Consider the following 69,321-nt stretch of genomic DNA (forward strand, 5'->3'; position numbering starts at 1 on the left):
ATCTTTCCATCTCACCTCATTGTAATTACCTCATCATCTTGCTTCTTGGTTGTAAGATGGCTATAGCTACTGTCATCAAATATTCCTATGCCAGTGAAGGAAGACAGAAAAAGTGACTATCTTTTCACTGTGTTTAAAACTAAGAAGCATTTTCCAGACTCTCTCAGGCATCCATTGGTCATAAGTGGGTAATAACTCCAAATCAAAATCAGTCATTGACAATGTGATATGACCTGATAATTGGTTTAGACCCATAAGAATTTGCATAAGCATGTGGGCAAGAGGATTGCCTTAGTCTATTTAGGCTGTTGTAACAAAATGCCATAAACTAGGTGGCTAACAAATAACAGAAATTTATTTTTTACAGTTCTGGAATTGGAAAGTCCAATATCAATGCACCAGCAGATTTGGTGTCTGGAAAGAACCTGCTTCCTGATTCAAAAATGGCCATCTTTCCTCTGTGTCCTCATATGGCAGAAATGGAGGCAAACTCTCTGTCATCTTTTTTAGGAAGACACCAATCCCATTTATGAGTATTCCACCCTCATGACCTAAGCACCTGACAAAAGCCCCACCTCCAAATACTATCACATTCTCCGTTAGGATTTAACATCTGCATAATATTTAACAAACATTCAGTCGATAATAGGTGAACATAAAACCAGAATAAAATTTCAGCTCTGCATGGAGGAAAAAGGTTGGGAAAAAGTTTTGGGTGAGCAAATATCAGTTTTACCTACATCTGCTCTAAATATTAATGTCCTAGACCTCATATCTTTGTAAGAATGTGATTGATTATAGGAATTTTTCAACCCATTTTCTTTCTCCCTTTTTTTTTTTTTTTTTTTTTTATGGAGGCTCACTCTGTCACCCAGGCTAGAGTGCAGAGTAGCATGATCTCAGCTCACTACAACACCTGCCTCCTGGGTTCAAGTGATTCTCCTGCCTCAGCCTCCTGAGTAACTAGGAATATAGGCATGTGCCACTATGCCTGGCTAATTTTTGTCTTTTTAGTAGAGAGGAGGTTTTACCATGTTGGCCAGGCTGGTCTCGAACTCCTGACCTCAAGTGATCCTCCCATCTAAGCCTCCCAAAGTGCTGAAATTACAGGCATGAGTCATCATGTCTGGTTTCAGCCCACTTTCTAATCTACTTTTGGAAGACACAAAAATTCGCAAAGGAATCCAATGTCTTCCCAGATGGATCCAACATTTATCTATCAACCAGGCAGAGAAATGTACATTGTACTATAAAGTTGAAGAAATGGAACATCAAAAAAATACCATTCATCCTGGTTTTTACATACATCTGTCAAATTGTATTAGGTGCACTAGGTTTAATGCCCAGTAGCGAAGACAGAAAATCTAGCAGAGTTTTAGATGTGCAAACACTAGAGTCACACTTTTATTGGCAATAGTGTAATTGGGGCTGGGTTATCCAGACTTGTGAGAACTGATGGTCGTAGTGAAAATGCTAGTAATGGTGTGCTACTACTGTACATCTATTCCCAACTCTGCCTTTAGTGATATCACACTGAAATCAACCAAATCAATCATGATGAGCATATTAACCCCACAGAAATATTCATATGCTACAGACCAGAAAATAAATCATTTAAAAATGAAGTGATTTGCTGTTCAATTTTTAACGACCAACTCTCTGAAGGCAGAAAGAAACCCTGATGCTAGAGGCGGAACAGTATTAGACTGTTCAGGGTGCTGTAGCAAGCTACCATAGACTGCATAGCTTACAAACAATATAATTTTATTTGTTAGAGTTTGGAGGCTGGGAAGTCCAAAATCAAGTGGCCAGAAGATTTGGTGTCTGGTGATAGCCTGATTCCTTACTCTTGGACATCTTCTCTTTGTGCCCTCACATGGCAAAAGGCACAAGGGGCTCTCTCTCTCTTTCATAAGGGCATGAATCCCACTTATGACAGCTCTGCCCTCATGACTTAATAACCTCCCAAAGGCCCCACCTCCTAATGTCATCACATGAAGAATTAGGATTTCAACATATAAATTGTGAAGGGATGCAAACTTTCAGTCTACAGATTCAGAACAGTCCTCTGTCTCCAGAAAGCTGGTTGTTAAACACTTATCAACAAACTACTTCATTTTTAGCTTTCATATTTTCTTAGCTAGGTAGCCTTGGAGATTATATATATATATATATATTTATATATGGATATATATCTATATATCCATATAGATATAGATATAGATCTTATTTTATTTATTGGTAATAAAAGTAGTTACCTCATAGACGAAGTGTTTTATAAAATGTGGGCTACCTGTTAGACATATTATAAATATTGAATAAATTTACATTACTTATCATTACTACAATTACAAAAGTCAGGATTTTTTTGGGAGGTTATAGTACAAGGTAGATAAAATAAATGATATATGTAACAGACTCATAAACCTGCAGTCCCAGAACCTTCAAACAGGGCTTGGTAAATACTGCTAAGACTATAGAGGCAAATACATTCGAGATAATTTGTAGCTAATTCTTTTAGTTTGCAGTTTCTGTTTCCTTAGAATTATTCCAACCCCATGTAGATCATTTTTCTATTAATTCAGGTTTGGTGCCATAGCTCAATTATAAGGCATCAATTTGAGACAGGGAATTTGGTTTAGTTTAATGGGCTTGCTTAAGGCACTTGTAAAGGATATAAGAGACTTAGGTTCTTAAGCATGTCTGACATTAGCTAGTGTGTTGTTTTTGTTTTAATCCCTGTTATCATATCTAGTGTTTCTGAGTTTTGGATTTGACATCTGTAATATGCGAAGGTTGAATTTACTCAGTGGTTACAATGTGGAACATTGGCCTCTTCTCTCTGTCTCCATTACACTGTACCCCTTTGACCTGAAACTCAGGTCTTCAGAACCAAAATCTATTTATTGCTGTAGCTAGTGATGACAACGTGGCATCATTTCCCAAAGATGTTTCAGAAATATGCATAATGTATACATAAGATTCCAGGCATACTGCTCTTCTTTCAGTTGTCCAAACACCAAGATCCTTTTAGCATCCACGGCTTGTGTCTGTTCTCTCTCCCTGGAAATGCCCTTCTGCATGCAGCCATCTCCTCCCATCCTTCGGGTCTGTGTTAGTTTTCTGGGGCTTCCATAATTAAATACCACAAACTGGGTGGCTTCCACAACAGAAGCTTATTTTCTTACAGTTCTGGAGGCTAAAAGTCAAAGATCAAGGTGCCAGTTGGTCTGGTTTCTGGTGAGGCCTCTTTGTTCAGTTTCTAGACCACTCCTTCTTGCTGTGACCTCAGCTGGCCTTTTCACCGTGTCATCCTTAGGGAGACAGAGGGTTCTGATGTCTCTTCCTCTTTGTATAAAGAGAATAGTCTGATTAGATTAGGGTACCCCCCACCTTTCTGCCTTCATTTAACCTTAATTATCTCTTTATCTCAAAATACAGTGACACTAGGGGTTAAGGCTTCAACATATGAATTTGGGAGAACACAGTCTGTAACAAGCTCCCTATTTTCACAAGTGCTGCTCTGCACCTTCTTCTCTAAATTTAATCTCTCCTGTTTTTCTCTCATAACACCATGTTCATTTCCTTAATCATCTGTGTGTGTATACATACACACATATGTAATATTGTGTACAATTTATCTATTTACTTGGAGCATGTTTTTGCCATAGGCTATAAATATTATAAGGGTAAGAACAAAGCCTATTATATTTACTATTATATGGTCAGCAATTGGCATGGAGACTGGCACACAGTGGGCAGTCAATACATACTGTGGTTTGCTCACTATTTATTTAATGCATAAGCACTTTAAAAATCAAGATACAAAGGAAGAGTGATTCCTTGCACTCCCTGAACTCATCTGTGAGTTCAGGAACTTTTCAAGCATTATCTCATTTATTCTTTACAGCAATGTAAGTTATTGCTGTTTTATTTTCCACTTCGTAGTGGTAATCGTTGTCTGCATTCATAATCCACAGGAGTGGAATTACAGGGTCAAAGATATGAGCACTTTGAAGCTCTTGGAGCATATTATTAAACTGATTTCCAAATAAGCTTGCAATAATTACTGCATGCCTACTTCTTCATACCCTCATAAGGATTAACATTTTTATCTATGCTAGTTTTAGAGGTGAAAATAGTAGAACAGTACTATTTTAATTAAACTATTTGATTATCAAAGAGTCTGAAGCCACAGCCCTTTCCTGCTAGTCCTACTTTCCTCTTGTCTCCCATGCTTCTTCATGAGAAGTTGTCAGGATGCCTGTAAGAATTCTTATTTTTTCAGCACTGTGTTACAGATGATCTTAATAATGATGAAGATCTTAATTAAAATTGCTCAAGAAATTCATTATTTTTTTTTTTTAGTTGATAACTTCTCTGATGAAATCCTTTAATTTCTGATTACCTTCATGGTTAAGCCCAAACTCTTCTTTACAGCAGCTAAGTCAACACATTTTCTGGCCATCACCTCATTCCTGTGATCACCTCTCCCTCTTCTGTTTTCTATTTCATAGTCAAACAACACAGAACTGCCCACAGTTCTTCGCACACATAGTGCTCCTTATTTCTTTTTCCTGGATAAAGATCTCCCCTCCCTTCTGGCTGTATTATCTTTCCCCTCTTTTCTCTTTCTTTTTCTCCTCAGCTTCACATCCTCTGGCAAGCTTCCGTCTCTATTCAGCATTATTCAACACGTTTTCATGGTATGACTTTTCTCTGTTTCACGATATCAAGTCCTCTGTGAACACTTAACCATTGACTAGATTTGGTAACCTTCCCCTTCTTCCCAACAGCTCCCTGTGTTAGCATGTGAATTGTAATTATGTGTCCATTTATCTCTCCTGAATAAGATAATAACTCCTTGAAGGCATGGACCAGGTCTTCTTCATCTTGTATTCTTAGGGACTAACACAGTGCCCGTGATTATACATAGTACCAGATAGGCAGGAAACATGTTTAAATGAATACATAACTGAGAGAATGAATTATTAACCTTGAGGAAGAAATGCAGCATTTTTCCCTGTGAAGTGGATGAAAAAGAAATACTGTTAGCTTGGTGTAAAAGTAATTGCTGTTTTTGCTATTAAAAGTAATAGATTCAATAAACTTTCTATCAGAGCAAAAGAAACATCTCTAGATATTTAATATGGAAAGAGATTTAACACAGCATAACATAGCCCAGGGAAACCAAGATCACAGGGCTGAGCATAAGCAGACACTGGCTCCTCGGTGCTTCACTTTTCCTCTACAAATGCAACTGGGAAAGAATCAGGTGGATGCAGCCCAGATTGTGAGCATGCTATCAGGAGTCCCAAACAAAAGGCTTCTGCCTCTTTACAGATTTGTGATCCAAATGGAGGGACTCCACAAATTATGACAGTGAAAGAAATCTGATCTAACTGACCCCACCTTGTTTCTAACCTCCCAAGCTGCCCTTGTTTATTACTGGGCATAGGCCAACTAACTTTTGGAAGAATTTAGTTTACAGTTGAACTTTGAAACAAAGATGGTAACAGCTCTTTTCTGAAACAAACCCCTTTCTTGCCTTGGAACCAGACTGTCTTTGTAAGACTGACAAATTAGCTATAAGATTAAAAATTTTGGCTTAGGAGTCATAAAGCCAGAAACCACAAGGTTCTGAACCTCCCCAGTTGTTCCTAGGAATAACATCACTATTGTGAAACCTAAGATTGATGCCTGAAATATTTTTCAGATCCTGCATTCTGATACACCAGCTGGTGCCGCTCAGGTAGGCAACCTGGCTCAACCAGTTCTTTGACCAACCCAGGAACAGAAGACAGCGAGACTAACACACTTTGACCTCCTCTGATTTCATCTCTGACTCAACCAGTGAGCACTCTCTACTCCCTGTCCCCTACCCCAAATAGGATGACTTGGTGGGAGTGTGCCTGCTGCATCTGTATGAAGCACTGCTTTCTAGGCCTTACTCCCATCAGAACCCTGCCTGCCCACCTGCAACTTCTCCACAGCAATGCCCCTCCCACTTTCCCCAGAGAAGCAACTCAGCCAAACCTAAGCAGGGTCCATTCATGTGGGCTAGAGCTAGCCTAGTCATTATTTGCTGTCAGGTTTCCAGTTTCACCATGTGTCAGGGCAAGGCATGATTGTAAAATTGGCTCCCCAGAGGAAATCAGGCCAGACTCAATTTTGGAAGGCAAGACAGGGAGGAAGCCACTTCATCCCAGACTCTGTTCTAGGGCTTTCCACCATCAGCTCCTCCCACTTGAGACTGGTCTTTGAGGGGCAATGGTCACCATGCCTAGTCAGCACCAATTCAAACCATGCCAGGAATCTGCCTACCTGCCAGGTTCAGGTTTTTAAAGGTGCCTCTTCAGGGACACAGTGTGTCTCTCTGATTGGGCTTCTAAATCAAAAGCCTGATGTTCATGTCCCTCTCATGGGGGAGCTTTGGACACATGAGCAGTTTGGAAAAGGATCACATAAGGGTTTCCATTCTGCACATTGTAGAGGGGACACTCTGTAGGCCCATGGGTCCCTTACTAGAGAGGTTGAGTGAATTTGCCTTCTGTTAACCTGGGACCTTCTATTTATCTCCCTCCTGCTTCCCAAAGATTTTAAGCATTTTGTAAATGTATAAACTCACCTCTAGTAACAGTGGCCCAGACGCTGCTTTGTGCTAAAAGCATGGGAAGTCTAAAGACAGTCTTTCCCTGGGAAATGGATGCTAATTCTATTCTGCTGCCCTACCTATTCCTGAGGCTTCATTTAGAAAGGAAGTTCTCTCAGAAGGCTGTCCAGCACCCTGTGTCCTAGCCAAGCCAAGCACATGAGAAAGTAAGTGCATTTTCCCCTTCAGGTCCTCAGTGGGTTCCATAACCACTGTTCTCTCTTGGTCCCTTTTTTCTAAATGGGTTACTTCTTTTTCCCTTTTTTTCTAAATGCTGGTAAATATCTACATTCAGCCATGGAAGAGGAGGCCAGGGATCGGGCAGCTGCTCCATTCTTTTAATGTTGTAGGACCTCACCCTGGAGAAGACCCTCCTCTTTGAGCCTTATGAGCTTCTTTGCTTATCATGTTCCATCTCACTCCACTTTCCCCCTTCAAGATCCCATTTGGAGGGTAGGGGATCTGCTTTCCACTGTGACTGGGCTATGGGATTCTGACTATGTTGCTTACAGATTCACGGTTTGATAAATTTGTTGTATTCAAAAACATGAAATGTAGGATGCCATTAAGTGTCTGTTTATATTTTTGGAACATTTGTATTACTTACAATGAATCAATAAAAGCGGGTTTAAAAAACCTAAAAACAAAACAAAACAAAACAAAAAAAAACCCAGTATCCAAATTTTCGGGGAGACTTATTTGAGTAATAAAACTATGGTCTCTCTTTCAGTGGGCTCTGTGTAAATCAAACTTTCTCTGTTGCAATTCCCCTGTCTTGATAAATTGGCTGTACCTGTGTAGCAGGCAAGAAGCTATTGGGTAGTCACAGGGGAAAAATAGGAGTTGGAAGGTATGGAGTCAAAACGGAGAGAAGTGCCTTGGGCAAGTCCTCTACTAAGGTCTGGGAGAAGGTGCCTTGGAAGTGCTGAAGACTCCTTCGGCCTAATAAAAATCCCTCCATGAAAGAGCATAGCTAGTCCTGGAGAGCCGGATTCCTTGAATAGAGTCCCCTCCAGAAAACTACAATGGACTGGTAGTGCAACAAGTCTGGCGTGGGGAAAGCAACCTCCCCCTAGGACGCCTCTCCACACTTGTACTTGCCTGGGGTTTAGCCTGAAAGATTACACATAGAATTTGAAAGTGGAGCTGGACTCCTTACAGGGAAACTGCTAGCATGCAAGAGTTTAATTTATATGCATCTTGTAGAAAAATGCCAGTGATAATCTCAGCTGCCTTGGAAGGCAAGCAGGAAAACACCCAGGTAGAAAAGCCTCACATTTGCCTTCTGCCAAAACCCATATGTGTGGCCACTGCTGCTTGTAAGGAATGATGGTTCCTGCTTCTTCTTGGTCCATCACATATTGCATAAAAGATTATTGAAATCTTACCTGAAATCCACCTAGTGTAATTTAGGTAAATATAATTCCCAGGGTTCTAGCTCACGTGATACAAAGTAACAAGCAAAATATGGGGAAAAGATTCCGAGTTGTCCATAAATAAAGCAGCACAGTACAGAAGATGATGTGCCGGGATAAACAAGAGGGAATATTTTTGCCAGACAGACTAAATACCATCTAAAATGTAGGAAGCAAACTTGGAAGTTGTGGAATTGGAAATGGGATGGCCAGGAATAGTTCAAATGATTACTTTAAAACTGTGAACAGGTAATTCAAAAAAATAATTAATGCTATGAAACTTATAAAGTGAGAAGTTTAATCTTGCTAGTAAGCAAAGAGATAAAACACAAATATATCTGATTTTTACTCAGAGAATTTTAAGTGCTATCAGTGCTACTTTGGTCACTGATCATGTATGATCACATTGGTTATATAAGTTACTCAGTGTGCTAAGTACAGGACAAAACAGTTGTTCTTACTTCCACTGTCATTGGAATCTATTGTTCTCATTTTTTTCAAAGGTGATTTGTCAAAGTGCAACAAAAACCTTAAACTATTATTTTCTTTAGATCCTTAGTTCTATCTTTAGAAACTCATTCTAAGTAAAAAGCTAGAGTTTCTGGTTAGGAATAATCTAAATAGCCACCAGTAAGGGAAAGCTAAAGATAAATAATAGAATGCCTAAAAAGAGGAATGATATGGAGTCATGAAAAATTAGACATTGGAAATCAATTCTTTGACATTAGCTAAGTGCATTTTATAATATTAAGGGGAATTTTGTAAGATAACATGAACATTATTCCTGTTGCATGCATAAAAATAAGGCTGGAAGGAAAAGCACCAAAAGTTGATAGCCATTTTTCTGTGTGATGGCATTATGGATGCTTTTTTTCTCCACACTTTTTTTGTTTGTTTGTCTGCTTTTATGATTTCTATAATAAATATGTTTTACTTATTGAATTGCTTTGAAAATTTATTTGACATTTTGGCTTATAAATTTGAAATCAAACTATCTATATGGTTGTGTGATTCAACAGTTTTCCAGCAGCTCCCATCAGACCAAGTAGGGAATTAGGAAGCCAAGAGTTTGTTTCTGTTTAAGCTGTGTAAGGTTTAGCAAAACAGGTTGGCAGAAGGGCAAAAGACTTAGGGAGTTGAGAGCGTCACACCATAATATCTGCCCTGGATAGAAACAAAAATTATATGGGAGAGGAACACTGAAGTAAAATGAAGGAATCGAGGGACTGAGAATCCCAAAGTGATTTTTCTTTCAGGATGAAACAATTCTAGGAAACAGAAAAGTCCAGAGTGTAGTTGGGGTATTGGGTGCTGCAGTCATGGAGATGCTTGGAAGACTGGATGTGGGACATTTAGTCTACACAGATCTGCAGGTCCTTTGGGATTACTCCAACATTTGCACAAAGAGCAGGACAAAATAAGAATCCGAAGCTTTCAGTGGATGCAGAGGGGTGTCCTGTAGCTGGAAATGGCATGGCCTGAGCAGCACACAGGAAGTGACACGAAAAGATGAGAATTGTAGCACTGTCTCTATGCTTGAAGTTCTCAGCTTGTCTTATATTTAAAATAAATGTTTAAAACTTTGATTTTTTAACATTTTTAATTATCATCCCTTCCTTAGAAATGTGTTCAGATGTAACCAATTTTCCTGTGGTACCTTTATGATTACTTAGCTTCTGAAGGGGAAGAGGTTATAGTATCAGTTAATTTACTTCCCAGCTATCGTTGCAATGATTAATGACCAGCCGTATGGAGAATCTGCTTTTAATTTTTTTTCTCATTAAAATCGTACAAGAAATGTTGACAGTACCAATTGCTTCTGAACAGGCATTTCAGGTTCAAGAATAGTTGAGAACTACTCTGTGGATGGTTGCTCCAGTGAATAGATTTCAAATTACATGAAATCGGTTTTTTGTTAAAAGTGCAAAAGTTGCCCTAAAAATGCATTAGTTTTATTAAATTGTTTAGAGGCTTGGAGTTTCCTTAGGACAGAGCCAGTTTACATCTTGGGAAAGGACAGAAGAGAAGACTGCCCTCGCTGCCTACTGTATATACTGGGCTAGTGCAAAATAATTCCCTATTGTTATGATAACCTTTCCATCTTCAACATGGTAAATTGGAAGCAGGGGCTTCAGTGAAGTCAAATGGGCCTAGAAGTAGTTGTGTTGTCAAGGGAGAGGGTTCAAGGGAGAGGGTAATTCTGGTCAGAGTTTCTATCAGTATATTTACTCAAGGTAGGCATTATCTGTCCAGGGTGTTGCCTTCACTGATGTTTCCAGCACCTCAGTTTCCAGCTCCTCTATGTGGAGTCTCATTTCAGCAGAGGAGCCTGAACTTCCTAAAAAGTAGTTCAAGACTTCAAGAGCCAAGAAGGAGAAGCAGCCAGACTTCCTAAAGGCTGGGCTCAGAAGTTTCACAACGTTATTTTCAGCTATGCTATTAGTCAAATTAGGTACAAGCAGGCCAGATTCAAGAAGGGGAGTGGGCCATGTGTCAGAGAGGAAAGGAATTGACAATAGTGGCCAGGTTTCCTGAGAGATCCTATGATAAGAAGTGCAGAGAGTTATAAAAAGTATGGGGAAAAAAAAACAAAACTGTAGCAGGTTGCGCAAGAGATTAGAAAATGACTTGAATAAAAAGATTGTATGATAGAAATAAGCATTAATTTTGGCATTGGCCTTCTTTCACTGAGTGTCCAATATGCATCCTTTCCGATGCTTGATGGTGAAGTTATAAAAATGATTCGATATGGACAATGCTATAGGCTTGCCTGTGTTCCCTGCACCCCGAAATTTATATGTTGAAATTTTAATCCTCAGTAACTCAGAATGTTACTTCATTTGGATCTAGGGCCTTTAAAGAGGTAAATTGTCTACAAGGAGAATAAAATACCTAGGAATACAACTAACAGAGGAGGTAAAGGACCTCTTCAAGGAGAACTACAAATCACTGCTCAAGGAAATAAGAGAAGACACAAACAGATGCAAAAATATTCTATGCTCATGGTTAGGAATAATCAATATGATGAAAATGGCCATACTGCCCAAACTAATTTATAGATTCAATGCTATCCCCATCAAGCTACCAATGACCTACTTTACAGAATTGGAAAAAACCACTTTAAACTTCATATGAAACCAAAAAATAGCCTGAATAGACAATCCTAAGAAAAAAGAACAAAGACAATCCTAAGCAAAAAGGACAGAGCTGGAGGTATCATGCTGCTGGACTTCAAACTATACTACAAGGCAACAGTAATCAACACAGCATGGCACTGGTACCAAAACAAGACATAGACCAATGGACAGAACAGAGGCCTTGGAAGCAACACCACACATCTACAACTATCTGATCTTTGACAAACCTGACAAAAACAAGCAATGGGGAAAGGATCCCCTGTTTAATAAATGGTGTTGGGATAACTGGCTAGCAATGTGCAGAAAGCAGAAACTGGATCCCTTCCTGACACCTTACACTAAAATTAACTCCAGATGGATTAGGGACTGAAACATAAGACCTAACACCATAAAAACCTTAGAAGAAAACCTAGGCAAAACCATTCAGGACATAGGCATAGACAGGGACTTCATGACTAAAACACCAAAAGTATTGGCAACAAAAGCCAAAATAGGCAAATGGGATCTAATGAAACTTCAGAGCTTCTGTACAGCAAAAGAAACAATCATTAGAGTGAACTGGCAACCAACAGAATGGGAAAAAATTTTTGCAATCTACCCATCTGAAAAAGGGCTAATATAGAATCTACAAAGAGTTAAAACAGATTTACAAGAAAGAAAACCAAACAAACCCATCCAAAAGTGGGCAAAGGATATGAACAGACACTTTTCCAAAGAAGACATATATGAAGTCAACAAACATGAAAAAATGCTCATCATCACTGGTCATTAGAGAAATGCAAATCAAAACTGCATTGAGGTACCATCTCACACCAGGTAGAATGGCGATCATTAAAAAATTTGGAAAAAACAGATGCTGGAGAGGATATGGAGAAATATGAACACTTTTACACTATTGGTGGGAGTGTAAATTAGCTCAACCATTGTGGAAGACAGTGTGGTGATTCCTCAAGGGTCTAGAAATAGAAATATCATTTGACCCAGCAATCCCATTACTGGGTATATACCCAAAGAACTATAAATCATTCTATTATGAAACCACATGCACATGTACTTTCATTGTGGGACTGTTTATGATAGCAAAGACCTGGAACCAACCTAAATGCCCATCAATGATAGACTGGACAAAGAAAATGTGGCACATATACACCATGGAATACTAACTATGCAGCCATAAAAAATGATGAATTCGTGTCCTCTGTAGGGACATGGATGAACCTGAAAACCACAATTTTCAGCAAACTGACACAAGAACAGAAAATCAAACACTGCATGTTCTCACTCATAGGTGGGTGTTGAACAATGAGAACACATGGTCACAGGGAAGGGAGCATCACACACTGGGGTCCATTGCAGGGGAACAGAGGAGGGACAGTAAGGGAAAGGATGGGGAGGGATAACGTGGGGAGAATACCAGGTATGGGTGATGGGGTGATGTAGGCAGCAAACCACCTTGCCAGGAATGTACCTATGCAACAATCTTCCATGATCTGCACATGTATCCCAGAATCTAAAGCATAATTTTTTAAAAAAAGGTAAATTGTGGTTCATGCCTGTAATCCCAGCACTTTGGGAGGCTGAGGTAGGTAGATTACTTGAGGTCGGCAGTTTGAAAGAGGCCTGACAAACATGGTGAAACCCTGTCTCTCCCAAAAATACATAAATTAGCCAGTCATGATGGCTGGCGCCTGTAATCTCAGCTACTTGGGATGCTGAGGCATGAGAATTACTTGAATCTTGGAATCGGAGGTTGCAGTGAGCCGAGATCACATCACTGCACTCCAGGCTGGGCTACAGCGAGACTCTGTCTCAAAATAATAATAAACATAATACAAAAATTAAGAGATAAATAAAGTAAAATGAGATCATATGGGCAGATATTAATGCATTGCACTAACACATTAATTTAATCAGAGTCTGAGGAAAGAGCATGTGAGGATACAGCAAGAAGGTGGCCATCCGCAAGCCAAAGAGAGAGGCCACAGAAGAAAGCAAATCTGCTAACGCCTTGATTTTAGACTTTTATCTTCTAGACTTGTGAGACTGTAAATGTCCATTGTCCAAGTCACCTAGTCTGTGGTACTTGTGATGGAAGTCCCAGCAAGCTGATAGAATATGGTATACTCAAGACACTTAAACTTCATGGATGTTGCAGACAAATAAGTAGATTTTTCAACACAGTGTGATAATATCTGCAATAGGAGTAGACACAGGATGCCATGGGAAAAGGGCATCATATTCTCTTAGTTTAGATTCTTCTTTAATATAATGTCTCATTGCTTTTTCTGATGGTAAAATGAGACACTTTATATAAAGCACTGAAGTAATAGGTACCTATTATATATTAGTTCTTTAGCTCCTTCCTTCAAACCTATTATATACATAATAATATTTTTTTCCTTCTATTCATGTAAAGAAAAAAAAGTAGAAAGTCTGAGTGGAAGAGTCTGAAAAAAAGACACAACTGACCCAGGGGATTGTATATACACCCAACAATGAGGCAGAAGCCTGGTTTTGGCAGTTCTGGGTCACTTAGGAGTTTTCCACAACCAAATGGGTACTAATTCTGAAGTGTTATGAAGCTGTGTGCTGGAACCAAGATGGTTTTAATAACATTTAAAAATATTCTGGATGAGTTCAGTCTGCTCACGTTAAGATGAATTTTCTCAAGATTAGTTCAAGTCATGACTGAAAGCAAAAATTAGTAAATAAAATCTCTCATTATTTAAAAATAAAAATCCATTAAAATATAATGTTTAAACAAATATTAATGGCTATTTAGAGGGTATATTTATCCAAGTTTATGAATGATGAGAGGTTAAAAAAGAGTTTTGATGAAAGGAATTTAACTTGGGAAATCTTGCTGAAAGTTGATTTCTAATAAGATTAAGTTAACATTAATGTATATGATTCATCAGGGAAGGTTATTTACACTTCAGATTTATTGTTTTAATTAAGCAATGCTTCTTGATAGCAGGGATGATCCAGGGCAGATACATAGGGCAAAGTTTATAGGTATGCAAAGCAATAGGCCAGGCTCTATGATTTGTTGCATGGGACAAGCCCAGGGTCATATCCAAATATATATAAAGTAAATGCTTTTGTAGCCAGTGTTGACAAAAATAGTTATAGGAATAAAAATTTCCTTGCATATTCTATATGTTTTTTGGACTCCCTCCAGCAAGCTCCCTGGGCAAATAAAGAATATTAAACACGGGAACAAAATGGCATATTGGGGCCTCTCTAAACAACCGCATTCTAAGCAAATCCCAGAAATTCGAAAGCATTCTGTAAAAGTTCCTCTAATATGCCTTTGACAGAAGAACAACCTTGCTTATACTTGTTGTACTGGCTTCTCTCACCCCTGTCTGTTCAATAAATGATCCCTTTTAGGGAAGTTTAGAATGGTTGTTTATCTACAAGTCCCACACCTTTTATTAGACAGAGATGAATTCCCCAGTGTTCACATTTTAAAATGCAAGACAGATTGCAGCACCTTCAGACGATGATTCCACTGGTGACAGGCAGCAACTGAGGGTCTGTGTGCCCTCTCACTGGGTCAGCAGGAGCCCCTTGGACTGCTCTGCTATTGGCTGGTATTCATTGACATTTCTGTTGCTCTTGCCCTGGATTCTGCCTCAGTGAAATATTGAACACGTTCTTCCTCACATGCTGCTTTCCTTCTAGCAAGGCTCATCTCTAAACCACATTATACACCAACAAATATCATCTTCAATCTGCGTCACAAGATTTGCAGCTGGGACAACTAATACACAAGTTCGTTAACTCCCAGAGTCTGGAAATTACACTCTAGTTACTAAAAATCTCTCCAGTCAAACAAACTACAGTCAGTTTCGTGTACCATGTTGTTCTTTGTGATGAAAATACCTCTACAGTGACAGTTTAGGTGCTAAGTGTTCTGCTTGTGCTACATACAATATAATAGTTGTGTCTTCTCAGATAATGTAAAGAATAACATGTATTTCAACCTTCTCTGTTAGGATAACTTAATATGCCCTCAAAAGTTTTAGTGATACCAAGATAGGAAATGTTCATTAGTCTATCAATACCTTAGGAGTCTTTGCATGCAAACAACAGAAATTGGCTCTAGTTAATAAAAAAAAAAAAGAAATAGGATTTATAAGAAGGATACAGTCTTGTTCACAGAATCAGCCGTAAGGTAAGAGAACAGAGCTTGGGAAAAGTCCATGATCCAAAAGAGACTGAGAACACAGCCCAAGTCTTGCTCAAGATAAAGTCCTTCTACAGATATGTACCCAGCTACATATGCATAGTTACTACCACCACCAGAATCTGTCCTTCAGCTCCTGTGAGTATTTCTAACTTCTCGTCTGCTCTTGTACCATTTTACCAAGATTCCAGGTGCTGCAAAATGATCAAATTGGCCAGCCCTATTTCATATGCCACTAGCTGCCAAAGATCAGAGAGAGGGTGTGGAAAATGCCTTCAATATAAAATATTCAGATGCTTGGTAGCCAAATAATAAAACTTCAACAAAGGACATTCTCTCAAATTCATAAAATTATGTTAATATTTCTAGTAATACTTAACAAAAAGTTTTGCTGTCCTTGACATGATCTCCCTCACTAGTTGCACCACCATGCCAAAATAATTGTTTTCCATTAAGTCTGTATATCAATTAAGGTCATCATCTTTTATCCATAATTTTATTCATGATATGATGGAAAAGCAAATAGATTTTCCTAAAATCTTATCCCTGAGGATCTATTACAGCTGTGGCAAGTTTCCACTTACTGGGTAATTACTATATGCAGGGCACTGGGCTAGGTAATTTATATGCAGCATCTTATTTAGTCCTCACAAGACCCTTGCAAACTCTGCATTACTCACTTCATTTTCCATGTAAAGAAAATGAATTTCAAAAAGCTACGTAATGGTCTCAAATACAGCAAACTATTTACAGGCAGAGCTGGGATGAGAACCTAGGATTGATTTTCTCCTTCCTTCCTGCTTTGCTTCTTTCCTTCTTTTCTTCTATGTCAAATTCCTTGTCCAAGATACTTTCACCAGTCTGCATGGCTAACAAGCATTGTAAAAGCCCATGAATCCTACTTTCACACACACAAAAAAAAATCCTTTTTTTTTCTTCTGAAAATATGTATTTGGTCACCATCATCAACAATTCTCTGCGACACAGCTTTGTTGGTTTTTTAAACTTAAAAAATTATTCCATACTTTTACTCAAATATGAAAACCTATTTGTAAAGCTATAGACTCTTGACTGTTTCAGAGAAACAGAATAGAATCTACAATGCCCTGAGAACAAGAGGAGCAGGAGCTTGTCAATGTGGGTTTACAGTTGGCATCCTTCACTTGGAGTGAGAGCAGAGTAGAAAAGCATCTGTCATCAAATGTGACAAAGGCCACTGCCCTAGTTAAACTGTTGTGAACTGGGGCACTTGAGTCTGAGTAATTCAGGACTTTTATTTTCAGCCCATGTCCCCAATCATTCCTGTTGAAATGAAGGCCATCTCTTGACACTAAATGTGCCATTTACTCTTAGCAATAATCTGTAACTTTCATCTAACCAGTAAAGACAGAAAAATGAAAATGTTACATTCTCAGATAAAGGAAAAAGATATATTTCTCATTGTGTACCCCAAATGTGTTTTCCTTCACTTTCTCATTTGTTCTGTAACACATTCTACTGACTGCAGATACATTTTACAAAGTATATAATAAATTTAAAAGGAAATATCTTCATTCCACACAAATCCATACAATGTATGCACCTCTTGGAATTGGGGGAGATAATGATATTTTGCAAAATGTTTATATGCAAATGCTAACTAGATCTAAATATGCATCACTCATTTCAATTAGAGTTCAGAAACGGACCCAGGAGTCATACAGGTACCACTTTAATCCACTTAGACATTATGGATTCTTCTGTCTTATTACAATATTATTTTTCCCTTGTAGGTAGAGCCCATTGGCTGTCTAGTATTGCCCAAGATCAAAAAGAAAGAATAAAACTTCGTAGAATGAACAATAGATGAATTGCTGCTTAGTTACAGGCAGTGTTATATAGTGATTATGGGTTCTGGAATCACACTTCCTTGATTCAAATCCTAGCCATTGGCTGTGTAACCTTCAGCAAGTGATTTAGCCTTTCTGTAACTCAGTAGCCTCACTTATTAAATGGAGATGATGATAAGTGCACTTTATAAAATTATAGTGAAGATTAAACATGAGTTAATAAACTTAAAGCATCTAGGCCAGCCCATGGTAAATCCTTAGTAAATATCAAAATTGTGAAAACTTGCTGCATGTATTTTCTCCTGCCATGATTCTTCCAAAATATTTCTTATTTACCAAGCATTCAATTACAGAGATGAACAAGAACCTACTTAACTCACAATTGTAATAAATTTTTATTTTTTTTCCAATTCTTCACAATTTTATATTTGCCCAATTTTTCATATTAACCTCAGAATCAATTTGTCGACCTCCTAGAAAAATGCCTCTTGGATTTTAATTGAGATTATATTAAACATACACATTTGTTTGGTGGAGATTCTCTTATGAAGTCCAATTTTCTCATCCAGGGACATAGTTTATCTTTTTGTAAATTTAAGCTTCCTAAAATAAGCCTCTAATATTTTGCAATTATTTTCATATAAATCATCTGTATTTCTTTTTACATTAATTCTTTGGTATTTCAAAATTCTGTCATTAGAAACTATTAAATAGAATTTATTCTTATTTCTTACTGTTACAGAAAATATTTAATAGTTTATGTAGTTTTTTAACATAGAAACTTTAATTTTTCATAGTAAAAAATATCAAACCTTTTCTGTGTATGACTCTGATTTTATACACAGAAAAACATCAACTTACCTCCTGAATTTAGATCAATTTTTAATTTTATCTTTTTAAAAGTAAAAGCACTTTCCAAAAAGAAAAAAAAAATCGGTTCATAAGTATACTTCTTAACAAAGGGGTGATTTTTATAGAGAAAGCATTATAATAAATGGCATTTCGCTTTACCCTGAAGGATGTCAGTAGAACTATCTCAGCCCAAATAGAAAGACCAAGAACTTAAGAAAATTCTTTGCTAATTAACATGTCTATTAATGGGTGATTAGTCCATAACGCCTGACATTTACTACAATCCTGCCTTCTTTTCCACATACTCCTACCTTAGAATTCTTCTCATACTTTTGTAATTTTCTCATATTAATTGATTGCTTACTGTTTATTTTTCTCCACTGTCAATGTATTTCCATTAAGTCTGCAACCTTCAACTGTCTGGTTCACCATAGTGACCAATGTCTAATCCCAGCCTCGTTTATTTATTCATTAATTTAATAAATAAATGTTAGTCTCCTACTCCTTATCAGGAACTGTTTCATATGGACAATTTATTTGGCCTCAGAGTGTTTATTTCCCGGGGAGTTGGGGGAAAGAATGGAAAGCAAATAACTAAATAAAAAACATAATTTCAAGTAATTGTAACAGCTACCGCAAGGAGCGGACTGAGTAAAGCTGGACGGGCGTACTGTTGAAAAAAGGAAAGCCAGTGAAGGCCTCTCTGAGGAGGTAACATGAACAGAGAAGTTAATAATATGAAAGATCTGGAGGGAAAATGTTGCAAGTAGACTGAATTTGTATGAAGATCCCAAGGTGAATAAACTTGGTGGTTTGAAAAGAAGCAATAAAACCAGTGACCCAGAGAGAGAATCGAAGGAGATGATGTCAAAAAGGCAAGACATAGTGAGATCGTGCAGGCAAGACCTTCTTGTCTCACACTTTTGAAACTTAGTTGTGCATATAAACCATCTGGAATCTTGTTAAGCTGCAGACTCTGATTAAGGAAGTCTGGGGCAGGGCCTGAGATTCTGAATTCCTAACAAGCTTCCAAGGAATACTAATGCTGCTGTTCTGGATACCACTCTGAAAAGGAAGCTTCTGAGCGTAAAACTCAATTAATTACTCAAATATGAGTGAAAGACAGGAAAGGGACTTGGGATGACCTAATTGCTTTTCATTTTCAAAGGATCACACTGGTATGTAGAAAAGCTGGTCATTAAAATGCAAATCAAAACCACCTTAAGATACCATCTCACACCAGGTAGAACGGTGATCATTAAAAAATCTAGAGACAACGGATGCTGGAGAGGATGTGGAGAAATTGGAATGCTTTTACACCGTTGGTGGGTGTGTAAATTAGTTCAACCATTGTGGAAGACAGTGTGCCTATTCCTCAAGGATCTAGAAATAGAAATACTACTTGGCCCAGAAATCCTGTTATTGGGTATATATCCAAAGGATTAGAAATCGTTCTACTATAAAGACACAGGCACATGTATGTTCATTGTGGCACTGTTTACAATAAGAAAGACTTGGAACCAACCCAAATGCCTATCAATGATAGACTGGATAAAGAAAATGTGGCACATATACACCATGGAATACTATGTAGTCATAAAAAGGATGAGTTCATGTCCTTTGCAGGGACATGGATGAAACTGGAAACCATTTTCAGCAAACTGACACAAGAACATAAAACGAAACACCACATGTTCTCACTCATAAGTGGTTGTTGAACAATGAGAACACATGGTCACAAGGAGAGGAACATCAGACACCAGGGCCTATTGTAGGGGAAGACGGACTGGAGAGGGATAGCAGGGGGTGGGGAGATTGGGGAGGGATAACATTAGGAGAAATACCTAATGTAGATGATGGAGTGATGGATGCAGCAAACCACCATGGCATGTGTATACCTATATAATAATCCTGTATGATCTGTACATGTACCCCAGAACTTAAAATATAATAATAAAACAATAAAGAATAAAAACAAAAATACAAAATGTAAAAGAAAAAAGAAAAGCCTGTTGGGAAGAAAGCATGAAGCCAGTTAGGAAACTGCTTCTGTGATGTGACAGAGCAGAGTGGTTGGGAGTAGTTCAGGCAATGAAGGAGCCCAGGACACATGGTCACTTTTGGGACACGTTTTGATTACATAGTTAAAATAATTGATGCACTAGATGTCAGATATGAAAGTAAGAGCAACCAAGGCTGACTACTGTGTAAATGAACAACTGAGTGATTTGTGGTTCTTGTTAAAAAGATGAGAAAATATGGAAGAGGGACGGGTAGGACAAGATAGAAGTCAAAGGTTTCGTTTCAGATATGCTATTACTAAGAATATCATAAAATGCAATAAAAAATAAATAAATTTTAAAAATAAAAAAAGAATATCATATTAATGATCAAATGAAAGTATTAAGTTGTGTATATATGTTAAGAGCTTAGGGGAGAGTATTGGATGGAGATTGAAATTTGGGGATCATTAGATTTTAAAGTCATTCAGTTAAATGAGCTCATCTAACAAGGGAGGATTAGAGAGATTTAAGGCTGAAAAGAAGAAGACCGGCCAAGGAAACTTAGGAGAAGCTACCTATGAGGTAGGAAAATAATCCAAGAGCATGTGACACTCTAGAATTTAAGTGAAGAAGTGCTTCAACATAGTGGCTAAGAAGGTTGGATAATCAAGTAAATACCTGTCAGGGTTCAAATAAAATGAAACTGAGAATTGACCAGTGAAGTTTGCAAGATGTGGACATTGTTGCTAACTTGACAAAGGTGGTCTTGGTGAATAGGGTGATAAATTATTTCCTAGAATGTAAGATAGCAAGAATGGGAGATGATAAAGTAGAAGCAGAGACAACAGAAAACGCTTTCAAGAGTTTTTGCAATAAAAAGGAACAGAGAATGGGCCATAACTAGAGAAAGATGTTAAATCAAAGCAGTTTTATTTTAAGATAAAAGATATTGAAACATATTCATGTGCTGATATAAATGAAAGATGAAGAGAAAATATGGGTTATGCAGGTGGAGGGGATGGCTGTGGAGAGGAGAGAGAGACGAGAGGAAAAGAAGAATACATATGGGTGAAGATGCATGTAGGTGGAGGGAGAAGAAAGGGGAAAGACAAGCACTTTTATTCTAGATGCTTCTGTTTTGCAATAAAATAAGAATCAACTAACAGTAGAAAATGAGAAAGGACTGTTGGGGATTTCAGTGGAGAAGAATTGGTGTAATATATTCATCCCAGATAGCATGGAGGCAAATTTAAGAGAATGTAGTAGGATTCAAGGATAGTACAGAGGAGCCGTTCAAGACATGGTAATACAGTAAACATAAAATAAGTGGGATTTCTTCTAGTAACATTCACCTACGTATGAGAAAATGGCAAGGTTGCTGAGTATACATATAAGAAAGAAATTAGAGTAATAAACCATGGCATCTAAACCAAGTAAGATGAAATTGAGGGCTTAAAAAAGTGGTGAGTCAATGCATTATCTAATGATACCAAAGAAGTTATTAAAACTATTTATTGAAAGGGAAGAGGTTCTTTGAGACTTTGGGTAAATAAAATCCTACATAAAAACCGCTGAACTCTCCAAAGGTGCAAAACAGTGCAATTTTTAGGCACATGCACACAGCTTGAGCTGTCATGCAAGTTTCTCAAAAGGCTTACTAGAGATTTTCTTTTAGTAAACATGGTTTTATTTACTTACGGTAGCTCAGAAATACACCTATTGAGAAAAGCAGGGTCGATCAGTACAGCATCCGTATCCCTTTTTAAGTATTTTGAAATGTTTTAATGCATCAAACTCAAAAGCAAAACATCATTCAAACCAACAGGCTATTAGAGCACCATGCTTAAGTGCTGCTTTGTCTCTCTGCTTATTACTCTCTCAAAAGCAATAAAACAGAAATCATATCACGAAATCTGAATGTTAATATAGTTCCAAAATAATCTGGATAGCAAACAAATAGAGTCTTGCAATGTCATCTCAAACAGTTTTTAGAAAATTGTTAGGAGGGCAAAAAGTCCATAAAGTAAGGCACAAGGGTAGGCAACAAGAAGCTGCTGTCCTTCCATGTCCAAGGCTGAAATGAAAATCTTGGAAGCTGAGAGACTACACCAGCCAATGATGACCAGCGATGACACGATTCCAAAGGTGCCCCTGCAGCAAAGACAAAGAGATGATTGCTTTATGCCAGTAGAAAAAGAGATCATTGAGTTATAGTTGCCTTTGAAATATCCTTGGTACAATACTTGTAACTACTTTCTCCACTGGTAAAATAAAAATGATGAAATACATGAACAAAAGCCCTTGGCCAGTTAGGCATTTTTTAAGTCAAATTCATTACAGAGGATAAATATTTTATACTTCTGTTAAACCTGAATTAGAGAAAAAAAAAAAAAAAGTAGAAATCACCTGAGTCACTCTCCTCTCATCTGTCAATATTCAAATCCTAACTCCTAAAATTCCCTGAAATACAGCATTGAAAATCTTCGCTTCCTTATAGCTATAGATTTCCTTTTCCCTACTTTTTTCAAAAATTGGCCAACAGCAGAGGAGAAAGATAGACAGAGTTACATTGCAGTGGGGTGCCTAGTTCCTAATACTTCTAGATTTACTTCCCAGGGTTTTGTCTGAGATCACGAAAAAGCCTGACACAGCTCAAGTAAGGAACACATGGGATAGGAAAGCACATATGTGTGGCTTCCCACCTCATCCTTGAAGTTCCATTTTGTATATTTTTAGAATACTGAAATAGATTTGTTCAATTGGTATCTTCAAAAAGTAACTGCAGAGGCCAGTGAGCAAATAAGGTGGTTAAGTCTAGTCACTTGGAAAAGAATAAAGTAGGGAGGGTGGTAGAGAGTGAATTTCTTTCCTAATGTGTTAAACAGAATGCATTATTTAGAAAAATAAGACATAAAAGCTGAGAGAAATCTCAGGAAATGTATGCTGCCCAGTTTCAAAGCAATAAAGTGATGACAAAAATTGCATGGTGAAGTGGGTAATAGGTCAAGATCTCCTAACTCCTAGCATAGCACTCTTTTCACCACCAAACTAAACTGCCTTCCTTGATCTTGGTTTGACTCTGAAGTTGGGAATTGTGTTTCTTATTTGTGAAAATGACAGAAATATCTACCTCCAGTAACTGAACCGAAGAAAAAGAAGTAAAAAACTCTACAGTATAGCTTCTAATGCCTCAGACTATTAATGAACCAAACTTATTTTTAAAACACCAAGTAAATACTACATTTATTGATTTGAGTAATACCTAGTAGGTAATAATTTCTAGAGCTATTTAATGTACTGTATTTTTTAGTCATTGTCTTGAGTTACACATAATAATTGGCCAAATTAGGGAAGAAAAAAAGAAAAAACATATTGACTGAGCATGTATGTTATAAAGTTCTCCAACATTAATATCCTCATCAGGATTCCTGGGAATTCTACTCGGCAAGGAGCCCAGCTGAGAAAGAATAGTTGCTTTCAGCCCTAAAGACAGAGTGCCTGAAAGCTGAAGCAATTTATCAGTGTTCACCAGGAACTTACTCTTCAAAATCAAACAAGTAAATTTCCTGTAGTTATTTTACACACGACGATAGTTCACATTGAAAAATGTGACAACTTAAAAAGCTTCAGTTTTAAAGATAACTTGGATTAATTTATTTTTACGTCATCGAAAGGGAAATAGCACCTGAGCCAAAACTGACCTACTTTTCTCAATCTATGTGTAGCTTTTAAGAGCCATGGTTTTCCCTGTTCCACTACCAAAACAATCAGAAAGAACTTAACTTTGGCATGGCTATAGCAAACCTTGGCTCTGATTGTGCATGTGGGGTCAATGACAGCAGACAGACACTTACTGCAGTGAAAAGAACATGGCACAGCCAGACAGGATGACCATGGGGAGCAGGCAGTAACCCAGCACGCTGGCCACACAGCCGTATGACACCCCTGAAGAGCTCATCAGGTTCAGTAAGGCGTGAATCACAAGGCAGCCAATGGCACTAAGGCCATACACATAACCAAACTGAACTTTCCCTGCCTGAAACAACATGAAGAAAAGTTTGAACACACAATAGGCACCAAGAGAAAATCTGAATATCATGAAGCAGAGAGCACCTTAGAGTCAGTTCAGTGCTGTTGTCTTTGTAAGACTATCATCAGGAGACTGGAAGTTCTGGGAAAAACACAACCAATGATATGAATTCAGATTCTGAAAACTAACACTTTTGACTAGAGTCAGGATGGGAGAAGCATGCTACAAAAAATCGAATATTTCTAGACTTCTATTTTTTATTATAAATTGTCTATTACAAGTATAGAGCATAAGAAAGACCATATTTTGTCCCCATATATCTATTAAATAATTATGTGATTGAATAGAGGAATAAAAAAATCAATTTTAGTCTTAGAGATTTACAAGGTATATTAGTAAAATTAGCAAACATCTACAGGGTTTACCATGTCAGGTCCCATTCTAAGTATCCTACATATGTTTACTTAATCCACATAATGGTCTTATGAAATAGGTATCACTATTACACCACCTTTACATATGAGGACATTGAGGTGCAGAGAGGATAAGTAACTTGCCCAGGGTAATATAATGCTAAGCAATGGAGATTGGCTTTGAACCTAGGTATTTCACCTCTAAAATTTAGGCCCTGAACGTCAACAGGAACTCTTAGAAGTCCTAAATAAGTCTCAAAATAATGGGATATATTTAACCTTATTTCTTTTAGCACTTATTTGACCATGGATATGTTTCATAACACCAATTGCCAGGTTGATTAACCACACATTATGAAAAGCTGATTTATATAAACTTACTGGTAATAAATCATAAAAGGGGTACTGTCAAAGGAAGTTAGTAGTGCTAAGAGTACACCTCCAATTTTCTGAGGAAAACTTATAAAAATAGTCATTGCTCACAAAGCTAGTGTCTTGTGAGTACAAGCCCCCATAAATTCATTCAGAGAAAATCACAGCCTACTACTACTTCAACAGAGAATATTTTAATGTTTGCTATCTGAGAATACCAAAGCTACAGTTTAAAAATTCATTACTTTTTAATGTTTACATTAAGCTGATGAAAACTTCTAGATAAAAGTCGAATAGATTGTCTCTGGTTTTCATGGGAATTAGACAAAAACAATGAAGGATCTGATAAATGGATTCAGGAGAGAGAGAGCTTTTTAGCTTCCACTTTTCCTTCTCCATGCTATTATCTATGAAATCTTTAAGAGATATTTATTTTACAATTAATCAGTGTAATGGAGAATGTCACAGCCATTTTAATGTTCAAAATTGTTCACCTATTCTGAATTCTTCTTCCTCTGAGCTTGCAGAGTTGATCACTACCAAGTCCTTTCATTAAAAATCCCTGGCTTTTGTTGGCAGAATTCTCAGGATATCTTCTTTATTCTTGTTGCTATTTAATGAAATAATGCTAATGATGGACAGGCTAACAGAAACACATCAGCTATCCACTGCTTTATTGGGTGAGTTTGTTCCAATTGCAAAATAGTGACAATTTCACATCATTGTCATGTATTAGAGAAACTATCTAGTTAATATTTTACCTGAATGGGACAATTCTGAGGTAGGGCTAGTCCAAATGGTATAGGGCAACTCTCTTACACCCAAAGGACACCTAACTGGACCTTCTTGTCCGGAAAAGGCAGTTTTACAAATGGAGTGGGGCAAATAGGAAGTAGATGAAGCTAACTTGGTACTAAAATTGTGTCTTTTCATATCAGTTATGCACTTCTTTCATCATGTCTTTCTCTTGTTAGTTTGTCCAGTTTAAGTTGTAATTCCATTTAGCCTAAATCATTGCCATTTTTAAATTTTGTTTTAAATTCTAACAAGGGCTTATAATTGAAACAGGAAATAATGTTCTATTTTGTTACCCTCAAACTTTTTAAAGATCCTCCTTACACCATCCTCATTACCACATCTTGATTTAAAATACTTAATGTTCTTCTGATTGCATTTTTATATTGGTCATGCATGTTGCTTTTCCTGACCACACTCTTGGCCCTACCGGAAAAGTTAAATGGAGCAATAGCTTTAAACCATTTGTGTTCTTGGTGTTAGAAACGAAAATAACTGGGGGTGAAAGAATAAGTAAAACTAAATTTGTGTTAAGTGCTTGAAGCTGTTTTCTTTGGTTTGTCTCCTTTAACCTGAAGAAAGCCCACTGAAATAAATTGTGACTTATGTCAGCATAAATCATAAAGAAGGAAGAGTATGTGACTATGACTCTTATATCTCCAGAGATAATAAACAGATTGGATATTGATTCTGGATTTAGTTTTGATTTCTCTAGTAAAATTCCCATATCAGCCTATAAAATCACCCTTACATTTTAATTCCACATATCCAGGAAAGAATTAATCTATAATCAAATGAATTCTGAGTTAAATCATACTTCAATTAATAGTCAGTTGGAGTTTTGGAAGAGTCCTTTTTGCTCTATATTTATCAGAATCAATTTGAATGTCACCACATCTAATGGTAAAAATTCAAATGATAATGTTTGCATAAAGACGTTCAAAAATAGCATTTTCATATATTCCCCATAATTTAGTACTAAATAGAACCTGAAGAACCACTCAAATAAACTACTTTTGTCTTGAAGAAAATGAAATGAAAGCCTAGAAATAGGAAGCCAAAGTTTAAAGATTACAGCAAATGGCAAAGTTAGGGTAGATCCAATTTTCTCACTTCCAATCAAGAATATTTTTTGCCTTGATTGCTTTATATTGAAAACATAAAAAGGGATATGTAAATAACACCAACTAACATTATGCATCCATGAAATATCATAATGGAATCAATGTTGTTCTTTAAGGGATGGTAACAGTAATATTCTGCCACAGAACAAACAGCTATTTTATTATGAATGACTTGAAAAAGAAAGATGAGTTAATATATTAAATTGATTGTTTCTGACTATTTGATTAATTGACATGGCCTTACTTAGCAGTTAATCGAAGATTATCAAATTACTGTGACAAAGACAGAAGAAGGGAGGTTAGAGACTAAATTAAAACTCTAGTTGATATAGTGTTTGGTTTACAGAGTATTTGCACTTGCTGTAGAACAAAGAAATATGATGTTATCATTAAATGCTATTGAATTGGATGAATATGTTATTATTAGCCATATTACCTGCAGAAACCGGATTGCTACGAGTACTTTGATTGATCATATATAATAATTTAAAAGTGGAATTTCATTTAGTTGCAAATGCGTTTTACAACTACATTTGAAAATTATAAATCCACTGGAACAAATTATTTTTATGGAACACGAAGAGCAGGAAAATGGGGAAGAGGGCTAAGTAGTTATTAAAAGCTTTTCCCCTAATGTTTAATTTCTCATTTTATTTCCCCTGCCTAGTTTATCTTTTTGTGCTCTAATGAAACTACACTTTTCACACTGACTTGACCATCTTCATACTTCCCTGTTTTTAATGTATTGCCATCTCCTCCTTGGTATAAAGTCAGAGACATTTTCTCATTTTTTTCTTCTTCCTTTTTTTTTTAATAAAACATTTTCCTAAACTATGAGCTAGAATGTCTTTTAAACTTTACTTAGGTGGAAATACTTTTTAAAAAAATTTTAGTGACCCTTAATATCATTATTTGCAGATATAAAGAATGAAAGCATATGTAAAACATGTTAAAGTCAGAGAACAAATGTCTTCATAAAAAGTAGAAAACACTTTAGAGGAAATAAGTAGAGTAAACAAACCATAGGTTGTCGTTGCAAATTGATTTATTCATGGTAGCCTGACCCAAAACAAGGAGATCTGTCTCATACCTCATAAAATACTAGAAAGTGTCTGGAGATACGTCACAGCAAAGAAATGATGACCAAAAAGAAGTAACTTGTTCAGTGTCACATTAGAAGTCTCCCAGAAAACAAAAACTAAAATGTAGGATTTATATCTCTCAAATCTTTGTTCCCTTCCCTTATTCCAGATTTACACTCTTTTCTTAATAACAAAAAAGATATAAATTATCTCTTGCTTTGATCTCCTTTTGAAATTCTATTTAAATTTATACTTTTTAACTGTTGCAACGCATAATGGTAGCATCTTTTTATCACGTGGTTAAATTACTCTCTCTCGCTTAAAACAAATTCACTGTGTAAAGTGACACACTTTCTCTTGTATTTATACAGATTGCTTCAAAATCGACACTGGAAAGGACAAACACTAAAATCTGGTGCTTGCTGTGACATATTACCAGAAGCAAGGTGGCTCCCAGGGCTACGCAAAAAAGAATGGGTCCAGCGAGGTCCGTTTCATTCATAATGCTGCCATCTGCTGGCTTCATTGGGTTTAACACTGTCAAAGTTTTTTGCCATATGTGATCAAAATGGATTCCAAGCTCTGTATAAACGAAAAAAGAGAGAAATAATATGATAATATAAATATAGAAAAATAAAAATGAGTTACATTCTTTAAAGGTTAACGTACCTGATTAATTTACTTAGCGTTTTAATCTGTTTGTGCTATTATACCTTCTAAAGTTCTATATTCTGCATTACACAATCTCAGGTTCTATGTAATATGTAGTAATCTTTAAAAAACAAACTAAAAAATAATTTGGTTTCCAAAGAATGACCTAAAACAAATATGTTAGAGAAATAATTCCATCAAAGAAAATATTCCCTGATCTATGCAGCAAATACAAGCTTTAAATCTAATTAAAATTTGGGAAATTGCAATATACAGTAAAAAATAAAATTGTAGCTAACAGATCAAAAATGTCATCCTATTGTCCATTTAGATATTTACTTTTCCCATATTTTCTGTTTCTTTTTATTTATTTTTTTGAGACAGGGTCTCCCTCTGTCGCCCAGATTGTGCAGTGGCACGATACCGGATCCTCTGCCTCCCGGGCTCAAGCAATCCTCCTGCCTCCGCTTCTTGAGTAGCTGAGACTATATAGGCATGCACCACCACACCTGATTAATTTTTTTCATAGTGATGAGGTCTCACTATTTTGCCCAGGCTGGTCTTGAACTCCCGGACTCAAGGAGCCATCCTGCCTCAGCCTCCCATAGTGCTGGGATTACAGACCCGAGTCACTGCACTTGACCCTTTCTCCGTATTTTCAATTGCTGGCACTTCTAAAATCCTGTCATATCAGCCTTGGCATAATTTTTCAATTAGCAGTACTATACTAAACTAATGAGACTTAGTCCACATCTGGGTTTTAGTTCTACTATGGCTAACGAGAAGAACAATTTTACGCTAAATGCTTGAAACTACACAGAGAGGAAAAGGGCTGATTTCTGCAAGTAAAAGTGATCACGATGTGCACGCATATTTTTGTAAGGTCAATGCACTGTGAAGTTGAGTCTATGTATTCAAAGATTAAATTCTTGAGACAAGTTAACCTTTCTCTTTTATACATGGTAGTGTTCAAATAAAATATTCACAATCTGTGAGGATAAGTGTTCATGAGTCTAAACCCATGTAGAAATTTCTAATTATTTTCTCCAATTCCCAGTTTTCAAAGATTTCTGACTGCTGCCTCACAGATCCTTCTGCTAGAATCTGCTTCTCTTATTAATATAAAGCAAATACCTAGCCATTTGACATCCCCTGAACATAGAAATAAATATTGATACCACATTAATTTCTTTTCTCATCACTTCTGTAGAGATCAACTAAGATGTATCTAGGGTAGAGAAAGAGAACATTCAAAGAGAAGAATATGACTTCACTATTTAGGGACCAGCAATCAAACTGGTTATCCTATAATTTTGAATATCAGTAAGGGTAAGGTGGAGGCTAGGAAGAAATGAAAGCTAAAATTTACTGAGTTTTCGCTATGGACTCCACAAGATTTACATGCACTTGTCTTATAGATACACAATCAATCGATTACTATTATTTTATTCCTATTTTATGCATCAGATAGCTAAGGCTTTGAGAGATTAAAAGCTAAGGCTTTGAGAGATTAATTTGTCCAAAGACACAAAGCTAGTAATAGAAAATTGAGGTTTCAATGCTGCACAATCTGAATTAAGAAAGCAGGTATTTAACCATAAGTTGTGGTTAGGTCGATGTTCATCTAATCTCACAATGGTTGTATTTTCTTTTTAAATGAGCCCAGTACTTCCATGTGAAAGATTGTCTTCCTAAACGTATTTGTATGTCGCACTCAACTTCCCTTCCAAGGATTTAGTAACACTTTTTGGTCAGATACAGGGGTATAGCTCAGCTTACTTTACAGAGGCAGATACCATCTAAATACCTTGCAAAGTTGACTTTCGGTACACAGAATACAAGATGAACTTTTAATAATCCCCATGACACAGAGGAGCCTTGTTCTAAGAACTCAGAAATTTTCAGAGGGTCAGCTAGACACTGCGCTAAACCAGAAAATAAACCTTTATTCATTTCATGCCCAGAATGACATTTGTTATTTTAAGTTTGAAAAAAAAAATTAAATAGTTAAATTAAAAGCAAATAATTTACATTTCAGCTTCCTTGTTTCATGCTTTATCTCCACAGTGCATTTATACATTTATTAATGAACATACACTTTGAAGAATATGAGCAGTTCACCAAGCTTAAAAGGAGGTTAGAATGTCTAATGTAATCTTTAAAAGAGAAGACTTTAAAAATTGAGACATGCTATATATTTTAAATTGATTTATTTTAAATTAATTTTACCTGAAGCTTATGTTCTCAAACTATTTTTAATTTTGGCATTTACGCTAAAAATTAAAAGACATTTTCAGTATTTACCACAATAAAGTTGTATTTAATTCCAAATACTGTTTCCTCAAATAACATAATAATTTTGTTCTTAGAAGAAACTCAGATGAAAAATGCTTTATGCAACATCATTGCTGGTGTCAACCATGTATTTAATGACTTAACTCCTGCACATAATTTAATATCAAGCCATGAGACAGTAAATGAACATAAACCCATATAAATATTTTCACAATAAAAAAGATTTTATGTGTTTCTACTGAAATATAGTTCCATAATATTTTGTATTTATTTATTATAAGGTATGTGAGAGAGATTATATTTATTAATTATAGATATTCTAATATAACATCTTATTCAAAATAAAAGAAGATGAAACTGCTGTGAAATTTGAGTACAAAATTTATTGTTTTGCTGTCATCTAGTGGCAGTAAAGTATATGATACATATACTATAAAAGTGAATTAAGATCTCTATTTTCTATGCAAATTGTGGCATTGGACTTTCATATATAAACGTCAAGCTATGCTGCAAATACAAAATACCAAATATCAGTAATTTTTTTATCTGACAGGCTAGAATTTACTATTATTCTTGAAGATGCGTTTGTTAACATATTGATTTTACATTAACAAATAGCAAAATTTATCATTCTTACATAAAACCAAATATTTTAGACAACAAAACATTTAAGGAATAAAGAAGGACATTTTCGAAATAACATGCTTTTTGTGCAAAGACTGTTCATTATTATAGCTTCATAATATTAAAGGCCATTCTGTTGGCTAGTCAATAAAAACTTGTAAATGTTATTTAATGTGTTATCCTAGAAATCGTATCTTTTTTATATCTGAAAAAGACATATCTGTTCTTTTTTATGTCTTTAGACAGAAGAGGTTAGAGGCTTTCACAAGTCACTCAGCCTGAAGAACATGTTGGATCCAAAATCCAAATATTTCATAGATTCAAAACACAAAACTAGATTAGGTAGTCTATCTTCTAATACAGGCTGGGACCTATACCTACCTGTCCATGGCCTGTTAGAAACCGGGCCACATACAGTCTACTTTATAAAGACAAATGGATTATGGACTTAAAAATAGTCATTTTTCTTATTCATAAATCTGACAGGCATAAACCCAAATCAAAGATAATTTGGCGCCCTTTATGATTTGAAGTTAAGTGATAGTTCACTTGTGAAGTGGCTACCTTAATGTGTATAGAGACCCCAGTCTACCATGATTTGGGAAAATTGTTTAGGTTATATGGGAAAAGTAGCTCTTTAAAAATCATATTGCCCAACAAAAACCTTAGGCTGAATTTACAGATATGATAATTTTTATAATTATTCTTAGAATTGTGCAGACTAAATGAGATGATAATGTATTCTTGTACACTGTAACAACAGCATTATTGCCTAGAACTTTAATCATTTTAGAGCTCGATACTAAGGAAACAAACTAATTGGTCATCATTATTTTCTTTTTTTTCTTTTTCTTTTGCCCTCATGTACCACTAAACAACTAGTTTCTCTCCCTTCTGTCAGTTCCCATTGTGTATTTTTCCAAAAGAAATACTGTATTCAGATGCCAGCTAATAAATTGTCACACAATGGAAAAATCATATGCCACAATATTCATTGTAAGGTTTAATAAAATTAAATTTGCACCAAAAAAAAAGAAAGAAAGAAAGAAAAGAAAAAAAAAAAAAAAAAAAAAGAAACCAGGCCGCATAGCAGGAGATGGAGGTGAGCAGTGGGCGAGCAAGTATTACTACCTGAGCTGTGCCTCTGGCCAGATCAACAGTGTTAGTTTCTAATAGGAGTGTTAACCTTGTTGTGAACTGTGCATGCGAAGGATCTAGGTTGCATGCTTGTTATGATAATCTAAATAATGCTTGATGATATGAGGTGGAACAGTTTCATCCCAAAACCATCTCCCCCAACTGTCCATGGAAAAATTGTCTTACATAAAACTGTTCTCTGGTGCCAAAAGGATTGGGGACTGCTGTTCTAATACACTATATAATTTGGGGAAATTCACTCTGAGCTGCATAAAATGGAAAGAAAAATCTGTTATATATTTTCTATTCAAATTGAAAGACACATTAGAGGAGGATATATAAAGCATGGTATTAATGCAATAGAGACATTTCAGATAGTAGAAGAGATTATTTTCAATACATGTTGCAGGAAAAGATGTGTTAAGCAGTACAGAAAATAAAGTTAAATCCTTACTTCACATATTAAGTTTAAACAACTCTTGAATGAAAAAATTCAATATAAAACAAAAACCACAAAAGGATAATTTTAAAATGTGAGCATGTATAAGGAGATAGAAACAGTATCTAGAGCTAGCGAAGTAGTTTCTGAACAAAGAACAATTGGAAAGAAGTGTTACTAGGAAACATATTCTGGGTTTAAAAAATTAATATCACATTTTTAATATGCCCCAAAGACCCATAAACAAATTAAATGGCAAACACAAGCTAGGAAAGAAATGTTTGAAATACATATTCTAGACAATAATTAATATTGTTACTACATAAAATCCCTAAAAAACAAGGAAAGAATACTCTTTAGATTCGATAGAAATCTGAACAGCAACAACAACAACAAAAAGCATGAAAAATAAAAAGTCAATCAACACGTGAGAAGTGTCAAAATTTTTTAGTAACTTAAATGTATGAAGTATTCCTTTTTCCTTTTTTTCTATGAAATTGACAAAGACATGTCATATTTTGTTCTGAGAGTGGAGTAGAAGACCATTTTCAAGATCAGTTGACGGTGTCAGTACCGTTAACCCTGCAATCTCATTGTTACAGGTACATCCTAAGGACAGGCTCTACAAAAGTCAAATATGGTTCATGATGACGGTCAAAAAAGTATTTCTTGTTACAAGGAATAACCATTAAGGTGTTTTTAAATTATGGTTATGTTATATAATAGAATTATACAAAATGGCTGTGTGCAGTGGTTCAAGCCTGTAATCCCAGCACTTTGGGAGGCCGAGGTGGGTGGATTACGAGGTTAAGAGATTGAGACCATCCTAGTCAACATGGTGAAACCCTGTCTCTACTAAAAATACAAAAATTAGCTGGGCATGGTGGCGCGTGCCTGTAATCCCAGCTACTCAGGAGGCTGAGGCAGGAGAATTGCCTGAACCCAGGAGGCGGAGGTTGTGGTGAGCCGAGATCGCGCCATTGCACTCCAGCCTGGGTAACAAGAGTGAAACTCTTTCTCAAAAAAAAAAAAAAAAAAAAAGAAAAATTATACAAAATGGATATAAAGTGTTTTCAAATAATATTTCATTATTTTAAAGAATGCATGCATAGAAGTGCTCATGACAGGCTTGGCACAGTGGCTCATGCCTGTAATCCCAGCACTTTGGGAGGCCAAAATTGTGGATCACCTGAAGTCAGGAGTTTGAGACTAGCCTGGCCAACATGGCAAAACCCTGTCTCTACTAAAAACACAAAAATTAGCTGGGTGCAGTGGTGTGCACCTACACTTCTCAGCTACTCAGAAGGCTGAGGGAGGAAGATCGCTTGAACCCAAGAGGTAGAGGTTGCAGTGAGCCAAGATTGTGCCACTGTATTCCAGCCTGGGCAACAGAGTGAGACTCCATCTCAAAAAAAAAAAAAAAAAATGCTTGTGACATAAAGTAAATGAAAAGAATACAATACTTTAAGTACTCAAATGCATATATATTCATTGAAAAAATAGTATTTTACTATAAAATATGCATGTATATTCATACATAATACATATATACAGATATTCATAGGAAAATAGAATAAAGGCTAGAAGAAAATACATTAAATTCTTATAGATATGTCTTTGAGACAAGATTTGAAGTAATTTTTATATATTTATTCTTATGTTTCTATGTTTTGCAAATTCTGAAGACAATGAGACAGAGATGTTGGTCAAGTCAAGGAAAATGTTTAATGAGAGCAATTTATAACTTCTAGGTGTTTATTACTTATAGAGGCAAAATAGAATAAACTGGTTAGAGATAACTGATCCAGAAACTTGACTGGATTCTAAAGAGCCAATAGATCGATTATATAAATCTCTGTGCTGTTCCGAATGCTTTAAATCTTTCACGTTTTCACATTTTTTAAGGCTGTGTTCATGTGAGGCAAACACCTTAACACCTTGTGATGTAAAATACTGGAAATTTTAATATATTCCTTTTACTTGACTACATGCAAAAGACTTGGAGCAGTTAACAAGTGACAATTTCTGCCTGGTTCTCAAATTTATATCCACCTGGGTTTTAGTTTTTTAACACTTATGTTTTTGCATTGTATTAACATTCCTTAAGGGCAAAAACAGCACATATGGACTGGCTACATATGAAAAAAAAGATAAATGGATGGAACAACTCCAAAATCCCCTAAGGACCTTCAGCTCTAAGAGTCTCTGGATTTCCTTCTGTCCAGCAGTATTATTTACTGGATTTATATTCTTCCTCACCTACCCATGCCAAGCTAAGATGAAAGGTCTTGTATGAGTCAGGAAAGAAAAAAATACTGGCTTGTCTCCATGTCAACAGTGACAACAAAAATATTAATTTGAGAAACCATCCACTTTGCTCCTGGGAAAACATCACAGAAAATAAAATTAGCTGTTATAAAATGCTTCATTAACTGGGGTGGGAAGAGTGGTCACTTTGATGTAGCTACTCTGCAAAAAGATGTCTTCATTATTTTCTATTATTGGCCAAGGAATTCTAATTTAAGAAAAAGTGAAGGAGCATTTAATAAGTGCAGCAATATCACAGAATAACCCATATCTGCACCCAATTTCCCCTACGCAAACATGCAAGAAACTTCCAGTGGTTTAAGTGTTTTGGTTCAGCAAACTCATGTTATATGTGAAACAATCACACATAAAACATTGTACACAGCCGGCTGACAGCACATATTAGGTGCTAATTATTGCTATTATTCTTCTAGCTGTACACACATTAATAACACTCCCTTAACTTATCTTCTAGCAGAGGAGGCTCTTCATCAAAACTGTCAATGTAAGAAGATTGTGAATAATAATCCGAGTTGGATGCTGGCTGAAAAAATTGTCCTGTGTAGCCTGGTGACATGAACATCTCTGGTGGAACAAAAGAGGCAGGCTGAGGCTGCTCACCAGCTTGTTGTCTAGAAAAAGAAAAATGAAGATATTTATATGCCTAAGAAAAAAATATCATGACAAATCAATGAGATAAATAACAATTTTACTTATATGAATTCACGTCGTTTTTATGAGCATTTACTCATAAAAGAAACAACTTACTTAAAATTTAACTTTTGTCCAAAAATGTCAAATAACTGGTTATGAAAAGGCTTCTGGAAAAATAATACATGCCAGCAAATATTAATTGAGCATGTACAACATGCTGAATACTTCCCCTCATCTTTTCTCAATTAAAACTTTATAAGGAAAAAGCTGTATTTCCAATCCCATTTTACAGAAAAATACATAGTAGTTCACAGAGTCTGGTGTGAAGCTTTCTGAGCCGTTCTCTGCTCGCCATACACTGCTGCTTTTTTACTGATCTTTAGGCGCAGCCATCAGCCATGAAGCCCCTTCAAATATGTGGAAGCAGCAAGGGAAAATGATAACTTTAATAGTATAGTCAACTGATAGGAAAAATAAATAGATACACTAACTGCTGTGCATAAGGAAATACACAACAGTTGTGGCCATTCCCAGACAGTCATTGCCAATAGAATTGTCTCTGAGTTCCTAGCTAAATGTATTATCTAGTTGGCTTTAGTGTCTCTTTATTTTATTTGTACAAATTTATGGCGTACATATAAAATTTTTCTTTACATGCATAAACTGTATAAGGTCAATTCAGAGCTTTTAGGGTATCCATAACCCAAATAACATTTATTATATGCATCAACTAATTTCTCATCACTCCTCTCTTACCCCCTCCCCCTTCCAAGTATCAACTGTCACTGTCAATAATTCCACTTTCTACCTCCATGTGTATGCGCTTTTAGCACCTTTATGAGTAAGAACATGTGATATTTGATTTTCTGTGCCTGGCTTGTTTCACTTAAGATAGTGACTTTAATTTCCATCCATATTGCTGTGAAAGACATGATTTTATTCTTCCTGTAATCTTAGCACTTTGGGAGGCTGAGGCGGGTGGATCACCTGAGGTTGGGAGTTTGAGACCAGCCTGACCAACATGAAGAAAATCCGTCTCTACTAAAAACACAACGTTAGCTGGGCATGGTGGTGCATGCGTGTAATCCCAGCTTCCCTGGGAGGCTGAGACAGGAGAAACACTTGAACCCGGGATGTGGAGGTTGCAGTGAGCTGAGATCATGCCATTGCACTCCAGCCTAGGCAACAGGAGTGAAACTCCACCTCAAAAACAAACAAAAAACATTTTATTCCTTTTTATGGCTGAATGGTATTTCATTGTACATATAACACATTTTCTCTATTCATTCATCCATTGGTGGACACTTAAGTTAATTTCATACCTTTGCTATTGTGATAAACATGTGAGTGCAGGTAATTTTTGACATACTGATTTATTTTTCTTTGGGTAGATACCCAGTAGAGGGATTGTCTGATAAAACGGTCATTCTATTTCTAGTTCTTTGGAAATTTTTCCTACTGTTTTCCGTAAAGGCTAATAATTTATATTCCCACCAACAGTGTATAAGAGTTCTCTTTTCTCCACATCTTCATCAACATCTGTTACTTTTTGTCACTTTAACATGAGCCATTCTGACTGGGAGATGATGATATCTCATGGTTTTTAAATTTTAATTTCTCTGATGATTAGTGATGTTGAGCATTTTTTATATAAATTTGGCCATTTGTATGTCTTCTTTTGAAAAATGTCTGTTCATATCCTTGCCCACTATTTTTCTTTTTTTTTTAAATTTTGTATTTCCATAGGTTTTGGGGGAACAGGTGGTATTTGGTTACATGATAAGTTCTTCACTGGTGATTTGTGAGATTTTGGTGTACCCATCACTTGAGCACTACACACTGAACCCAATTTGTAGTCTTTTAACCCTCACACCCCTCTTTCCCTTTCCCTTGAGTCCCCAAAGTTCATTGTATTATTCCTATGCCTTTGTATCCTCATAGCTTAGTTTCTATCTATAAGAGAGAGCATTCAATGTTTCGTTTTCCGTTCCTGAGTTACTTCACTTAGAATAATAGTCTCCAGTCCCATCTAAGTTGCTGCAAATGCCATTAATTCACTTCTTTTAATGGCTGAATAGTATTCCAAAGTCTCTAATATCCCAAATTTACAAGGAACTCAGAAAAATTAGCAAGAGAAAAAAACAAACAATCCCATCAAAAAGTGGACTAGGGACAAAAACAGACAATTCTCAAAAGAAGATACACAAATGGCCAACAAACATATGAAAAAACGTTCAGCATTACTAATAATCAGGGAAAAGCAAATCAAAACCACAATGCAATACCACCTTACTCCTTGCCTGCATTTTAATGGGATTGTTTCAGGGGTTTTTGGCTGTTGAGTTTCAGGGTTTTTTTTTTTTTTTTTTTTTTTGCTGTTCACTGGCTGGTTGTATTGCTAATTCAATCTTGGTACTCATTTTTAGTTGGAGGCCAAAGCCAGATGGAGGTAGACTTGGCAAGCTTGTGCTCAGACCCCTTAGTCATGAGTGCATGCACCAGTCATAACAGGTGGGAGTAAAACAGTCCGTTGAAAAGTGGGCTAAGGACATAAACAGACAATTCTCAAAAGAAGATACATAAATGGCCAATAAACATATGAAAAAATGCTCGACATCACGAATAATCAGGGAAATGCAAATCAAAACCACAATGTAATACCATCTTACTTCTTGTCCACTTTTTAATGGGATTGTTTCAGGGATTTTTGGCTGTTGAGTTCAGTTTCCTGTATATTTTGGATTTTAGTCTCCTGTCAAATGAATACTTTCCATATTTTTTCTCCCATTCTACTAGCTGTCTCTTCACACTGTTTATTTATTTATTTTTTGCTGTACAGAAGTTTTTAATTAAATCCCATTTGTCTATTTTTGTTTTTGATTCCTATGCTTTTGAGGTCTTTGTCATAAATTATTTGCCTAGATCAATGTCCAAAAGTTTGCCCTATGTTTTATTCAAGCATTTTTACAGTTTTAGGTCTAATGTTTAAGTTTTTAATCCATCTTGAGTTTATGTACATTGTGGGAGATAGGAGTCTGGTTTAATTCTTCTGCAAATGGCAAAATTCAATTGTCCCAGCACCATTTATTGAAAAGGGTGTCCTTTTTCCCACTTATGTTGTTGTCAGCTTTGTCAACGATTAGTTAGCTGTAAATATGTGACCTTATTTGTGTGTTTTCTATTACGTTCCATTGATCTATGTGTTTAGTTTTATAGCAGTACCATGCTGTTCTGGTTACTATAGCCTTGTAATACAATTTCAAGTCAGGTAATGAGGTGCCTCCAGGTTTGTCCATTTTGCTTGGGATTGCTTTGGCTGTTTGGGCTTTTTTCTGGTTCCATATGAATTTTATGATAGTTTTTTGTAATTCTGTGAAAAAAATGATGCTGGTATTTTGATAGCAATTGCATTGAATCTATAGATTTCTTTGGGCAGTATGGTCATTAAAACAATATTAATTCTTTCTATCCATGAGCATGAGATGTTTTTCCATTTTCGTGTCATGCACAATATTTTTTCATCAGCCTTTTGTCATTTTCCTTAGAGATACCTTTCACCTCGTTGGCTAATAAATGTGTGCCTAAATTTTGTTGGTAATTATTGCAAACAAGACTGCCTTCTTGATTTGTTTCTCAGCTAGACAGTTATTGCTGTATAGAAATGCTACTGATTTTTTATGTTGATTTTATATCCTGCAGCTTTACTGAATTCATTCATTAAATCTAAGAGGTTTTGGTGAATTCTTTAGGTTTTTCTAGAAATAAGATTATATCATAAGCAAACAGGGATAATTTCACTTTCTCTTTTCCAATTTGGATGGCCTTTATTTCCCTCTCTTGCCTGATTTCTCTACGTAAAATTTCCACTACTATGTTGAATGGGAATAATGAGAGTGAGCATCCCTGTCTTGTTTCAGTTCTTAGAGAAAACGCTTTCAACTTTTCCTCATTCAGTATGATGTTAGCTGTAGGTTTGTCATAAATAGACTTTATTATTTTGAGGTACATTCCTTATGTTCCTAGTTTGTTGAGGGTTTTTATTATGAAAGTCTGTTGAATTTTATCAAATGCTTTTCTGCACCAATTGAGATAATCATATGGTTTTTGTCCTTGTCTCTGTTTATGTGATTTATCACATTTATTGCTTTGCATGTATTAAATCATCCTTTCATCCCTTGTATAAAATCTACTTAATCATGATATTATTTTTTTGATGTGCTGTTGCATTTAGTTTGTTGGTATTTTGTTGAGGATATTTGCATCTATCTTCATCAGAACTACTGGTCTGTGGTTTGTTGTTGTTGTTGTTGTTGTGTCCTTGTCTGGTTTTGGTATCAGGTATCACTGGCCTTGTAGAATGACTTAGAGAAACTCCCCCCTTCTGAATTTTTGGGAACAGTTTCAGGAGGATTGGTATTAGCTCTTTTTTGTACATTTGGTACAATCCGGCTGTGAATTCATCTGGTCCAGGCTTTTTCTTTGTTGAGAGACTTTGTTGAGATGTTGATTCAATCTTGTTACTCATTATTGGTTGGGGGCCAAAGCCAAATGGAGCTGGACTGGGCAAGCTTGGGCTCAGGCCCCCCAATCATCGGTGCATGCAGCAGGGGGTAATATTTTCTTTCAAACATTAATCTTAATAAGAAATCTAAGAATAACATATTCAACCTTCTTTATGTGAATAAGTCTGACCAAAAGAATAACTTACTTTGGAAAAAAAGCCAAAGATACAGAGGAAGAGATATACACTTAATCATTTACTACTCAAATGTATGCTCATTAAGAGCAAGACCTGGTGTAATACTATTTGAACCTGCCAGAATGTATGGTGATTACCTGCTATTATTTTTCACTTAGCCATGTGTAATATTCCAAATCTACTTTCTAGCAAAGTAGGCACACCATCAAAAATATTGGTAAAAAGAAACTATAAATAGGAATCTGAATGGCTTTTTTGCTGATAAATTCCCCCAGTACTCATATTTTTAATATAAACCTTTCTAGAAAAATGAAAGGGACATATAAAGATGACTAAATGGACCAATGTCTAAGTAAAACTATGTCATTGCCGTACTTGTCTGGCCTCACCATAACCTATCCCAGGTGCTACTAATCAGGCTTGAGTAAACATAATCTTCACAATTATTAGCTGCAAAGCAACCTCTGTGAGTGAGTGGACTATTTCAGGTGGTAACTTTGACACATCCTCCTCAAAAATAAACAAAATTTTGCAGAAAAAAAATGTATATGTCCATCAACAGCCATATCCTGTCCTTTTCCTTTTCCTCCATCCATCTCTGCTCCTTCATACAGGAAAAAAACTCCCTCAGGAGCTTGACTTCGACTGTCCTTATTGAAATGGAGGTATAATATTAAAATTCCTCTATCACTTATTTAAGAATGTAAAATTTTAAAATTTGTCCCATAAAGGAAAACATCAAATTCTTTATTTATAAAATTACCATGCTAACCTTTGATAACTATCTAAATTTAAATTCTCTCATTCTTTATCTTTTATCTTTGTATCCTATCACTGTAATATTAAACATTGCATCTCAATTAAAAAGACACACCAATACCAAAAGAATCACATTTATTAGTCCAAAGTACGACCCCAAAAATTCTGTAAATGATATGGTATGGATCTGTGTCCCCATCCAAGTCTTATGTTGAAATGCAATCCCCAATACTGGGAGTGGGGCCTAGTGGGAGGTGATTGAATTATGAATTTCATAATTATGAGAAATTATGAATTTCTCATGAATAGTTTAGCACCATCTCCCTAGGGCTGTTCTCGTGGTAGAGTTCTCATGTGATCTGATTGTTTAAAAGTGTGTAACACTTCCCACTTCTTTCTCTTGATCCTGTTCCTGCCATGTGAGATGCCTGCTCCTTTGTCTTCCACCATGAGTAAAAGCTCCAGGAGTAGCTGCTGTCATGCTTCTTGTTCAGCCTGTGGGAATGTGAGTCAATTAAACCTATTTCCTTTATAAGTTATCCAGTCTCAGGTATTCCCTTACAGTAGTGCAAGAATGGCCTAATATAAGAAATTGGTATTGAGGAGTGGGGCACTGCTATAAAGATATCTGAAAATGTGGAAGTGGCTTTGGAACTGGGTAAATGGCAGATGTTGGAAGAGTGTGGAGAGTGCAGAAGAAGACAGGAAGATGAGAAAATATTGGAACTTCCTAGAGACTTATTAAATTGTTATGACTAAAATGATAATAGTGATATGGACAATGAGAGCTAGGCTAGGAAGATATCAGAGGGAGATAAGAACCTTAGTGGGAACTGGAGTAAAGGTCACTTTTGCTATGCTTTAGTAGAGCCTGAGTGCATTGTGCCCTTGCTCTAGGGATGTGTGAAATTTTGAACTTGAGAGTGATGGTTTAGGGTATCTAGTGGAAGAAATTTCTTAGCAGCAAAGCATTCGTGATTTGACCTGGCTGCTTCTAACAATCTATGCTTATATGTGTGAGCAAAGAAATGATCTGAAACTGAAACTTATATTTAAAAGGGAAGCAAAGCATAAAAGTTAGGAATATTTGCAGCCTGGCCATATGGTAGAAAAGAAAAGCCTATTTTAAAATGAGGAATTCAAGCAGGCTGCAGAAATTTGCATAATTTAAAAAAAAGGAGCTATGTGCTATTAGCCAAGAAAACAGAAAAAGGCCTCCAAGGCCTGTCAGAGACATTCATGGCAGCCCCTACCATCACAGGCTCAGAAGCCTAGGGGGGAAGAATAATTTTGTGGGCAAAGCCCACCACCCTGCTTTCCTTCATAGCCTCAGGATATTGCTCCCTGTATTCTGGCCACTCCAGCACTAGCCTTGGTGCAAAGGAGCCCAGGTATAGCTCAAGCTCAGATCACTGCTTCAGAGGGTGCAAGCCATAAGCCTTGGTGGCTTCCACTTAGCGTTAAGCCTGCAGGTGCACAGACTGCAAGAGTTGAGGCTTGGAAGCCTCCACCTAGATTCCAGAGGATTTATGGAAAAGCCTGGATGTCCAGGCATAAGCCTACTTCAGTGGTGAAACCCTCATGGAACACTTCTACTAGGGAAGTGTGGAATGAAAAAGTGGGATTGAAGCCCCACACAGAGTCCCTCACAGTGCAGCTGTGAGAAGAGGGCCATCATCATCCAGACCCCAGAATGGTAGATCCTCCAGAAGTCTGCACCTTGCATCTGGAAAAGCCTTAGCATTCATCACCAGATCTTGAGAGCAGTGACAGAGGCTGCATCCTGCAAAGCCACTGGGGTGGAGCTACCCAAGGCTTTGGGAACCCACCCCTTGTATCAGTGTGACCTGGATGTGGGACATGAAGTCAAAGGAAGTAATTTTGAAGCTTTAAGACAGGATGTTCAATCTTTTGGCTTCCCTGGGCCACAATGGAAAAAGAATAATTGTCTTGGGCCACACATAAAATATACTAACACTGATGATAGCTGATGAGCTAAAAAAAAAATTACAAAATTATCTCATAATGCTTTTAAGAAAGTTTATGAATTTGTGTTGGGCCACATTCAAAGTCATCCTGGTCTGCATGCAGCCTATGGGCTGTGGGTTGGACAAGTTGACTTTAAGATTTAGTGACTGTACTGTTGGGTTTTGAACTTGCATGGGGCCTTCTCTTTCTTTTGGTCAATTTCTCCCTTTGAGAATGCCTACACCAATGCCTACACCGCCATTGTATCTTGGAAGTTACTAATCTGTTTTTTATTTTACAGGCTCATGGGCAGAAGTGACTAGCTTTGTCTCAGGTGAGACTTTGGACTTGGACTTTTAAGTTAATGCTGGAATAAGTTAAGACTTTGGGGAGCTGTTGGGAAGGCCTAATTTGTATTTTGAAATGTGAGGACATGAGATTTTGGAGGGTCCAGGGATAGAAAGATATGGTCTGGATCTGTGTCCCTACCCAAATCTCAGATTCATTTATGATCCCCAGCTGGAGGTGGGACCTAGTAGAAGGTGATTGGATCACTGGATAGACTTATCATGAGATCTGGTTGTTTAAAAGTATGTGGCACCTCCCCTCTTTCTCTTGATCCTGTTCCTGCCATGTGAGACTCCTGCTCCTGCTTTGCCTTCTGCTATGAGTAAAAGCTCTCTGAGGCCTCCCCAGAAGCAGCTGCTGCCATGCTTCCTCTACAGACTGTGGGACCAAGAGCTAACTAAACTTCTTTGCTTTTATAAATTACCCAATCTCGACTATTTTTTCATAGCAGTGTAAGAATGGCCCAATACAGTAAATAACCCAATTCTAATGTTTTAGGAGTTTTTTTCCCAAAAATTTCTATGAACAACCTTAATTTTAAGTACATATCATGAATCAACATTTAGTTCCCTATGTATTCTGGTATTATGCTTTTTTTACTACCTGGCACTGACTCTGAATGGCTATGCCAATGAGTTTTCATATATTCTTAAAGACTTCTTTCAAGTCTACAATATTCTGTCATGAAAAAAGTGTCTGAGATAATTGGTCTGGACACTTTACTATTTGCTCTATTAAGCCTATAGTCCTTGATGATTAACCTATTAGAGGTAATGTAATAAGTCAGATAAATATGCTCAATATTTAAGATGTTAAATTTATGTATTTGTACCTCACACACAATGAGAGTTGTGCAGAATATGCCAAGAAAATGTAACTTTTTCCTGTATTACACAACATCTCCATTAGCTCTATGAAAAGATAAATAGTGAAGTTGTGATAATTTCTAATTCAGCATATTATTACAGATAAAATAAATGTTAACTGAAGTGGATCAAAAAAAACACTGAACTCTACTGGTTGAATTTAAACTTTAGCTTTGTTAGTAAACACCTCCTCTTCCTTAAAAATCATTTCAAACTACAGAGAAGTGACTGTAGGGCTCCTTTAGAAAAATCAGCACATTTCATTTCTGAGTACATATAAATATATATGCATTCATTGAAAAATAGTATTTTATTTTTAAATATATATATATAATATACATGCACATTCATAGGAAAATAGAATAAAGGCAGCAGGAAGTACATCAAATTATTAATAGTAGTCATGTCTTGGAGATAAGATTTGAAGTGATTTTAATATTTTATTCACATGTTTCTATATTTTCCAAATTCTATACTGGATACCATTAGATATCTGATAGTTTTCTAAAAGCAGAAATGTTGGTGGAGTCAAGGGAAAATGTTTAACAAGAACAGTTCACGACTTTTTGGTGTTTATTAATTCTGGAGGCAACATAGATTGAACTAGTTAAACATAACTGATTCAAAAACGTATCTGTGTAACTTATCTATGTAAATTTCCAATTAAGCCTATAAATTTAGGCAATCTAAGTGATTTTGGTAAGACATTATCAAATAGGATGAGTTTGATGGCAGCATGAATAACGGAGTGGTACCTAGGAGAATTGGCTTCTGCAAAATTCCTAGACTCTGGTTGGTCCAGCTGAGTGCACAGTAATACCTTAACTGTGTTTGAAATACTAGAAAATGAGGTCTGAGGATTCAGAAAAGGTGATGATTCAGTATTTATCTGTTAAAGTAATACCAAACCACTAAAAGGCATTTTTCTAGTTGTTCACACCTTTCTGCAACAATATCTGTTTCTTTTTTTCTAAATAATATAAATAGATTTCACATTTCAAAAGTTGGAAAAATATAGCCTCAGTAACTATTTATAGGTAGTTGGAAATTATCCCTGTCTGAATGACTGAATAATTATGTTTTTAAAAAGATAAAGATCCTACTGATTCATTCTAAAATAAGATGACTTATTTTTAAATATAAATGTCTTCACTGTCTTAGTGAGCATAGTCAGCCAGCTTTCAGAACAGTACACCATTGAGCCAAATAGTCTTTTTAAAACAAGCTCTCATACTTTGGACAGGGGTGAAGGAAGAGAGAGAGTGAAAGAGACAGACAGAGAAACAGAAGCTGAATTAGTGATTATAACTATTCTCTAGGTTCCTATATCTTTTGCCAAGATGATAATCATCTTGTTCTGATTTGGGGTATATTTTAATTGAACTATTCATGGTATTAATAAAAGATCAAACCTCTGGAGTTCCTTTGATGTACATAGCAAATCACTGACCTGACTCCCTGTTTTATGTACCTCATAAAACTGCCACAGCTACCATGCCCTTTCCTAATTCCTGAGACTTACAGTGTGGATTGGAATTTAAATGTTGCTGCATCCAAATCAGGACTTAGGTTTAAATGCTAAGCATGTGAAGCATGGTAGGCCATCAACCTGGTACCATATGATTATGAGCTTTCATCACCTAGCTACGTTAATTTCCATCTCTTTGTCATCTTGATTTTGGGGAAATGTTCGGTCAAATGGGGAAGGAAAATTAGAGTGTGTGGGATGGGTGGATGAAGCTGTGGTTCATGAGTCTTTGCTTAGGGACAAAGTTTTTTTCTCTCTTATTGAACATTTTAGTTTAATCTGAAAATATCAATGCTACCCAAATGCTTATCTTATCTGAAAAAGAGAGTGGAGAGAAGAAACAGAAGGTTCAAGACAACTAGTTCCTTTCCACAAAACAGAACAAAGCTTAAAAAGCCTAGTAGATAGTTCTCATCATGGATTGTAAATTTAGAGTGACCAACTTTGTATACTTTAGTGCTCAAACTACTCCCTGTGCCTCAATCATTTTCTCATGTTCTCTTCACCTTCCAAAGTGTAAATCATAAAATGCAGACTGACTAGTGCTAGGCAGAATAGTATAGGAGCGTAAATTAGATACAATTCTAGATATTTAACTTTTCCAGCTTAAAAAATAATTATATCACAATATAATTCCCTATTCTTTAGAGCAGTACCTCAGCAGGAGTAGCTAGGAAAAAGACTGTGAAAGCAGCATCTATCTGCTTATACCTGTAGGAGTGATCAGTCAGTAAAAAGAGGGTCCATTTTTTTTCTGGACAGAGTTGGAACAGAAGTCTCCCCACTGCCTGTTATATGTATTGTCTTTTCCTCTTTCTCGCTGGAGCTTTTAAGGGTGTGTGTGTGTGTGTGTGTGTGTGTGTGTGTGTGTGTGTGTATAACAAAGCTTCAAGAATTAATACATTTGAAATGTACCATACATCCTAATTTATGGTACAGTTTATTCCAATTATCTCAACATTATAATAGCACTAATTTTACACTAAAAAGTCTTTATTTTACAATAAATCATGTGCTCACACTAGTGATAGCCCTAATCAAACATTTAGCTAAAATCCTAACTGCATTTCTTACCAGATGTGTAACCTTGATAAAGTCTCTCAGTTTCTCTGTGTGCCTGTCTTCTCATGGAAAACGGTAATGATGGTGCAAGTTGAGTATCCCTTATCTGAAATGCTTGGGACAAGAGTGTTTTAGATTTCAGGTTTTAATGCATTCTTGAATATTTGCATAATACATGTTGGTTGAACATCCTTCACCAGAAAATTAGAAATCTGAAATGCTCCACTGAGCACTTCCTTTGAACACCATATCAGTGTTCAAAACGTTTTAGATCTGGGGACATTTCAGATTTCTGATTTTTGGATTTGGGATGCTCAACCTGTAGTGCCTAACTCATATGGTGCTCTAATGAGTTAATGTATATAACTGAGGATCCAATGAGTTAATTTATATAATTTCAGAACAGTTCCTAATATATCGTAAAAACTAAATATATTGTAGTTATTATAAAAGTTGACGAGTCTGACCCTCTTGCCCTCTAACCTAGACCCACACACACACACAAATCCATGAAATCAACTATTTGACAAAATACAGTATACTTAAGCAACTTTAGGTAACAAAGTGTCAATTGCTTTTGTAAGTCATCTTTATATGAATCAGTAATATTTATATGATGGTTTTACTCTAATACACACTTTCCTACACATCACAATTTTTTCATAACAATTCCATGAAGTAGATATTAATATTCTTATTTTTTCAGATGAAAACAGTCAGAAGAGTTAAGTTGTCCCTATGTCACAGACAAAAACTGCCACAGCCAGAATTTGAACCAAATTCTTCTTACTCTAAATGCCATAGTTTTGCCACTAGGAAATAACAACTATTAAATTCTTAATCATTTTATTTCATTTTCAACTCAAGTTGAATTTTTACCTCAAATGACTTTCATATTTTGTCATGTTTACCTTAATTCCATCATAGCACTTTTCATACAATAATTACATATTTAACTGCCCAATTCTTCAACATAAAAATATTAAATTGCATGAGAGAAAAGACTACGAATTCATCATTAGATTTGTAGTGGCCTTCTTAATTTCTGAAACACAAGCAGAATCTCAATAGATGTTTATTAAGCTAAATGAAACCTATTTCTCAAGAAGTGTCCTGGAAAATATTAGACAAAAAGAAAATGCTTTCTGTTTGTCCAGTGTCTGTATCCCAGCTTCCTGTTAAGTGATGTTTTGAAAAGAGGAGATAAGCTTGGGCTGAGGTGACAAATGGCATTCATGGAGAATTTGATTAATTTATCTGCCCTTTCCTGACATTTCTTCTTGGGCACTTTACTGAGATATATTGAGGCAAACATTGGCTTTTCCCAAGGAAGCCTCCCTCTCTGGAAATCCCTGTCATACTATTAAGACTTCTTAAAACAAGAATAATACAGCCCAGAGTGGGGGCTCATGCCTGTAATCCCAGCACTTTGGGAGGTCTAGGCAGGCGGATCACTTGAGCTCAGGAGCTTGAGGCTAGGCTGGGCAACATGGTGAAACTTTGTCTCCACTAAAAATTAAAAAAAAAAAAAAAAAAAGAGAAGCCAGGCATGGGGCACACATCTGTAATCCTAGCTACCTGGTAGGCTGAGTCACAAGAATTGCTTGAACTCAGGAGGCAGAGATGGCAGTGAGCAAAGATTGCACCACTGCACTCCAGCCTGGGTGACAGAATGAGGCTCTGGCAAAAAAGAAAGAAAGAAAGAACAATGTTAAGTACTTACTTTCTAGATCCGTAAAGATTTCCATAAGCATTAGTGTCATTACCACTCTGCTCCTGGTTATCAATAGTAAAATTAGACTGGTAAAAATCAGAGTCAATTTGTGCCAAGTTTGACATCCTGAAAAATAAGAGTATGTTTTTAATAAGTTCATGAGTCAATAAAACTTAGTTTGAGATATTTACAAAGATCAACTGACAATGTAGTTATGGATGGATTCCTATCAGAAAACAAGGTATCCTTTGAAGGGGATCAATAAAGTATTGGAGGAAGGGTGTGGTAATATATGCTAGAAGGTTATTTACAAACTGTGTTATCTTCAACTACTTTTTAAAAAGTTTTCACACCCTGGACTGTGGCTTCTAATAAGTTGGCTTGAAAGAACTAATCTCCAAATATCTTATTCTTAGCTTTAAGGGAAAAAGTTTAAAACATGGTACACATCTAGAAGAATTTCCCTAAAACAATGTCAGTTTTTTACTTTAAGTACACGCATGCACATGCAGACACACACACACACACACACACACACACACACACACATTCTTGTAGCAATGATTATTATTATCTACAAATGGTTCATAATAATAATACTCCTTCTCAAAGCAAAACCAATACACTACAAAGGTATTTCCTTTTTCTACTTGGCAATTCTTAAAAAGTGTTTGGAACATTTTCCTTTTTCTTTTGCTCTGGGTACTGCACCTGGGCTTCTGGCAGAGTCAGAGAGAAAAAGACTCAATCCTGCTAAGGGGTGTCTTTTGTTCTCTACACTCTCTCTATAGTTTTCACTCACTTCTTGGAGTAAAGAGGAATGATTTTTTTATGGCCAGGAATACCATAGGAAAATATGAAGAACTGAGAGAAGGAAGAGGTATGGGAGAAGAGGACGTTAGAGAGGTAACAGTGACTCTTTGGATTAAAAAGTAGACAACAGAGAAGAGGCTCTTCAGCTAGACAAATGTGGTCATTCAACTCAACATGTAATTCTTTATTTTTCTTTGAAAATCTTTGTATTTTAAAATAGTGGATTTAAAAATCACTAGGAGTAATCCATATACTTATAATAATCTATGGACTATTACTTATAAGAAATCTCAAAAGAAATTGCATAAAAACAGGTTCAACTAGAAGGGTATTATTAATCAGAAATATTAAAGTAACAATTGTCAAATATATCAAATTTGTTCAGTTCAATAAAAACACAAAAAGATGCAGCGATTCATACATCTGATGTAAGAAATCAAGATTTTTCATTAGTAATGTGTATAAAAGTAGCTATGAATTATGTAAACTAAAATCAGGACTTAGTGATAAACCTTTTAACAACTTATAATTTAAAGAACTTAAAATTTAATAGGATAACTTTCTCAACACATGAAAATATGTTATTATAGAGCATAGAGTAATTCATTGAAAATACACTAAATTTTCATAACATGTAAAGCTTTATGTAATGTGACTATTGGTACTACATTTCTTACATAATCCAGCTTTGTATTTTGTTTAAATGCCGAGTTTTTTAAAAGGATCAGACACATACCTCTATTTATTTTTGTGGAAAGATCCTCCAGCAAATGTAGCTTTGTGTGAGAAATTTAAAGCAAATCCATTGGTGGAAAGATGACGTGCTGGCTATATATAGACCTTTCTAAATTTGTACTCTGACACGCTGAGCAGATGCTACAGGCAAAAATAAAAAAGCCTGCCAAAAGTCAAATACAGTATCTTATAACACTTATTGTGGTTTACAAACACAGTGAACAGTGTACAGACATACAATTTGATCAATATGCAAATTGTGGAAAGATAGAATACAGTTTCCTTGTGTACGTATCTATTAAACTGAGATGAGATCACTTATTTGAGACAAGCAGTTAAAAAGTAAGAGGCCTCAATGTCCCTTCCATTTCATGGATTTCCTGATAATATGCAGTAAAAATAAAAATACGGCACATGATTTGTCATGAAGATCTCGGCACCAAAATGAAAATGGGTTGTGGTCAATTTTATCTATCAGAGCTATTCTATTTATATGAGCAATATTTAAGAAGACTAATTGTGGTCTGCCTCTGACTTTTCTGGCTTCCTACTTTTCCAGCAGAGGCCAACATGGGTATGCTAATGAAATCTAGTGCTTCTTACCTGTGGGGTAGGTTCTGTGCCATTTTCAAGGCAATCCTAAACACTGGAAAGTGTTAGGCCCATCCCCACCCCAGGAAGCAACCTGAGTTGGCCTTTCGCTGCATCACTGGGTTACTACTGGGAGCCTACTCTCTGGTTCTGAGCCAGGTAACCTAGCTAATACTATCAATTCTATCTAGATCTTGTCTTCTCATCCCTAATGTTAATCTCATGGCTGGAAGTCAAGTTCCCCTGTAGTCTGCTTCATGCCGATTCTCTTTTCTAAGACTTAAGACTTCCCATGTATCCAAATCTCAGTAATTGAAATTTTCTGTCCGACGGCAGATTATTTGGCACTTCAGAATCTTCAGCTGGAGCCAACATCAGAATGCTGGAGTAATTTCTTTTTCCACATTGTTTAAAAGGATTTGAAACTTGAATGTCTTTCATCACAGCTGCCCTTCCTACAACAGTAGTCAGGCAACAACGGGTCACACATTTATCAAGAAACTACTGTTGAGTACCAGACTCTGTTCTAGATGCTAGGGTTTCAGAAACAGGTAAACTAAACAGACTTGCATTTAAAGAGATACATCTTATACTGATTTTGCTACACCTACAACTAATAATTAATGACTAGCTGGGCATTGTTCTACAAAGTTTAAGTCATTTAATTTTTGTAACAACCTGATGAGGTATTATTATCCAATTTTACAGAAAAAGAAATGGAGATTGAATAATTTTCCTAAGGTCATTAGCTAGTAGATGAAAAAGCCAAAGTTTGAAACCTGACAGAGTTCAGAGTTCACATTATCCAAGATAATTTCAGGAATTATACCATAGAATGTGCTATTAAGATGGAGAGTACAAAGGGGAGAAGATTTGATTGCTCAGGGAAGGCTTCTTAAGAGGGTCATTTGGATAGAGATCTGATAGATGATAATGGAATTACTTCAAAGACTACATAAAGAACATTTCAAGTAGAGACTTTCAGATGGCAAGAAGTTTTGTAGTTTATAGTTTAGAAAAGAAAGCCAATGTTGTAGGGATTTTTGAATTAGAGAAATTTGAAGGAGATGAGGTCAGAGGTATGAACAGAGGTTGGATCCTAAAGGAGCCTGTAGGCCATGGTAAAGAGTCTGCATGTTATTATAATTGAACTGAAGTGTCATTCTGGGGTTTTACACAATGTGATGATATCAGTTTTACTCACAAGTGGAAAAGGGAGCCTGGTTAGGAAGAAGGTGTTACAATAGCACAGGCGTGAGATGTCAGTGGCTTAACCTAGGGTTGCAGTGTAAGGAGAACTGGTACAAAAGTCATGGCAACTGAGGGAAAGATGAATTGAAGGGGTCAATATTGAAGCAGCAGTATCAGTAAAAAGAAAATTCAGTCCAGAAAAATGATGATGAGTTATCTGAATTAAGGATGGTCCAAGGTATAGGTCGAGTAGTGAACAAATACAGAAGATGTTTAGAAAGATTTGATAGGATTTAATTTCTATTGAATAGGAGGAAGAAGAAAAAGGCAATCATTGAGGATGATTTTTAGAATTCTGCAATTTTTCATTCTAATGCCTAATGCCGTAGGAAAAGGCCAAATTGTTATATAGTGGCCAAATTTTGATTATCATCTTTTCTATTCCTTCTTTCAAAGTTCTTACATGAGAACATAGGTCCTTCTCTAAAACAGCAGGGATTTATGATATATTCTTTTTTTGATATATAAATGCCATGTAAAGTTTATCAAAGATAATATTTATCTTAGTCCAATTAGATATATTTTAAACTTATTTTGTGATTTTGTACTTTTCAACATAGTTTCGTTCATAAAAACCTGGCTTGATTAAATGAATTGCAGAAATATATGGACTGAAAATGGCATATAAAAATCATATTAATCTAAGCCTCAAGTGAATTATAAACCATGAGACATTGAGGACAAAATGACTTCAGGCTCCTTAGAAGTGCATTAATGGATCATTAATGCATATGCAAGAATACTTTAAAGCTATTCTTATGGATAAAACACTGTGTATCTATAAAATATACATTTAAATGGTTTACCTCCATTAATGAATTATCTGATTGCTGTAGTATATATTGGTGAATGGAGTGTAGATTGATATTACATATAGTCACAGTGTCATCAATTATTTTAACTCATCTGTTTTAGTGATTGTTTCTGTGTCCTGAACAACCAAAAAGACTACATTATGTGAATAAGGTTTCTCAGCTGATGTAAAAAAGCCCCATGTTCTGCTCATAACCACTTTCTTTTCCTTCATTTTTATTTTCTTTTCTCTCCCTGCTCTCTCCTTCCCTCCATCCTTTCCTTCCCTCACTCAGTTCCCTCTCTAAACACTCTCCTAAGGTGATCCTATGTATTTCCCCGGCTTTATATATTATCTATATATATCAATTCCCAAAGTTATGCATGCATCCTTGACCTTTCTTCTCAGTTCCAGACTATTTGATAGACACTTCAAACTTAACACAATCCAAACTGGATTCTTAAAGTCTCCACCCTCCCCAACCCAAGACTGTCTTCTTCATTTCAAGAAATTACATCACAAAGCACCCACTCAAATCAGAAATCATCTAATTTTTCAATAAATTCTATCAATTCTGTATCTTAAATATATATCTCACTAACCAATTCCTTCCATCACCATTGCTATAAGCCTGGTTGAAATCACCATTTTCTCCCACTTATAATTCTCTTTGTTGTTATTTTAAAAAGTGATATATCACTTTTACTGTAGCAGATTGGCAGGAGATAACAAAGCTCTTATAAAAAGATGATTGTAGAAATTATACCTTTAATGACTTGCAAAATCAGGACAAATTCTTCTGTGGTTGCTAACTATAATTAGCAGTAGCAATCGAGAAGAATTTCCATCCATAATTTCTGAGCATCTCGCTGGTGATCTGTCACATGTTGTAGAGGCTGTGAGTTGCTCAACAGCTATATTGAAAACAATTTGCTATATACCTGACAGTTATGCAATTGTGTTAAGTTTAAGGATAAATGGTTTGGTGTATGGATGAATGATCACTATTACTAATTCTGCATACTCAGAATCTAGTATTTTAGTTGATGTCTATCAATCTAAGTATAATATAAAATTGCAACATCCATCACTACAGTCCTTTGATATAAAAATGGAGGCTCAGAGAAGCAAAGTTGTTTGTGTAAAGTCACACACCTAGTATGTGAAAGAACCTAGTCTGAAGCATCAGTTCTCTCACTCGTCCAGGTTTCTTTGATTAATCTGTTTCTCCAAAAATATTATGTATGGCTGCCCAGAACTCTGGTGTTATAAATGTATGTATTTAGGAACATTAAATGATGTTTATTTTTATCCATCTACCCCAAATATTTTCAGCTGAATAGAGCTGCCAATAAACGAAGTGAAAAATATGTCACCATTTTCTACCTCTGCTGACAGAGAAACAGGTTGTTTGTTACCAGTGTTTATCATGTAATTAATTTATTCTGGCAATCTATATTGCAATTTAATGTACATCTGCATTAATGCAGAGAAGAATGCAATGCATTCTGTTTTCCATTATTTTTAATGCATTTTTGTCAGTATTCTCTAAATGCTCTTTTCGTTAGTACCACATAAGATTTGTTCCTGATCATCTGCCTTTTAAAGACCATGCTGCTTCTATTTTATAAGCCTGAAACTACAGCCCTGAATATTACAGAGACACATGATAATAGGCATAAAATTCTGTTTCATTGCATGAATTTTAAAGAGCTCAATATGTTCTACGGCAAGCAAAGAAAAGAAAATTAAAGAATTTTGCTTCATTAATACTATCGTAATTATCTTTGACTTTCAATTTGGCAACCTCTTCTTAATTTCCACTTTTATTCTATAAAGACTTAATTTGTCTTTGTAGAAAAAACTGCATTCTAGCAGACTTATTGCTGAACTCTTATTAGTTTTTAGTTTGGCAATATGTTTTGTTAGCAAAAATACAATTACGCCTGAGATTGTGAAAGTTGATATGAGCAGTAGTTGAATTATACATTCTTAGTAATCATATTATTGTAATAATCATTTAAATATGTAATAAGAAGTCAAATTTACATACATTTAGCAAATTGATAGAATTAATTTTCATAGGAGGTTTTTCCTAGGAATTATATACATTCTTCCACAAGTTACTTAGCCACATAGATCCTTAGTTCCCTCATCAAAAAAAGGAATAAAACTTATACTTACCTCTTAGGTACTGTTTATTTCATCTTTATCTCATCCACTTCATTCTATTTTTCCATATTTCACAATATGTTGAAATTATTAATGAACATATAACTTTTATGTGTGTATATAAAATTCTGTATAAAATATAAGGATTAGACAGATTTTGCAAAAGGAACAATTAAATACAGTAGTTGGCAAATAGTAAATTGTCAATAAATGTGACCTGTTATGATTATGTTTCTGGGTAATAATGAAACTGGATCAATAACAAGCATCCAAATTTATTCTGGTGTCCATTATTTACAGTCATCCAACATATATTTTTTTTCTATTTTGATAGTAAATAAGTCTGAATAAAGCTATTTTACCAAAAGAAGCTAGGAGGCTGGATATTTGCAAATGTACCATGCAGAAAGTTGTCTCACAATCCAAGCAAAATGACTCATGAAGGTTTACAAAGGTTAAATATGCCACAATGTGAAAAACTAATGCTTGGAGTCAACCTCCTGCCAGATTCTCGGTAAAATTTCTATGATAAAGTTGAGGAGTATGTAGTGAAAAAAAAATGATTTTGGATCATCACATTCTCTCTATCATGCACTAGGACAGCTCATTCATATGAAAGGAAGACGATTCCTGAGACCCTCAGAGATTCAGGCTTTGTAATAAATAGAAAAGCAGCCCTCCCCCTACTATAACGATGTTGCTTTTCTTCCTGCCAGCTGGTCTTATGGTCTGATATATATTTGAGGAAAGTCACTCCTGGGAGAAGGGAAGACTGCTCTTAGGAAATACGGTGAAAGAGAGTTGTGGCTTAGTGGGGCTGGGGGGGAAGTTCTTATTAATTGTTTTGGACTGGCTGGGTGTGTTGGCCCATGCCTGTAATCCTAGAATTTTAGGAGGCTGAGGTGGGAGGATCACTTGAGCCCAGGAGTTTGAGACTAGCCTAGGCAATACAGTGAGACCCCATCTGTATATAAATAAATAAATAAACAAACAAATAAATAAATAATTTAAAAACTGTTATAGACTGAATGTTTGTGTTCTGCCCCTGCCCCCACCACCAAATCCATACATTGAGATCTAAACCCAATGTAATAGCATTTGGAATTGCAGTCTTTGGGAGGTTACTAAGTCATGAAGATGGAATCCTCATAAGTGAGATTAGTAACTTTATAAGAAAAGGCGAGAGAGTTAGCTCTGTTTCCTTCCAATATGTGAGGATACAATAAGAACTCAGCAGTCTGCAAACTGGAGGAGGGCCTCCATCAGAATTCCACCATGCTGGCACCCTGATCTCAGCTTGCAGCCTCCAGAACTGTGAAAAATACATTTCCACTGTTGACAAGCCACCCTGTCCTTGTCACTTTTTTTATAGAAGCCTGAATGGACTAAGACACTAATAATGGCTCTATGTATCCTGGGAACTATAGTCTCCCCACTACCTTGTTTTTATAAGATCAGAGACAAGAGGCATCCAGTGACAATATATACTGGGGAATGAATCTTTTCATGTACCATGCTACTTTCATCCAAAATTCTGATGTGAAACTGTGCAAGACGATCCAATGGAGTAGAGAAAACAGTAGTAGACTATTTGTATTAGTTCGTTTTCATGTGTCTGATAAAGGCTTACCCGAGACTGAGTAATTTATAAAGAAAAATAATGGCAGAAGGTAAGAGGTACATCTTACATGGTAGCAGACGAGAATAAGAATCAAGCAAAAGGGGAATCCCTTATAAAACCATCAGATCTCATGAGATTTATTCACTACCATGAGAACAGTATGAGGGAAACTGCTTCCATGATTCAATTATCTCCCACTGGGTCCCTCCCACAAAACATGGGAATTATGAGAGCTACAATTCAAGATGAGATTTAGCTGGGTACTCAGCCAAACTATATCACTATTATTTACATTTTTTCCTATATAAAAATATGAAATACATAAATCTTTACTAGTAGTTTACACAATTACCATACTATCCCTGTTTGCCTGGGTTTATCTGCAGAGTTTGCTGGATCCTGAGGAAGAGAGGGAACTCATCACTTGAAGATGTTAAAGCAACAAGCATTTTCATCACTTCCCTTTTACAGAGCCACAGCATATTGTGGTTTGTGAGTGTCCATTAAATGTAATTATAAATTATATTTTTTAACTTAAGCTTGCCCTTACAATATGCAACATGGTTTCAAAGTCAGAGTCAGAGAACAGATGAAATGCAAAGACAATGTATTCCAACAAAGCATAAGAGTAAGAAACAAAGACAACAAACTGACCTTTAAAAAGAGCTCTGTTCGTTTAGGAAGCACTGTAAAAAATCTAGTAAAGTAGAATGCAAATGATAGAAAGTAAAAATGATAGTGCTGACAACTGGATCACGGCTATAGAGACTACACTTAAGATAATATTTCCCAATTCAAAATAATAGGAAAAGAAATTTAAATGAAAAAGAAAAAGAAGAGCAAATAAATTAGCAATTTATAATGGGAAAACCCGTGGAAAGTATTTAAACTCACTATCAATAATTTTAAGCTAAAATAAGGCATAATGTTTGACCTATCAAGTTAGCAAAGTTAAAATAAAATAAAATAAAAATATCTAGTTTTAGTAAGGCTGAAGACAACCAAAAATCTCATATAAAATTTATTTTAGTGTTTATTGTTTTAAAACATTTTCAGCAGGTAACTAAGCATTAAAAAGCAGGATAAAACATGTATATTCCTTTGATTTAGCAAATCTAGTTAAAAGAAATTATCCTAAAGATTTAATCAGGGTTATACATTAAACCAAAATCTTATTGTGGCCTGTATGTCTAATATTAGAGGTCTAGTTAAATAAATTACCATACACCTAAGCAATTGAACACTTTGCAATTTGAGGCAGATTAAAGATAGTTACAAACTCTTTGACACTGCTCTTCAAGAAAGGATGTAATTTCCTTCATCTTGAATATAGGCTGACCTTAGTGACTTGCTTGATCAATAAAATGTGGAGGAAGCAATGTTCTCAGACCTTCAAGGTTGGATAAGAAGCCATTTAGCTTTTGCCTGGGTCCCTTGGAACACTTGTTCTTTGAGTCCAACTGCCATGTAACAAGACCAAGTACCTGAGATTGTGATGCTGAAGAGGCTGTGTGGGGAGGCCACATAGACTGTGACTACAAGATGAGAGAGAAAGAGTTGTCAAATTTACAAGTCCTCACCTTGTCCAGTCATCCTAGCTGAGGCTACAGACATCACAGAAACAAGTCATTCCTGCCAGCCCTTCCGAAATTGCATATGAATGCACAAAAGGAATGACTGTTTTGAGGCACTAAATTTTGGAGTGGTTTGTAATATAGCAATAAGTAACTAGAACACATTTGGTGAATAGAATTGGTTTTTGAAAATATTACATTGGCTCTGAGACCAACTAGTAGGAAAAAGATGGAAGTGCCTCAAGGAGACTATTAGTGGAAGCTCAAAGGGTTCCAGGGTGAGGAGTTGAAGGAAAGTGAAAAATATGCTTTTGCAGGATGGAAAAAATTGAGACTCATTTTATGTAGTACCAGAAAATTTGGCGATACTGGTGCCCAGGTTAATGTGAAAAATAGACAGGGGAACTTTCCAGACAAAATACAGAAAATGCCAACCAGCTTCTTGCAGCAACCTATAAAAACATATCAGGAGACTAAAATACAAAAACTAAAGCAGGAACTGTTAAGACTCTCAACAGAATTTAGAAGAAACTTAAAAGGCCCAGTACTTGCTTGATTTAAAAACAAAATAGTGCCGGGTGCGGTGGCTCAAGCCTGTAATCCCAGCACTTTGGGAGGCTGAGGCGGGTGGATCACGAGGTCAAGAGATCGAGACCATCCTGGTCAACATGGTGAAACCCCGTCTCTACTAAAAATACAAAAAATTAGCTGGGCATGGTGGTGCGTGCCTGTAATCCCAGCTACTCAGGAGGCTGAGGCGGGAGAATTGCCTGAACCCAGGAGGCGGAGGTTGTGGTGAGCCGAGATCACGCCATTGCACTCCAGCCTGGGTAACCAGAGTGAAACTCCGTCTCAAAAAAAAAAAAGAAAACAAAAAAAAAGAAAAACAAAAAAAAAAAAACAAAATAGTTTTCCAATCTTAGTCTCTCTTAGCAAAAATTCTCAAAGTAGAAAATGGCATCAGCACAAAGATAAAACCTAGGATGCCACCATTAAACTATGGACTCAGACATAAAATCAAGGTTGTAACTGTAAACCATTTGTTAAGACTTCAGACAGCTATAACGGTATACTTAGCAGGGCTTCTAAATATCTTTTGGGCATGTCTTGTGAACCCTGTCAGTTAAACAACAAGAGTTTTAGGAATATTAATATTCCACAAGAACCACACGAGGGGCTTAAGGTAGAAAAGGGCCCTCTGTCTTAGGAAGAAACATCGGTTGTGAAGTAGATTATAAACTGATCCATAAGAAACTCAAATAGGGAGGCAGCAAATTGACTGAGCATCTCTGTTCTTTGGATAGAAGTTGGTAAGATTTGTAAACAGTAAAAATTCTTACACAAAGTTTGCAAGTATTACAGGTTCCATTTGTTGCAATATGCGTTTGTCGTCACTTGTAAAGGGTACTCATGTCTCTTTATGTCATCTTCTTAACAACAACAATAAGGAAATATTAATCCTATATATTTCCTACCAGGAGGGAGACATCATTCATGAGAGGTGGGAATTATTGGGCTTAAACCTTCAAACTCCTAACATAAAAATGTACATGTGACCAAAAATGTTGCAGATAAATCCTCATGGAAGACAAAAAATTAATAGAATATTACTTAGTGAAGTGGAATCAGAGAATGGGGACTTGGTCTTTAATCACCAAGTTAATTGGTTTTTATCTGTCACCATCTCTAGTCAGCAGATAGAGTTCTTGGTTCAAGGCACTCACAACTTTGAATCCTATAAAGATCCTGTCAAGCTTTTTCTCTTGAATGCTCTTTTGTCCTTGTTTATTTCTGATTTATCTTCCTTCTGATGAACATGTGCTTTTCTTAAGTTACATTGAAACCATTTGTCACATTATGCCAACTGTGGTGCTGTTCTGTACAGCAGTACCCCTTAGAATATATTACAAGACCCCTAGTGGGTGCCTAAGAAACCACAGATAGTATGGAACCCTATGTATACGGTTTCTTCCTCTACATACATACCTATGATAAAGTTAAATGTATAAACTAGGTACAGTAAGAGACTAACAATAATAAACTAGAACAATTGTAACAATATACTGTAATAGCAGTTATGTGAATGTGGTCTCTCTCTCTTTTTCTCTCAAAATATCTTATTGCACTGTACACAGCCTTCTTTCTGTAGATTGATAACCAAGAAGGCTACTTAAGTGACTAATGGGGAAGAGCATACATGGTGAGGATACAAGTGACAAAGAGTTGATTCATGTCCTGGGCAGAGTGGAGCAGGAGAAAGACAGAATGGGACAATGTAAGACTTTGTCATGCTACTCAGAATGGCAGTCAGTTTACAACTTATGAATTATTTCTGGAATTTTCCATTTAATGCTTTTGGAAAACAGTTGACCACAGGTATCTGAAACTGTATGCTTCTTATGGTTTGGATATTTGTCCCCTCAAACCTCATTTGAAATGTGATCCCAACGTTGGAGGTGGGGCCTAATGGGAAGTGTTTGGGTCCTGAGGTGGATCTCTCATGAATTGCTTGGTACGGTCCTTACAGTAATGAGTGAGTTCTTGCTCTATTAATTCCTATGAGAACTGATTGTGAAAAAGAGCCTGGCACCCTCCTCCCAGCTCTCTCTTGCTTCCTCTCTCGCCATATGAACTGCACACATTAGTTCCCCTTTGCCTTTTGTCACAAACAAAAGCAGCCTGAAGCCCTCACCTGACGTACATGTAGGTGCTGTGCTACCTGCACAGCATGCAGAGCCATGAGTCAAATAAACCTATTTTCTTTATAAGTTACCCAACCTCTGGTATTCCTTTATACGGACACAAATGGACTAAGACACTTGGAACTCTAGAGAAACCACACGTAAGAGAGAACGACTATACATCATTCTTCAACTCATCACCTATAGACAGATTTTAGGTTGTAAGTGATAAATGTGTTTTACTCTAATTTCCAAAACTCAGAAGGTGACTAATAAAGAAAAGAGCAGAACCACTATTGTGATCATCAAAGTGAGCACAGAGTTTATTGATTTGCCAGGCAAGAGAACACACACCAGAGAAGAAATTCAAGGAGCAGTTTTCTGAGAGAAAAACTTCAGGGAGAATTATGCAATAGGAATGTGTTAAGAGTTAGTGATGATTATGCCAATGAGTACTTGATGTTTGCTTTCTGGATAGAACTACCTGTCGGTAAGTCTGCACAAGCTTAGTTAAAAACAAGCCCCCATTCTTCACCTGTTAAGAAAGAGTGAAATTCACACTTCCATTGTAATTTTTGCATGTGAGGTTTTGACCCTTCTTTGTTGTTGTTAGCACTGTACAGAGTGTGTAATCTTTTTTCTGTGTGTGTATGTGTTTACTTTTTTCTCTTTGGCTAATTCTTGTCAGGGATCTTCCTGGAGGAAAATGTGGGCCAGCCAGTGCACGGGAGGTGTGGAATCTGCCACGTGGGGCCTGCTGTTTGCCTCCCAGCCCAACTTCCTGTTGCTGGCCCCCGCCCTCTGCCCTTTTGCCTGTCCTCAGGCCGCTGGAACAAAGGAAGAACAGTTCATTCCTCATGGGCGATCACTGCGCACCCACAGCGTAGAGCGTAGGGGGAGCTTGAGGCTGGGCTAAGGGGCTTCTTGTCCTGGGTTCACAGCTGTCCCCTACCCCCCCCGCCGCAGCACCAGTGCCGCCTCCCAGAAGGGGCTGCTGTTTCCCCCTCAGCTACTGCGCTGCCTTCGGGTGGTGAATGGAGGGGAACCAGGCGCCGTTGGAGGCAGCCCGGGAAGCAGACTGCGTAGTGTCACCCACAAGGGAGGCAAGGGCCAGCTGACAGCAGCAGGAGCTGCTGCGTGAATGTGCAGCATGCAACCCAGGCCAGGCCGGGCTCCGTGGCTGGGGATCTGCTTGGAGTTGTCTGCCCCTCACCCGAAGCTTCCGGCAAGGAGCAGGGCTTGTGAGCAAGTCAGAAGGATTAAACCTAGCAGCCAGTCTTTTCAGCCCTCCCTCCGCTCCCCGACCACCAATCTGCCCGGAGATGCCTCGGCTTGTGTCATCCAGGGCCTCTGGTTTGTTGTATTACATTTTGCTGTGGAAAATGTCACGTTTAGTCACCTTGGAGCCCACTTACCTGGTCCTGCTGTTTTACCCCATCCCTTCTCTGGCGCGCCTTTTGAGTTCTCGTTTCTGAGGAGAGTACACTGTTCACTATTGTAGAGTAGCACCTGCGACTCGGTATTACCATAGTGCAATGTCGTTTTGTGCTATTTTAAACAATTAAAATACTTTCTGAAATTAAAAAAAGTTCTTCAATTTTGTTCAGTAATGGTCACTCAAAATTTACATTTATTTATCAGCTATGGTTGGTGAATGTTCAATGTTCATGATTGCTTAAAAGCTTCAGCTTCTTAGAACCAGTTGGGGTGAAACACAGCATATTATGTAGTCCAATTATATCATAGGCAATCACTGCTTTAAGTTGAACATCTGTCTTTTAGATATCTCACTGTTGCCATCACTTACCATCTACTGCAATTATGTACAAGGCTTATATTACATTCTGGTGAGACACTTGAGAATTTCACTGCATTCATATAGTCTTCATAGCATCTAGCACAGTTTCTAAGATACAATAAATGTTCAGTAAAGGTGTGTTGAATTAATGAATACTCAAACAAGACAATTTTTTAAGCTCACCTTTTTTTCTTTATCAAAATTAATGTGTATCTATTTAGAATAAAATCTCTGTGTAAGAGGCTTTCTTAATATTTTATCAGCATAATATACTTGAAAATATCATGTAACATAGAAAAACCCATATCAATATCTTTTCTCTTTTCATAGTCATTTATAATTAGCAATTTGTTAAAAATAAGATATATAAATATATTTCTCTTCTGATTAATACATTGATTCAATGATAAATGGAATATACAGTATTATGTTCACAGCAGAAATTCAAAAAATAAGACTAATAAGATATATACTCAAATTCATGTGGCAGAATTGATTTTCAGGACTATTTTAAATATATCAAATAATGTAAAATGTATCAAATGATGTAATGATCTTTATGATTTACATGAGCTTGTTTTAATTGTGTGTGTCTATATACACACACATATATACATCTTGTGGAACTAAAAACACTGATAAATCACAGCAATTAACAAAACTGATAAATTAATTACTTGCTATACATTAAAGATAAATATTTATATTTAAAATATGTATTCAAATCTCATTATTACATATATTTGATTATTTATGACTGGGGAAATAAAAAATTGTGGGATATAGTCTCTGGCATTGTTTTATTGTCTAAGTAAGTATGTTATGTAGCTTCAAATATAGCAAAACTAGCTTAAATTTTTTTTTCTTTCTATTGCATCAGTGTTTCTATATAAAAATCTATTGCTGAGCATGTTTCTAGGCTGTGAATTTTAGGCTGTGGTTTTCATAGAATAATATTAATAGTTCTACTGACAGTCTTTATTGGAAAAGTTTTTTTCTAACTGTGATAGGCAGCTTTTCATATGGTCATCAATAATCCCAGCAGCCTGGTATTCACACTCTTGTGTTATCCTCTCCCTTGAGCATAGTCTTAATTACTTGATTTTAACCAATAAAATATGGAAAATATAATGGGATGTCATTTCTGTGATTAAGTTACAAGCATTATGAGCTCTCTATTGCTAGCAGACTCTGTTGCCTTTGTGGCTTGCTGAAGCTAGCTAAAATATGGGAGAGACCTAGGTGGCATGGAAGTGAAGGAGGCCTCCAGCAAATGAATGGGTAGAAAATGAGGTCCTCAGTTCATCAGACCACAGGATCTGAATACTGCCCCAAATCACTGAAGGAGCATGGAAAAGTCTCCTGTCTCAGTTGTGTCTTCAGTTAAGAGTATGGATCTTAGTCTAACACCTCAATTGCAGCCTTGTGATAAGCTGTATAGCAGAGAACCCAGTTCAGCCATGCCCTGTTTCCTGACCCAAAGAAACTGTAAGATAAAAATGTGTGCTGTTCCGTAGTAGTAGATAACTAATACAATAACTTGTCAGTAAAACTGACAAACTTAACTATACCTTGATATCAAAATCTTTTTAAAAACTAATTAAATTTATAAGAACTTACCTTCACATGTCATATCGATATGGTGGAATTCTCATTTTCTAAGAAAACCGGGTAATTTACCTGACAAGCAAACTTGAAGCCATGCTAATGTCTTCTCTTGATGTATTATGCTCATGCTATTTCTCTCTAAATCATCTGTTATGACAAAGAAGGACAATGGGAGAGAGCATTCATATAACAAAATGTAACATGGTACCAGAGGGCCTCCAGCTCATCTTTTTCCAAGGGGAAAACATGATCAAATTTCTCTCTAAGAGAGCCATGAAGTTATTTGTCATAGAGGTTTCTCAAATAATAGCTTCCTGTAAACTTGCAGGCTAGCATTGTATTTCTGTTATAATGTAAGCTCTCTTCTTCCTGCTGTGTGACCTATGGCAATTTACTTAGTTTCTCTGCATGTCAGTTTTCTAGGCAATAAAATTATATTTTTGGACTATATGGTATGTAAGGCCAAATATTTGAAATATTTCAAATACTGTAAGTGTACCTAAAAATATTTATATTATTAACATGGCCACAGCAGAAGCTTCTGATGGGAGACATTATCTGTGTGGCAAAGCTGCTTGATATATTGCCTAAATGTGCCAAAAATTTCTGTGAAGATATTTTATTGCAAACTGGAATCTACTGAATTCTGCAGGGATTTTTTTAATAAAACCTTTTATGCCCTAAAACAAAAAAGTTCTCTTCTTTTCATGTTTCTAGTGCAACATTAAAAGGGTTTTTTTCTCATATTCTTTATTCAACATGTGACAATTCCCTTCCTTGTGAGCAAAAATATATAAGTATTAAATTCCACAATTGCCAAAGAGAAACAAACACAAAAGGAAGTGATGTTTTTCTAGGATAATTCACTTTCAAATGAATGAATACTATTGTGAGGTGTTTAATAAATCAGAAACAATTGATAGGAGGAATTATTAGAGAAAAAAATTGACCAGTACTATGCAAATAATGACTCATACAAGAATACAAAATGTCAGAGAAGCAAAAAATAACACAGGTAAGAAATAGATGGTAAATTAATTTTTTAAAAAGATAAAGTCACAGGAAAATTAATTTCTTTAAGGCATAAAGATCTGTTTTCCTTGGCACTGTGCACTTAGAAATGTACTCTTCTGGATTGCCTAAGAATCTTTCAATCCTTGTAATGGACATTTATTGCTACTCAATATCCAATCCACCTTCTCATTTCCTGTCAGCACCTAGTTTTCCTTTCGGAGGAACACCATGCCAATATTGTTTAAGGGCTCTGGGGCTCAGATCAGAATTTCTTCCATAGCATTACTAGAAGATCCAGATCAACACCTTGTAAAAGATTATTTCCCTGATTGTGAAAACTGGTGCTCTATTCCTGTATTTGAATAAGAAAAAACAGTGTCTCAATTGCTTCTGACACTCATTTTTTAAGGATGTAAGACAAGAATAAACCAAATATGGAGGAAGGCAGAACCAATGGACTATCAGAGAAACGGACCTGTGATCCTGATCAATCCAAGCCTTAAAGAGACTTGGCAGTGATATAAGCCAATAGAACTTCTTGTTTAGACCAGGTTAAGCTCTATAACTGTAACTTAAAGTTTACAACACACCTTCCCGTAAACACATAGTTAACAACCAAAGTGTCTTTTTTAATTTTTCCCCAAGTGATAGGGTGTCTCACTCCGTTGCCTAGGCTAGAGTGCAGTGGCACAATCATAGCTCACTGCTGCCCTGAACTCCGGGTCTCAAGTGATACTCTTGCCTCTGCCTTTCAAATCACTGGGAGTATAGGCATGAGCAACTGCACCCCTCAGCCTCCAAAGTTTCTTTAATTGATGCCTTTCACTTAGCTATTGTTGTATATGTTAGGTCAGAATATATTTCAATTTAAACACTTCCAATCTTATCCTTCCTAGTATTTTGTGGAGATAAAAATCACACATTAATACTATAATTTTTAATAGTAAAATCTATCAAAACTCTTAATGAAATCCAGATGCTCCCTGACATAGCTTCCTGAAGAAGACATACCTTTGAAAGATGTATTAGTGAAAATATGTGTTCCCCAAAAATGACAGTACAAAGGCCACAGCCGTTGTCTGGGCATTGCCTTGAGGTTTAGGAAAGTTACCTGACTGGTGAAAAAATAGCCAAGCCTTTCCTGTGTGATGTACTTTGGTATATGAGTAGCATATCATTTATCAAGGTCAAAGACATTAAGCTAAGGCATCAAACAAATTTCTATATATTCCGAAAAGCAAAAGGAAGGAAGCCAGGGACAAGTCATTTTCCGTTATTACTAACTTCCTGAATCAATAAGATTCACTGAAGAAGAACTGGTGAACAATAAACTTTGCTTTTGAGATTTGTGTTTTAGAATAATATGACAACAAGCTTAGAAAGCAATTGAATTGGTCTTCACCTGACAAGAATGACACAAGCCTCCACAGTGCAAAACTAAACAAAATGTTCCCTCTCCCTTGCCCTGCTTAATTTTTTAAACCAATAGAAGATAATGGAGGCCTAATGGAAATCAGAGGCCAGTTGATACATTTCAAGTGTGAAATACAAAAATTTTCTTTACTCTGGATTTGTAATAGGCAATTGATTCTTTCATATTCTATATTCTTTTAAGGCAGGATAATTTTACTTTCCAAATTCATTTCTTCTCAAGCCACAGTATCACTGTCCCCATGTAGGTTGTCATCATTTATCTCTTGAAACTAATTTATTCCCTGTCTCCAAGCAGCTGTCAGAATGACCTACATGAGACACAAAATTGCCATTCTATTCCCTGTTTAAAATCTTTCTAATCTTGCAGTGGCTACAATTACCAGCATCATGAAATCCAAGCTTCTCTTTCCATGGTCTGGTGCCTGACTTCTTTTTCAGCTTCACTTCTTGCCAAACTCTAAATTCCTGCCACCTAAAAGTGCTGGCTGTTTCCTGTATATATCATGCCTCTGTTCATGTAGGATCTTCCATCTGGAATGTCACACCCCACTTTCAACTCATCCTGGTTGAATTTAACTTATCCTTTAACCCCCAAGTTAGGAGCCTAACTCTGTGGTCAAGGGAGTATTTTTCAAATCTGCCAGAGTAGTGCTTGAATTCGCCTTCACTACTTACAATCTGTATGAACTCAGGCAAGTTATTCAACCAGCCCAGGCTCAGTTGCCCTATCTGTAAAACAGGGGCAATAAGACCTATTTATAAGGTTGTTTTGAGGATTAATTGAGATATTTACAAAATGAGACATTTAGAAGAGTTCTTTGTTAATGCGTATAACTAAGTATTATTGTCACCCGCCATGCAAAGACTTTCCTGATACCAACACTCTGGTTGTAGAAGAGGCCTCTTCTCTGTTTCTTCATAATACTTTATTGAAAATTCTATCATAACAATCATAACATTGTAATATTATCTTTTATACAATGGCTTTTAAAATTTATTTTCTAAGTATTACAACCATACCTATTTCATTTTTGCATTCCCATGACTTAATACAGTGTCTGACATGTAGTAAACATCCAGCTAATATTTGTTGAATGATTAATAAATGATATGGTTTGGCTCTGTGTCCCCAGCCAAATCTCATCTTGAGTTATAATCATCATAATCCCCACATGTAAAGGGAGAGACCAGGTGCAGGTAATTGAATCACAGGTGCGGTTTCCCCCATGCCATTCTCGAGATAGTGAGTTCTTATGAGATCTGATGGTTTTATAAGGGGCTCTTCCCCTTTCACTCAGTACTTCTCCCTCTTGATGTCTTGTGAAGAAGGTGCCTTATTTCCCCTTTGACTTCTGCCATGACTGTAAGTTTTCTGAGGTCTCCCCAGCCATGCTGAATTGTGAGTCAACTAAATTTCTTTCCTTTATAAATTACCCAGTCTCAGCAGTTCATTAAATCAGTATGAAAAACGGGCTAATGTACTCATTAATTAATGCAGATTTCTCAGAATAAAATACATATATGTACATTAGTTGTTACAGATAGCCATTGCCCCCCCCCCCACACACAATATACACATATCAAAATTTACTGAATTTAATCAAGGAGATATTTATCTTTTTCAGGAATCTGCCATTTGGGCTATGCCGATTGGGAGAGCTCTTCCCTGCTCTGCTTGGCAAAATCTGCGGTAGCTCAGAAACTAAATTCTGGAATCATGTGAAGGCTTGCTGAGTCCATATGTCCAGTAGTTGATGCTCGGTGTCACCTTAGCAAAAGGCATGTAATTAAGGTCACTTCTCAGTTGACTTTAAAATAGGGAGATGATCCGAGTGCCTTAATCTAATCACATAAATCTTTTTTAAAAAGAGAATTTCCTCTGGCTGGTGGCTGGCGGTAGAAGAATGAGAAGCGAGAGATTTGAAACTCAGAGGGGATTTGATGTACCATGGCTAGCTTTATGATGGAGGGGGCCACATGCCAAAGAATGTGAGTAGCTGCAAGGAGATGAGGGCTGCTCCCTGGTAACAGCCAACTAGGGAATGGGTATCTTAGTCCTACATGGAATTGAAGTCTGCCAGCAGTGTGAATGAACTCAGAAGCAGATATTACTCTAGAGGTTCCAGGTAAAAGTCCAGCTTGACTAGATCCTAGATTTCAGCCTTGTGAAATACTAAGCAGAGGATCCAACTGAACCACGCTGTAATTATGCCCTATGTAACTATGAACTAATAAATCTGTACTGTTTCAGGTGCTACATTTGTGGTAATTAGTTATATGGCAATAGAA

General features: G+C 36.3%; 1 protein-coding gene and 1 long non-coding RNA gene across 2 annotated transcripts; one reads left to right on the top strand and one right to left on the bottom strand.

Annotated features, from left to right (window-relative positions):
- Nucleotides 1-21,576: 21,576 nt before the first annotated feature.
- YIPF7 (Yip1 domain family member 7) lies at nt 21,577-50,566 on the bottom strand. The gene is given in 6 exon segments (XM_032274065.1): nt 21,577-22,231; nt 23,935-24,116; nt 28,333-28,478; nt 35,803-35,981; nt 48,957-49,073; nt 50,493-50,566. Coding segments are annotated over 6 exon segments (861 nt in total). The 3' UTR covers nt 21,577-22,068.
- LOC116548671 lies at nt 46,567-60,596 on the top strand. The gene is made up of 3 exons (XR_004267498.1): nt 46,567-46,578; nt 52,306-52,309; nt 60,429-60,596. It is a non-coding gene; the product is annotated as an uncharacterized LOC116548671 (long non-coding RNA).
- The last annotated feature ends 8,725 nt before the right edge of the window (nt 60,597-69,321 follow it).

The sequence above is a fragment of the Sapajus apella genome, unplaced genomic scaffold (assembly GCF_009761245.1).
Source record: "Sapajus apella isolate SASKATOON/1434 unplaced genomic scaffold, GSC_monkey_1.0 scaffold5, whole genome shotgun sequence".
Classification (NCBI taxonomy): Eukaryota; Metazoa; Chordata; class Mammalia; order Primates; family Cebidae; genus Sapajus; species Sapajus apella.